This window comes from Hordeum vulgare, chromosome 2H, assembly GCF_904849725.1.
Source record: "Hordeum vulgare subsp. vulgare chromosome 2H, MorexV3_pseudomolecules_assembly, whole genome shotgun sequence".
NCBI lineage: Eukaryota > Viridiplantae > Streptophyta > Magnoliopsida > Poales > Poaceae > Hordeum > Hordeum vulgare.
In genome coordinates, this window is record NC_058519.1 from 610,624,715 (window position 1) to 610,696,803 (window position 72,089).

Here is a 72,089-nt window from a genome sequence, read left to right on the forward strand (position 1 = left end):
TCGTTCATCGGTCGTGTTGACCGACTGCTCTATAGAGGCTTTTTCCGATCTCTTCATCAGAGTTTTTTCTCTTTTCCGCCGGTCGCATTGATCGACGTTTTCTTTTTAGTTTTCCGATCTAAGATCGGTTTGCGTCGCCCCTGCTGCCGTCGACCACTGTGTCTCTACTCTGACATCGGCGCGACCCGGTCCCTACACTGACCCGTCGGCCTCGCGCAATGCGACGCCCCTCACGGTCGTCGACCGCACGTGTGTTTTCTTGTATTTTTTGACCGCGAGTGCTCCATCACCACCCGCCTTCATCACGCGTGTACGACCGCCCAACCATCTCCTCACTGGCCCCGTCGCTGGCTATCGGGCTCGCCGGCTCCGACCGCATCAGGCTCGCCGGCTTCGTCCGCCTCCCTCGAGGGCCGCGTCGGGGCGTCTATCGACTCTGGCTGCGATCGTCATCGTTGGCTTCATCTCGGACGGCGCCACCCCGCCTCCACAGAGCGACGTTCGTGACCTCGCGCCAGATCGGACTAATCACCTGCCCATTCACGATCCACCTCTTCCACGCCGTGCGATCGATCTGGCCCATCCGTTGCACGTACCACTGCATGTCCCGTGAGAACCGTCCCGAGTAAAGTGCTCCCCTCCACCATCAAGCACCAAGCTGCAGTTGTGTTGCCCCATCGGGCCGTAGCGTCGCCGCCCCATGGTTCTCCTTGTGGTTGTACCGAATCGCGCGTTGCCACCACGTCGCCCCTTCGGGTCGTAGTGTCGCGACACATGGTCCCGGCGACCCGTGAGCCGCCGCTACACTGCCCTTTCGGGTTGTAGCGTCGTGACACGCGGTCCCCGCCGCCTCCCGAGTACGTCCCCGTGGTTACATTGACCCGCGTACCGCTGCCGCGTCACCCCTTCGGGTCGTAGCGTCGCGACATGCGATCCATGCCGCCGCTTCGAGGTCTTGTCGCCGACGCACTGACCCGCGCGCTACCGCTTCGTCGCCCCTTCGGGTCGTAGCGCCGCGGCGCGCGGTGCACTGCGTCGTCCCCGCGCGTCGACTTCTACGTGGCATGCGCTGCGCCAACTCCCTCGGCGCAGGAGCGCCACCGTCCGCGCCGGTCTTCGTCATGCTATCGGATTCTTTTTCGCCTACTTTGAGCATCGCCGCTGCGATCCTAACCAATCGTCGCCGCCGCTCTTCTTTGGCGCCGCTGCAGCTCGCTCACCCAAGTTGTGCTGACCGTCCACCCCCTTCATCTTCGTCCGACACGAGCTCATCTCCAGCGTCGCCATCGTTTTCCTCGACCACTTTGTCTACTCCGACCACCGCGGGTATCATCGGCCCCGCCAATTTGCACCGCAACTATCGTCGAGTCCTTCTCTGCTAGCTTCCTCGACATGGTGTACCAGCTTGTACAGGTCCCCATCTATGCATGTCCAGTGCTGGCAACACCGACGCCTGCCTTCGTCTCCGGTGTGTTTCCATGCCTGGCAAGCCTGAAGCGACACATCGTCAACGTCGACTTCGTCCGTCTACACATGCACAGTGCTGACAGCATCGATGCGCGCCTTCGTCCATGATGTGTCGAAGAATGATAAAAGTATAATTCGGTAAGTGTTTGAGATATAGATAGGGTATGTTTAAACAATGCATTACTTGCTAGCACTTAAAATCTCTCTTCTCCATTGTACCCTATATGTACCTCAAGAGGGCATCTCCAAGGGAGACCCTCAAAACTCCAATATACGTCCCCAAAAGTGGAAACAAAGATGGAAAAAGCTATACCAAAGTCTGGACATTTACTTGACTAACCAAAAGCCTCTCCATGGTTCTCCTTTCTTTTCTTCCTCTTCACATGCATGGCCTCCTTTCCCTTTCTCTTTTTCCAACCAGACACAACATCATAAATATTCATCACATCCTTAGTTTTCATTTACTTTTTCTCCTCCCAACACAATGGCTTACTCTGGTACTACCTCCGTCCAATTGTATAGGGCATGCGCGTAGTTTTAGGTTGTTAATTTAACTAGCTAAATATATATTATATGCGATACAAATTACATATTTAGAAACTACATCACCACATGAATCTAATGATATATTATTTATTACATATAATACATATTTAAGGCTGCTTATAGTGGGGAGTAACATATAGTAGTATCATGCATATGTTACTATTGTATGATACTACCTTCATAGTGCATAGTATCATAGGTGTTTTCATTTATTGACATGTGTGACACATATAGTAGTAGCATAGCATTTAACATGATACGGTATCTACAGTACCTATGTTACTGTATATAACCCTCTCTCTTCTTTAATTACTTGCCACATCATCATGTTTGCTAGTCTCAATACTATATTACTAACTATGATACCCCCACTATGGCAAGCCTAAGTAATTAAATTAACGACATAAAACTACGTGCATGCCTTATACATGAGATACCGAAGAATTTTACGCGGATGCTGTGAAGGCCAGATTAATACAAGTATACAACACAAGAACAACGAAACATTCGGGGTTTCAATAATTTATATACAGTTTTATTTATGTATAAATAGGGGTGAAATCCGATTCTAAAAACACACCGTCCATTATAATCATTACATATAAATATACTAGACATACGCAACGTACATACCGTGCAATATAAGCACACTAGATGCATGCATGTAAAGCACGCAACGATCGCTCATTAGCAGCTTGTCTATAGGTATGCAGCACACGGTATATATATACGGTGGCGGTGCTTCACTTGGCATAGCCGACGCTGACGCCGCCGACGGTGACCAGCTCGCCGCCGCACCTGGGCACGAGCGACACGACCACCGTCTTGTCACCGTCGGCTCCGATGTTGTCCATCAGGTCGCAGACGCCGAACCTCGCCACCGTCTTCACGGAGCCCTTCTTCTCGTTGGTCCGGACCATGTGCGGCGTCAGCGCGACGCTGCCGGCGCAGTACCCCGACGCGCCGTCGCCTCCGCTCTCGGGCTCGTTCACCAGCACGTCGAACTTGATGAACTTGTTGAAATGGTCGGCGACCTCGATCCCCTCGATGATCAGCACCTCCTCCGCCTCCTCCTTCTCCTTGCTGCTCCTCGACACCTGGGGCCTCGTCACCGTCACCCGCACGGTCTCCCCCAGCGTGGCCGGGAGCGCGCCTGCGGCGGGCGCCGGCGTCGCACCGGATCTCTTGGCCGGCTTGGCCTCCAGCCACGGCAGGCCGACGTCCTGGTACGCGTACCCCATGGCGGCCAGGTCGAGGCAGTCGCGGACGCGGACACGCACGAGGCGGGCCTCCTCGTCGTAGAAGAGGAAGGCGGCGTCGAGCCAGTCGGCGTCGGCAAAGTCGGCGTTGCCGGGGCGGAGGCCGCGCCAGACGTGCCACAGGCGGTCGATGTTGGCGTGGTGCGCGAAGAAGATGGGGTCGCGCGCCGCCGAGTAGAAGTTGCCCATGTCCTCGCCGTTGGGCTGCGCCGGGTCGCCCGTCCAGGTGTGCACCGTGCCGTGCGGCACGTTCTCCATGGAGCCCGCTCCCGGGTCCGGCTGGTCGCCGGCGCGGTACGGCTGCCCCATGAACAGCTGGGTCTTCTTGGCACTCGACACCATCTGATGCACACACACACGCACACACATTTGATATGTCAACGTGATAACTTTGGTACTGTGTGTGCAATCGTGTATGTTAGTTGTACTGACCTGGCGGTACATGATCCTGAGGTTCTGGTCGATCTGCTCGTCTGTTGGGACGACGACGTCGACCTCGTTGTAGTCGAGGTCGACCGGGAACGGCGGCTGGTGGGCGGGGTCGCGCCTCTGGTTGTAGAGAGGCGACGACGTGTTGGCGTACATCGCCGGCACCGTCATTCCTCCCGGCGCGTCCCAGTTCCAAAAGGGCAGCGTGAAGGTGTCGTCGCCGATGAGCTTGCCGAGGATCCTCTCGTGGAAGTAGAGGTAGAACCTGCACGTACGTATACGCAGCACCAAAATAGTCAAACATGGTGACAAGTTGACGGCACGTTCAGCTCGCGCACTGTACGAAAGGTGCAGGCCGCTACTCATGCAGTCATGGCGACCAATTGCAAAGCTGACAAAAATGGACATGCATGCATGTGTATAAAAACACATGTACTATTCGTATTGTGTACTAGTACTTGTATACGTACCTGTGCCACGGGAAGAAGAGCCAGCAGTTGTGCACCTGGATCTCCAGGTCCGGGAAGCCGGCCTGGTCGTAGGCGCCGTCGCAGTAGGCGCAGTGCACGCGCCACTGCTGCTCGAAGCTGCGCGGGTCGTCGGCGGGCAGCTGCTTCATGAGCGCCACGGCGCGCTCATACTTGGCCAGGTGCCCCGCGTCCACCAGGTGCGCGGCCGGGCGCACCCGGAGCGGCGCCGAGGAGGCCGCCGGCGGTAGCACGAAGTCGGTGATCCCGGTGCCGGACGTCGGGCAGCAGTTGGTGTCCGGCGCCGTGTTCGGGAGCTCGGGCGGGTTGCAGTTGCCGAGGTCCGGGGCCTGGATGGGCGCGGCGATCGCCCCTCGGCCTCGCCGCGTGCCCAGCCCGGCCGCCGCGGCGCTGCCGAGGCCGAGGAGCACGTCACGGCGGTCGACGCGGCCGCCGGTTGCCTTGCACGCCAGACGCCGCGGCTGCCTCGCTTCCTTGCGATCGCGGAGGAGGGCATGAGCATGCCCCTTGGGCACGAGGGCCTGGAGGTTGCTCGGCATGCGAGTGCCGAGGGTGGTGGTGCACCTTGGCGCGCTCGTGATGCTCATCTCCATGGTGAACTGTGACATGTGTTGCACTTGCACCGCTCCGCATGGTGGTATATGTACTGTAGCGGTGCCGTGCGTGGCACTCCGTGCACGCGCGTGCAGCAGGGCTCGCAGCTAAGTAATTTGGTTTGACCGTTGGTTACGTGTGATGGTTGAACTGCATTTCAACTGTTGGTCACTGTTCCTCGAGGTTGGATGGCGAGGCGAGGACTAACGCGCGCAGCTCGCGAGAGGAAAGTTACTTGCTTAAGTTGATCCACGGGAAAGTGCTTATCTATCTATCAAACGTGGCAAACCATTTTGGATCTTAAAGGGGATCGTGACATGCACATCAAGCAGCTACGTGTAGTACAGTAGAGTGCTTTGACAATTTTGGTTCACTGCATAGACAGCTCAACAGTGTACTGTGACATGTGTACATGTATTTGAGCCTACCGTTTGATAATACGCAGCCACCTGTATTTTTAGACGCATCAGTTGAATTCCAGCGAAGCACGGCCCCGAGGCTGAGTCGGGTACGTCACGACGTCTTCGCTGATGTCTCGCCAGAAACGAGTCGGCGCCGGCAACAACACAGAGTTGAGTGGTTCGGGTGTAGGGTGTCGGCGGTATGGAAAACGGTGCGGTTTAGAGGAAAGCCCGAGAGCTGGGGCAGCTGCTCAAGCAGGGCAGGGTGATGCATGGCAGCGCCATCGGCCACGGGTGGTAGGGGGCGTGGTTCGGCCGGCGCTGGTGGGCAACACAGGGTGTGGCTGTTGGAGGAGAAAATGGCTCCGCGACCTATGGAATATCTTCATAATTAATCTTCAATCATATCTTCATAATTAATATTGTCTAGGATATCTTCATAATTAATCTTGTCTAGAATATCTTCATAATTAATCATATCTTCATAATTAATTTTCAATCATATCTACTAGGATATCATTTTCAAGTGCTATTGTCGCCAATCTATTGATCCTTTCTTGCATCATAGTGGACCGCAAATAAGATTTCAACAACTTGAGTTTGGAGAACTTCTTTCTGTCGATGAAACCATAACCGGAACGGTTAACAAAATTCTGTGTGCAATATTAGCAACACGTAAATAGGGGCACTTCTTCAAATAGTTCAAAATATCAATAGGACCCATGGATTTCTCAAGTAAATCTTGGATGTAGGTTAGCTCAATAAACAATTCCGCCCCGTCAATATCCTTATGTTCTGGAATCTTATTCCCATCAATATCCTCGTGTTCTTTCCTCTTAAGTGCATTCTCAAGATTAAGACAAGCAGCCTTCAAACTATCATCATCAATTGATCGCAGCCTATCAGAAGTAAACAAGAAACCAAAAGTTTCCTCAAACACCTAATATTGTTCAAATCTCCTCTTAAGTGAAGCTATAGCTTGATCAACAATAGGTATAAAATAATTGACTCTGAATGACTCCTCTTTAGATTGTAGATCAATAGATGTGTCATCTGTGGCCTCATCAAATTGTCCTTTTCTTTTGATTTTACGCTTGCTGCGGAACACTAGGGGGATATCCAGCTCCATTGCAATTTCTTTTGCAGACCCCAATGCTTTTGGAAAGCCAGTTTCTCTATACTTGGTGAAAAAGGAAACCAGCCCATGTACAGACTCAATTGCAATATCAATAATCATATCCTTTGACTGAAGTTGCTTGTTGATCATATTAATAGCATATAGTATTTCGTACCAGATGATTAATGATGCTACAAATTCAAATTCACCAAGTTCATGTTCTGCTAATGATTGAGCTCGACTCTTTGTCAATGGATCCTTATCAGTTTCAGCCACTTGTAACAAAGCCTCCCTTATTTCTGGGATTTGAAACCTTATAGCTTTAACACTGTCAACGCGACTCTCCCAACGTGTAGATGACAATGACTTGAGAGTCAGTCCGGTTATGTTATCTTTAAGAATTTTCCACCTCTTAGTTGAATTAGAAAATGTTGTATAGATGTGTTGTATAACTACAAAAAACGTTTTTGCTTTATCACAAGAGTTTGCCATATCACATAGTGTTAAATTAAGACTGTGACAACCGCAAGCTGAATAAAAAGCTCTTGGATTCATATCCAACAGTTTTTTCTGCACCCCTTGATGTTTTCCTTTCATATTTGACCCATTATCATATCCCTGCCCTCTCACATTGTCTATATCAAGGTCAAGATTCTTTAACTCCTGCTGTAAAACATCAAACAATCCTTGTCTGGTGGTATCATTCACATCCAAAAAACCTAAGAAGGATTCTTCAATGCAGACTGAATCTGAAGATGTATCAACATACCTTATTATCAAGGACATTTGTTCTTGATGACTTGCATCTGGAGTACAATGAAGTATGACACAGAAGTACTTTGCCTCTTTTACCTTTCCAATGATTATAGACCTGATTGCACTAGCCAACAAACTTATTAACTCATTTTGGATCAAAGGACCAAGATAATGATCACGCATTTTTTCATTGGTGATGCGTTCAATATGCTCTTTCATAACTGGATCAAATTCAGCCAATATTTGAACAAGTCCTAAGAAATTGCCATTACTCTTTTGGTACAACTTGCTATTGCTGCCACAGAATGCTATGTTGTGTTCTCCAAGAAATTGTACAATCAAGAGAATCCTGTACAAAACTTTTCTAGCTCCAATGCTCCTTTTCTTTGTCAAGTTCTCGCTGAGCAACTTTATCAATAGTTTGATTATTCTGCAACCTCATACGCATGACATACCACGATGTCATATTTGTGACATGCTCTTTACTAGTTTCATGCTCTTTACTAGTTTCATGCTCTCTAAGTCTATGGCTGAGATGCATCCAGTCACCAAAACCCTCATTTGCTAGCATTCCTCTCACAAGTCCTTTTCTCAATAATTTGCAGCAAAAACAAAATACCTTTTCAAGTGTTGGGGAACGTCGCATGGGAAACAAAAAATTTCCTATGCGCACGAAGACCTATCATGGTGATGTCCATCTACGAGAGGGGATATTCGATCTACGTACCCTTGTAGATCGCATAGCAGAAGCGTTAGTGAACGCGGTTGATGTAGTGGAACGTCCTCACGTCCCTCGATCCGCCCCGCGAACCGTCCCGCGATCAGTCCCACGATCTAGTGCCGAACAGACGGCACCTCCGCGTTCAGCACACGTACAGCTCGACGATGATCTCGGCCTTCTTGATCCAGCAAGAGAGACGGAGAGGTAGATGAGTTCTCCGGCAGCGTGACGGCGCTCCGGAGGTTGGTGGTGATCTAATCTCAGCAGGGCTCCGCCCGAGCTCCGCAGAAACGCGATCTAGAGGTAAAACCGTGGAGGTATGTGGTCGGGTAGCCGTGAGAAAGTCGTCTCAAATCCGCCCTAAAAGCCCCATATATATAGGAGGAGGGAGGGGGACCTTGCCTTGGGGTCCAAGGGACCCTCAAGGGGTCGGCCGAGCCAAGGGGGGGAGGACTCACCCCCCAAACCGAGTTGGACTTGGTTTGGTGGGAGGAGTCCCCCTCCCTTCCCACTTCCTCCCTCTTTTTTTTTCTTTTCCTTTGATTTCCTTCTCTTGGCGCATAGGCCCCCTTGGGGCTGTCCCACCAGCCCACTAAGGGCTGGTGTGTCTCCCCAAAGCCTATGGGCTTCCCCGGGGTGGGTTGCCCCCCCCCCCCCGGTGAACTCCCGGAACCCATTCGTCATTCCCGGTACATTCCCAGTAACTCCGAAAACCTTCCGGTAATCAAATGAGGTCATCCTATATATCAATCTTCGTTTCTGGACCATTCCGGAAACCCTCGTGACGTCCGTGATCTCATCCGGGACTCCGAACAACATTCGGTAACCAACCATATAACTCAAATACGCATAAAACATCGTCGAACCTTAAGTGTGCAGACCCTGCAGGTTCGAGAACTATGTAGACATGACCCGAGAGACTCCTCGGTCAATATCCAATAGCGGGACCTGGATGCCCATATTGGATCCTACATATTCTACGAAGATCTTATCGTTTGACCTCAGTGCCAAGGATTCGTATAATCCCGTATGTCATTCCCTTTGTCCTTCGGTATGTTACTTACCCGAGATTCGATCGTCAGTATCCGCATACCTATTTCAATCTCGTTTACCGGCAAGTCTCTTTACTCGTTCCGTAATACAAGATCCCGCAACTTACACTAAGTTACATTGCTTGCAAGGCTTGTGTGTGATGTTGTATTACCGAGTGGGCCCCGAGATACCTCTCCGTCACACGGAGTGACAAATCCCAGTCTTGATCCATACTAAATCAACTAACACCTTCGGAGATACCTGTAGAGCATCTTTATAGTCACCCAGTTACGTTGCGACGTTTGATACACACAAAGCATTCCTCCGGTGTCAGTGAGTTATATGATCTCATGGTCATAGGAATAAATACTTGACACGCAGAAAACAGTAGCAACAAAATGACACGATCAACATGCTACGTCTATTAGTTTGGGTCTAGTCCATCACGTGATTCTCCCAATGACGTGATCCAGTTATCAAGCAACAACACCTTGTTTATAATCAGAAGACACTGACTATCATCGATCAACTGGCTAGCCAACTAGAGGCATGCTAGGGACGGTGTTTTGTCTATGTATCCACACATGTAAATGAGTCTTCATTCAATACAATTATAGCATGGATAATAAACTATTATCTTGATAGAAGAATTATAATAATAACTATACATTTATTATTGCCTCTAGGGCATAATTCCAACACTATGCGCCATAGGAAGAAAATCAATCAGAAAAGAAAAAAAGAGGAGGTGGGAAAAAGGGGAAGGACTCCTCCTTCCAAACCTAGTTGGATTCGGTTTGGAAGGGGAGGACTCCCCCCCTTGGCTCGGCCGACCCCCTTGGGGCCTCTTGAGCCCCAAGGCAAGGCTCCCCCTCTTCCCCCTATATACGGAGGTTTTAGGGCTTATTTGGGACAACTTTTGCCACGGCAGCCCGACCACATACCTCCACGGTTTTACCTCTAGATCGCGTTTCTGCGGAGCTCGGGCGGAGCCCTGCTGAGATTAGATCACCACCAACCTCCGGAGCGCCGTCACGCTGCCGGAGAACTCATCTACCTCTCCGTCTCTCTTGCTGGATCAAGAAGGCCGAGATCATCGTCGAGCTGTACGTGTGCTGAACGCGGAGGTGCCGTCTGTTCGGCACTAGATCGTGGGACTGATCGCGGGACGGTTCGCGGGGCGGATCGAGGGACGTGAGGACGTTCCACTACATCAACCGCGTTCACTAACGCTTCTGCTGTGCGATCTACAAGGGTACGTAGATCGAATATCCCCTCTCGTAGATGGACATCACCATGATAGGTCTTCGTGCGCGTAGGAAATTTTTTGTTTCCCATGCGACGTTCTTCAACAGTGGTATCAGAGCTAGGTTCATGCGTAGATGTCTTCTCGAGTAGAACACAAAAGTTTTTGTGGGAGGTGATGTGCGTTTTGCTGCCCTCCTTAGTCTTTTCTTGATTCCGCGGTATTGTTGGATTGAAGCGGCTTGGACCGACATTACTCGTATGCTTACGAGAGACTGGTTTCATCGTTACGAGTAACCCCCTTTGCTCAAAGATGACTGGCAAGTGACGGTTTCTCCAACTTTAGTTGAATCGGATTTGACCGAGGAGGTCCTTGGATGAGGTTAAATAGCAACTCATATATCTCCGTTGTGGTGTTTGCGTAAGTAAGATGCGATCCTACTAGATACCCTTGGTCACCACGTAAAACATGCAACAACAAAATTAGAGGACGTCTGACTTGTTTTTGCAGGGTATGCTTGTGATGTGATATGGCCAACGATGTGATGTGATATATTGGATGTATGATATGATCATGTTGTAATAGAAATATCGACTTGCACGTCGATGGTACGGCAACCGGCAGGAGCCATAGGGTTGTCTTTATACTAACATATGTGCTTGCAGATGCGTTTACTATTTTGCTAGGATGTAGCTTTAGTAGTAATAGCATAAGTAGCACGACAACCACGATGGCAACACGTTGATGGATGATCATGGTGTGGCGCCGGTGACAAGAAGATCGTGCTGGTGCTTTGGTGATGGAGATCAAGAAGCACGTGATGATGGCCATATCATGTCACTTATGAATTGCATGTGATGTTAATCCTTTTATGCACCTTATTTTTCTTAGAACGACGGTAGCATTATGAGGTAATCTCTCACTAAAATTTCAAGACGAAATTGTGTTCTCCCCGACTGTGCACCGTTGCTACAGTTCGTCGTTTCGAGACACCACGTGATGATCGGGTGTGATAGACTCAACGTTCACATACAACGGGTGCAAAACAGTTGCGCACGCGGAACACTCGGGTTAAGCTTGACGAGCCTAGCATGTGCAGACATGGCCTCGGAACACATGAGACCGAAAGGTCGATCATGAATCATATAGTTGATATGATTAGCATAGGGATGCTTACCACTGAAACTATACTCAACTCACGTGATGATCGGACTTGGGATAGTGTAAGTGGATCATGAACCACTCAAATGACTAGAGAGATGTACTTTTTGAGTGGGAGTTTAGCATATAATTTGATTAAGTTGAACTCTAATTATCTTGAACATAGTCTAAGTCCACTTTGAATATATTTGTGTTGTAGATCATGGCTCACGCAAGTGTCATCCTGAATTTTAATACGTTCCTAGAGAAAGCTAAGTTGAAAGATGATGGAAGCAACTTTGTAGACTGGGCTCGTAATCTTAAGCTAATCTTACAAGCTGGAAAGAAGGATTATGTCCTTAATGCTGCGCTAGGAGATGAACCACCCGCTACGGCTGATCAGGATGTTAAGAACGCTTGGTTAGCACGTAAGGAGGACTACTCAATAGTTAAATGTGCAGTCTTGTATGGCTTGGAACCGGGACTTCAACGTCGCTTTGAGCGTCATGGAGCATTTGAGATGTTCCAGGAGTTGAAGTTTATCTTTCAGAAGAACGCCCGGATCGAGAGGTATGAGACCTCCGATAAATTCTATGCTTGCAAGATGGAGGAAAACTCGTCTGTCAGTGAACATGTGCTCAAAATGTCTGGGTACTCAAACCGTCTAGCTGAACTGGGGATTGAACTCCCGCAAGAAGCTATCACTGACAGAATCCTTCAATCACTGCCGCCAAGCTATAAAGGCTTTGTGTTGAACTACAACATGCAAGGGATGAACAAGTCTCCCGGCGAGTTGTTTGCGATGCTGAAAGTCGCAGAGTCTGAACTCCGTAAAGAGCATCAAGTGTTGATGGTGAGCAAGACCACTAGTTTCAAGAGAAACGGCAAAGGCAAGAAGGGCAATTCGAAGAAGAGCGGCAAGCCTGTTGCCAATCCGCCGAAGAAACCCAAAGCTGGACCTAAGCCTGAAACAGAGTGCTTCTATTGCAAGGGTATGGGTCACTGGAAGCGCAATTGCCCCAAGTATCTGGCAGATAAGAAGGCGGGCAAAGAAAAATCAGGTATATTTGATATACATGTTATTGATGTGTACTTAACCGGCTCTCGTAGTAGTGCGTGGGTATTTGATACCGGTTCTGTTGCTCACATTTGCAACTCGAAGCAGGAACTGCGGAATAGACGAAGGCTGGCGAAAGACGAAGTGACGATGCGCGTAGGAAACGGTTCCAAGGTTGATGCAATCGCCGTCGGCACAGTGTCACTTCAACTACCATCGGGATTAGTGATGAACTTAAATCATTGTTATTTAGTGCCTGCGTTGAGCATGAACATTATATCTGGATCTTGTTTATTGCGAGACGGTTACTCTTTTAAGTCTGAGAATAATGGTTGTTCTATTTCTATGAGTAACATCTTTTATGGTCATGCACCGAATGTGAGAGGATTGTTCATATTGAATCTTGATAGCGATACGCATATACATAACACTGAGACCAAAAGAGTTAGAGTAAACAACGATAGCGCCATATTTTTGTGGCACTGCCGCTTGGGTCATATTGGTGTAAAGCGCATGAAGAAACTCCATGCTGATGGACTTTTGGAGTCACTTGACTTTGATTCACTTGACACGTGCGAACCATGCCTCATGGGCAAGATGACTAAGACTCCGTTCTCCGGAACAATGGAGCGTGCAAGTGACTTGTTGGAAATCATACATACCGATGTGTGTGGTCCAATGAGCATGGAGGCACGCGGCGGATATCGTTATTTTCTCACCTTCACTGACGATTTAAGTAGATATGGTTATGTCTACTTGATGAAGCACAAGTCTGAAACATTTGAAAAGTTCAAGCAATTTCAGAGTGAAGTGGAAAATCATCGTAACAAGAAGATCAAGTTCCTACGGTCTGGTCGTGGGGGTGAATATCTGAGTTTCGAGTTTGGTACTCACTTAAGACAATGTGGAATTGTTTCGCAGTTAACACCGCCTGGAACACCATAGCGTAATGGTGTGTCCGAACGTCGTAATCGTACTTTGTTAGAGATGGTGCGATCTATAATGTCTCTTACTGATTTGCCGTTATCATTTTGGGGTTATGCATTAGAAATAGCTGCATTCACTTTAAATAGGGCACCATCGAAATCCGTTGAGACGACACCATACAAACTGTGGTATGGCAAAAGGCCAAAGTTGTCGTTTCTTAAAGTTTGGGGATGTGATGCTTATGTCAAAAAGCTTCAGCCTGAAAAGCTGGAACCCAAAGCGGAAAAGTGCGTCTTCATAGGTTACCCAAAAGAGACAGTTGGATACACCTTCTATCTCAAATCCGAGGGCAAAGTGTTTGTTGCTAAGAACGGAACTTTTCTCGAGAAGGAGTTTCTCTCGAGAGAATTGAGTGGGAGGAAGATAGAACTTGACGAGGTTGTCGAACCTCTCATCCCTCTGGATGGTGGCGCAGGGCAAGGGGAAACCTCTGTCGTTGCAACGCCGGTTGAGGAAGAAGTTAATGATGATGATCATGAAACTCCAGTTCAAGTTTCTGTTGAACCACGCAGGTTGACGAGATCACGCGCTGCTCCAGAGTGGTACGGTAATCCCGTCTTATCAATCATGTTGTTAGACAACAATGAACCTGCAAATTATGAAGAAGCAATGGTGGGCCCAGATTCCAACAAATGGCTAGAAGCCATGAAATCCGAGATAGGATCCATGTATGAGAACAAAGTGTGGACTTTGGAGATACTACCTGAGGGCCGCAAGGCTATTCAGAACAAATGGATCTTTAAGAAGAAGACGGACGCTGACGGTAATGTGACTGTTTATAAAGCTCTACTTGTGGCAAAGGGTTTTTCACAAGTTCCAGGAGTTGACTACGATGAGACCTTCTCACCCGTAGTGATGCTTAAGTCCGTCAGAATCATGTTAGCAATAGCTGCATTTTTCGATTATGAAATCTCGCAGATGGATGTCAAAACGGCGTTCCTTAACGGTTTCCTTAAGGAAGAGTTGTATATGATGCAACCCGAAGGTTTCGTCGATCCTAAAAATGCTGACAAGGTGTGCAAGCTCCAGCAATCCATTTATGGACTGGTGCAAGCATCTCGGAGTTGGAACAAACGCTTTGATGAGGTGATCAAAGCATTTGGGTTTATACAAGTGGTTGGAGAATCTTGTATTTACAAGAAATTGAGTGGGAGCTCTGTGGCGTTTCTAATATTATATGTGGATGACATATTACTGATTGGAAACAACGTAGAGCTTTTGGAGAGCATAAAAGGTTACTTGAATAAAAGTTTCTCTATGAAGGACCTAGGAGAAGCTGCTTACATTCTAGGCATTAAGATCTATAGGGATAGATCAAAACGCCTGATAGGACTTTCACAAAGCACATACCTTGATAAAATTTTGAAAAGGTTCAAAATGGAACAGTCCAAGAAAGGGTTCTTGCCAGTTTTACAAGGTACAAGATTGAGTAAGACTTAGTGCCCAGCAACTGATGAAGATAGAGAGCATATGCGCTCCGTCCCCTATGCTTCGGCCATAGGTTCTATCATGTATGCGATGTTGTGCACTAGACCGGATGTTAGCCTGGCCATAAGTATGGCAGGTAGGTTCCAGAGTAATCCAGGAGTGGATCACTGGACAGCGGTCAAGAATATCCTGAAGTACCTGAAAAGGACTAAGGAGATGTTTCTCGTGTATGGAGGTGACGAAGAGCTCGCCGTAAAAGGTTACGTCGATGCAAGCTTTGACACAGATCCGGACGACTCTAAGTCGCAAACCGGATACGTATTTATTCTTAATGGGGGTGCAGTAAGCTGGTGCAGTTCCAAGCAAAGCGTCGTAGCAGATTCTACATGTGAAGCGGAGTACATCGCTGCCTCGGAGGTGGCTAAGGAGGGTGTCTGGATGAAGCAGTTCATGACGGATCTTGGAGTGGTGCCAAGCGCACTGAATCCAATAACCTTGTTCTGTGACAACACTGGTGTCATTGCCTTAGCAAAGGAACCACGGTTTCACAAGAAGACCAGACACATCAAACGACGCTTCAACCTCATCCGCGACTACGTCGAGGAAGAGGACGCAAATATATGCAAAGTGCACACGGATCTGAATGTAGCAGACCCGCTGACTAAACCTCTTCCACGGCCAAAAGATGATCGACACCAGAACTGTATGGGTGTTAGATTTATTACAATGTAATTCACATGGTGATGTGAGGGCTAGATTATTGACTCTAGTGCAAGTGGGAGACTGTTCGAATTATGCCCTAGAGGCAATAATAAATATAGTTATTATTATAATTCCTGTATCAAGATAATACTTTATTATCCATGTTATAATTGTATTGAATGAAGACTCATTTACATGTGTGGATACATAGACAAAACACCGTCCCTAGCATGCATCTAGTTGGCTAGCCAGTTGATCGATGATAGTCAGTGTCTTCTGATTATGAACAAGGTGTTGTTGCTTGATAACTGGATCACGTCATTGGGAGAATCACATGATGGACTAGACCCAAACTAATAGACGTAGCATGTTGATCGTGTCATTTTGTTGCTACTGTTTTCTGCGTGTCAAGTATTTATTCCTATGACCATGAGATCATATAACTCACTGACACCGGAGGCATGCTTTGTTGGAATTATGCCCTAGAGGCAATAATAAATATATAGTTATTATTATAATTCCTGTATCAAGATAATAGTTTATTATCCATGCTATAATTGTATTGAATGAAGACTCATTTACATGTGTGGATACATAGACAAAACACCGTCCCTAGCATGCCTCTAGTTGGCTAGCCAGTTGATCGATGATAATCAGTGTCTTCTGATTATGAACATGGTGTTGTTGCTTGATAACTGGATCACGTCATTGGGAGAATCACGTGATGGACTAGACCCAAACTAATAGACGTAGCATGTTGATCGTGTCATTTTGTTGCTACTGTTTTCTGCGTGTCAAGTATTTATTCCTATGACCATGAGATCATATAACTTACTGACACCGGAGGAATGCTTTGTGTGTATCAAACGTCGCAACGTAACTGGGTGACTATAAAGATGCTCTACAGGTATCTCCGAAGGTGTTAGTTGATTTAGTATGGATCAAGACTGGGATTTGTCACTCCGTGTGACGGAGAGGTATCTCGGGGCCCACTCGGTAATACAACATCACACACAAGCCTTGCAAGCAATGTAACTTAGTGTAAGTTGCGGGATCTTGTATTAAGGAACGAGTAAAGAGACTTGCCGGTAAACGAGATTGAAATAGGTATGCGGATACTGACGATCGAATCTCGGGCAAGTAACATACCGAAGGACAAAGGGAATGACATACGGGATTATACGAATCCTTGGCACTGAGGTTCAAACGATAAGATCTTCGTAGAATATGTAGGATCCAATATGGGCATCCAGGTCCCGCTATTGGATACTGACCGAGGAGTCTCTCGGGTCATGTCTACATAGTTCTCGAACCCGCAGGGTCTGCACACTTAAGGTTCGACGATGTTTTATGCGTATTTGAGTTATATGGTTGGTTACCGAATGTTGTTCGGAGTCCCGGATGAGATCACGGACGTCACGAGGGTTTCCGTAATGGTCCGGAAATGAAGATTGATATATAGGATGACCTCATTTGATTACCGGAAGGTTTTCGGAGTTACCGGGAATGTACCGGGAATGACGAATGGGTTCCGGAGTTCACCGGGGGGGGCAACCCACCCCGGGGAAGCCCATAGGCTTTGGGGAGACACACCAGCCCTTAGTGGGCTGGTGGGACAGCCCCAAGGGGGCCTATGCGCCAAGAGAAGGAAATCAAAGGAAAAGAAAAAAAAGAGGGAGGAAGTGGGAAGGGAGGGGGACTCCTCCCACCAAACCAAGTCCAACTCGGTTTGGGGGGGGGAGTCCTCCCCCCCTTGGCTCGGCCGACCCCTTGAGGGTCCCTTGGACCCCAAGGCAAGGTCCCCCTCGCTCCTCCTATATATATGGGGCTTTTAGGGCGGATTTGAGACGACTTTCTCACGGCTGCCCGACCACATACCTCCATAGTTTTTCCTCTAGATCGCGTTTCTGCGGAGCTCGGGCGGAGCCCTGCTGAGACAAGATCATCACCAACCTCCGGAGCGCCGTCACGCTGCCGGAGAACTCTTCTACCTCTCCGTCTCTCTTGCTGGATCAAGAAGGCCGAGATCATCGTCGAGCTGTACGTGTGCTGAACGCGGAGGTGTCGTCCGTTCGGTACTAGATCGTGGGACTGATCGCGGGATTGTTCGCGGGGCGGATCAAGGGACGTGAGTACGTTCCACTACATCAACTGCGTTCTCTAACGCTTCTGCTGTACGATCTACGAGGGTACGTAGATAACTCATCCCCTCTCGTAGATGGACATCACCATGATAGGTCTTCGTGCGCGTAGGAAAATTTTTGTTTCCCATACGACGTTCTCCAACACATAGGGCCTTCTTGGGCTGTCAGCGCCACCCCCAAGGCCTATGGGCTTCCCCGGGGTGGGTTGCCCCCCCCCCGGTGAACACCCGGAACCCATTCGTCATTCCCGGTACATTCCCGGTAACTCCGAAAACCTTCCGGTAATCAAATGAGGTCATCCTATATATCAATCTTCGTTTCCGGACCATTCCGGAAACCCTCGTGACGTCCGTGATCTCATCCGGGACTCCGAACAACATTCGGTAACCAACCATATAACTCAAATACGCATAAAACAACGTCGAACCTTAAGTGTGCAGACCCTGCGGGTTCGAGAACTATGCAGACATGACCCGAGTGACTCCTCGGTCAATATCTAATAGCGGGACCTGAATGCCCATATTGGATCCCACATATTCTACGAAGATCTTATCGTTTGAACCTCAGTGCCAAGGATTCATATAATCCCGTATGTCATTCCCTTTGTCCTTCGGTATGTTACTTGCCTGAGATTCGATCGTCAGTATCCGCATACCTATTTCAATCTCGTTTACCGGCAAGTCTCTTTACTCGTTCCGTAATACAAGATCCCGCAACTTACACTAAGTCACTTTGCTTGCAAGGCTTGTGTGTGATGTTGTATTACCGAGTGGGCCCCGAGATACCTCTCCATCACACGGAGTGACAAATCCCAGTCTCGATCCATACTAACTCAACGAACACCTTCGGACATACCTGTAGAGCATCTTTATAGTCACTCAGTTACGTTGCGACGTTTGATACACACAAAGCATTCCTCCGGTGTCAGTGAGTTATATGATCTCATGGTCATAGGAACAAATACTTGACACGCAGAAAACAGTAGCAACAAAATGACACGATCAACATGCTACGTCTATTAGTTTGGGTCTAGTCCATCACATGATTCTCCTAATGATGTGATCCCGTTATCAAGCAACAACACTTGCCTATGGCCAGGAAACCTTGACCATCTTTGATCAACGAGCTAGTCAACTAGAGGCTTACTAGGGACAGTGTTTTGTCTATGTATCCACACAAGTATTGTGTTTCCAATCAATACAATTATAGCATGGATAATAAACGATTATCATGAACTAAGAAATATAATAATAACTAATTTATTATTGCCTCTAGGGCATATTTCCAACAGTCTCCCACTTGCACTAGAGTCAATAATCTAGTTCACATCACCATGTGATTCCAACGAATCCAACACCCATATAGTTATGGGGTCTGATCACGTTTTGCTCGTGAGAGAGGTTTTAGTCAACGGTTCTGAAACTTTCAGATCCGTGTGTTCTTTAAAAATCTTTATGTCATCTTATAGATGCTGCTACTATGTGCTATTCGGAAATACTCCAAATATCTACTCTACTATACGAATCCGTTTCACTACTCATAGTTATTCGGATTAGTATCAAAGCTTGCATCGACGTAACCCTTTACGACGAACTCTTTAACCACCTCCATAATCAAGAAAAATTCCTTAGCCCATCAGTTACTAAGGATAAATTTTGACCGCTGCTAGTGGTTCAATCATGGATCACTCTTTGTACCTCTCAACAGACTTTGAGTCTAGGCACACATCAGGTGCGGTACCCAGCATGGCATACTTTAGATTCTACGGCCAAGGCATATAAGACGACCTTCGTCTATTCTCTTTATTCTGCCGGGGTCGGGTTTTGAGTCTTACTCAAATTCTCACCTCACAACGCAACCAAGAACTCCTTCTTTGCTGATCTATTTTGAACTCCTTCAAAAACTTGTCAAGGCATGCATCTTGTTGAAACTTCTATTAAGCGCTTTCGATCTATCTCCATAGATCTTTGATGCTCAACGTTCAAGTAGCGCAATCCAGGTATTCCTTTGAAAAACTCCTTTCAAACAACCTTGTATGCTTTACAGAAATTCTACATTACTTCTGATCCACAATATGTCAACCACATATACTTATCAGAAATTCTATAGTGCTCCCACTCACTTCTTTGGAAATACAAGTTTCTCATAAACCTTGTACAAACCCAAAATCTTTGATCATCTCATCAAAGCGTATATTCCAACTCCGAGATGCTTGCACCAGTCCATTGAAGAATCGTTGGAGCTTGCATACTTGCTAGTATCTTTAGGATCGACAAAACCTCCTGGTTGTATCACATACAATGTTTCCTCAAGGAAACCGTCGAGGAAACAATGTTTTGACATCCTATGTGCAATATTTCATAAATAATGCAGCAACTACTAAGATAATTCTAACAGACTTTTAGCATCGCTACGAGTGAGAAAGTCTCATCATAGTCAACTGTTTGATCTTGTCGGAAACATCTTTGCGACAAGTCGAGATTTTCTTAATAGTGACATATCACCATCATCGTCTGTCTTCCTTTTAAAGATCCATCTTTACTCAATAGTCCTATGACCATCAAGTAGTTCTTCCAAAGTCTACACTTTGTTTTCATACATGGATCCTCTCTCGGATTTCATGGCTTCCAGCCATTTGTCGGAATCCGGGCCCACCATTGCTTTCTCCATAACTCGTAGGTTCATTGTTGCTCAACAACATGACCTCCAAGACAGGGTTACCGTACCACTCTGCAGTAGTACGCGACCTTGTCAACCTACGAGGCTTGTAGTAACTTGATCTGATGCTCGATGATCACCATCATCAGCTTTCACTTCAATTGGTGTAGGCGCCACAGGAACAACTTCCTGCGCCCTGCTACACACTGGTCGAAGTGATGGTTCAATAACCTCATCAGGTTCTACCACCCTCCCACTCAATTCTTTCGAGAGAAACCTTTCCTCGAGAAAGGATCCATTTCTAGAAACAAACACTTTGCTTTCGGATCTGAGATAGGAGATGTACCCAACTGTTTTGGATATCCTATGAAGATGCATTTATCCGCTTTGGGTTCGAGTTTATCAAACTGAAACTTTTTCACATAAGTGTCGAAGCCCCAAACTTTCAAGAAACGACAGTTTAGATTTCTCTAAACCTCAGTCTATACTGTGTCATCTCAACGGAAATACGCGGTGCCCTATTTAAAGTGAATGCGGTTGTCTCTAATGCATAACCCATAAATGATAGTGGTAATTCGATAAGAGACATCATAGCATGCACCATACCAAATAGTGCATGGCTATGACGTTCAGACACATCATCACACTATGATGTTCCAGGTGGCATGAACTGCGAAACAATTTCCACATTGTCTTAACTGCGTACCAAAACTCGTAGCTGAGATATTCATTTCTATGATCATATCGTAGACAGTTTATCCTCTTGTTACGACGAACTTCACTCCTGAAACAGAATTGAACCTTTCAATATTTCAGACTTGTGATTCATTAAGTAAATACTCTTGTATCTGCTCAAATCGTCATTGAAGTAAGAACATAATGATATCCACTGCGTGCCTCAGCACCTATTGGACTACATACATCAAAATGTATCACTTCCAACAAGTTACTATCTTGTTTCATCTCAATGAAAACAAGGCCTTGCTCATGTGGTATGATTTGCATGTCACTAGTGATTCAAAATCAAGTGAGTATAAAGATCCATCAGCATGGAGCCTCTTCATGCAATTTATACCAACATGACTCAAGTGGCAGTGCCACAAGTAAGTGGTACTATCATCATTACCTCGTGTCTTTTGGCACCAATATTATGAACATGTGTAACACTACGATCGAAATTCAATAAACCATTGAAGGTGATTATTCAAGCAAATAGAGTAACCATTATTCTCTTTAAATGAATAATCGTATTGCAATAAACACGATCAAATCATGTTCATGCTTAACGCAAGCATCAAATAACAATTATTTAGGTTTAACACCAATCCCGATGGTAGAGGGAGCGTGCGACGTTTTGATCATATCAATCTTGGAAACACTTCCAACACGTATCGTCACCTCGCCTTTAGCTAGTCTCCGTTTGTGCCATAGCTATCATTTCGTGTTACTAATCACTTAGCAACCGAACCGGTATCCAATACCCTCATGCTACTAGGAGTACTAGTAAAGTACACATCATGTATATCAAATATACTTCTTTCGACTTTTGCCAGCCTACTTATCTACCAAGTATCTAGAGTTGCTCCGCCTCGATCAGTGACTGTTCTCCTCATTACAGAAGCACTTAGTCTCAGGTTTGGGTTTAATCTTGGGTCTCTTCATTAGTGCAGCAACTGTTTTGCCGTTTCATGAAGTATCCCTTCTAGCCCTTGCCTTTCTCGAAACTTAGTGGTTTTACTAACCATCAACTATTGACGCTCCTCCTTGATTTCTACTTTCGCAGTGTCAAACATCGCGAATCACTCAAAGATCATTGTATCTATCCTTGATATGTTATAGTTCATCACGAAGCTCTCACAGCTTGGTGGCACTGACTTTGGAGAACTATCACTATCTCATCTAGAAGATTAACCCCCAGTTGATTCAAGCGATTGTCGTACTCAGACAATCTGAGCACACGCTCAACGATTGAGCTTTTCTCCTTTACTTTGTGGACAAAGAATCTTGTCGGAGGTCTCGTACCTCTTAACAAGGGCACGAGCATGAAATCAAAATTTCATCTCTTTAGAACATCACTTATGTTCCGTGACGTTTCAAAACGTCTTCGGCGCCTTGCTTCTAAGCCATTAAGTATTTTGCACTGAACTATCGTGTAGTCATCAGAAACGTGTATGTCGGATGTTAACAGCATCCACAGACGACGCTCGGGGTGCAGCACACTGAGTGGTGCATTAAGGACATAAGCCTTCTGTGCAGCAACGAGGACAATCCTCTTCAAAGTTTGCTACTATCAACTTTCAACTAAATTTTCTCTAAGAACATATAAAAACAGTAGAGCTATAGCGCAAGCTACATCGTAATTCGTAAAGACCATTAGACTATGTTCATGACAATTAGTTCAATTAATCATATTACTTAAGAACTCCCACTCAAAAAGTACATCTCTCTAGTCATTTGAGTGGTACATGATCCAAATCCACTATCTCAAGTTCGATCATCACGTGAGTCGAGAATAGTTTCAGTGGTAAGCATCTCTATGCTAATCATATCAACTATATGATTCATGCTCGACCTTTCGGTCTCATGTGTTCCGAGGCCATGTCTGCACATGCTAGGCTCGTCAAGCTTAACCCGAGTGTTCCGCGTGCGCAACTGTTTTGCACCCGTTGTATGTGAACGTTGAGTCTATCACACCCGATCATCACGTGGTGTCTCGAAACGAAGAACTGTAGCAACGGTGCACAGTCGGGGAGAACACAATTTCGTCTTGAAATTTTAGTGAGAGATCACCTCATAATGCTACCGTCGTTCTAAGCAAAATAAGGTGCATAAAAGCATTAACATCACATGCAATTCATAAGTGACATGATATGGCCATCATCACGTGCTCCTTGATCTCCATCACCAAAGCACCGGCATGATCTTCTTGTCACCGGCGCCACACCATGATCTCCATCAACGTGTCGCCATCGGGGTTGTCGTGCTACTCATGCTATTACTACTAAAGCTACATCCTAGCAAAATAGTAAACGCATCTGCAAGCACAAACGTTAGTATAAAGACAACCCTATGGCTCCTACCGGTTGTCGTACCATCGACGTGCAAGTCGACATTATCTATTACAACATGATCATCTCATACATCCAATATATCACATCACATCGTTGGCCATATCACATCACAAGCATACCCTGCAAAAACAAGTTAGACGTCCTCTAATTTTGTTGTTGCATGTTTTGCGTGGTGACCATGGGTATCTAGTAGGATCGCATCTTACTTACGCAAACACCACAACGGAGATATATGAATTGCTATTTAACCTCATCCAAGGACCACCTCGGTCAAATCCGATTCAACTAAAGTTGGAGAAACTGACACTTGCCAGTCATCTTTGAGCAACGGGGTTACTCTTAGCGATGAAACCAGTCTCTCGTAAGCGTACGAGTAATGTCGGTCCAAGCCGCTTCGATTCAACAATACCGCGGAATCAAGAAAAGACTAAGGGGGGCAGCAAAACGCACATCACCGCCCACAAAAACTTTTGTGTTCTACTCGAAAAGACATCTACACATGAACCTAGCTCATGATGCCACTGTTGGGGAACGTCGCATGGGAAACAAAAAAATTCCTACGCGCACGACGACCTATCATGGTGATGTCCATCTACGAGAGGGGATATTCGATCTACGTACCCTTGTAGATCGCACAGCAGAAGCGTTAGTGAACGCGGTTGATGTAGTGGAACGTCCTCACGTCCCTCGATCCGCCCCGCTAACCGTCCCGCGATCAGTCCCACGATCTAGTGCCGAACGGACGGCACCTCCGTGTTCAGCACACGTACAGCTCGACGATGATCTCGGCCTTCTTGATCCAGCAAGAGAGACGGAGAGGTAGATGAGTTCTCCGGCATCGTGATGGAGCTCCGGAGGTTGGTGGTGATCTAATCTCAGCAGGGCTCCGCCCGAGCTCCGCAGAAACGCGATCTAGAGGTAAAACCGTGGAGGTATGTGGTCGGGCTGCCGTGGCAAAAGTTGTCCCAAATCAGCCCTAAAACTTCCGTATATATAGGGGGAAGAGGGGGAGCCTTGCCTTGGGGATCAAGAGGCCCCAAGGGGTTCGGCCGAGCCAAGGGGGGAGTCCTCCCCTTCCAAACCGAATCCAACTAGGTTTGGAAGGAGGAGTCCTTCCCCTTTTTCCCACCTCCTCTTTTTTTTCTTTTCTCTTTGATTTTCTTCCTATGGCGCATAGGGGGCTGTCCCACCAGCCCACTAAGGGCTGGTGCGCCACCCCCAAGGCCTATGGGCTTCCCCGGGGTGGGTTGCCCCCCCCCCCCCCCCGGTGAACACCCGGAACCCATTCGTCATTCCCGGTACATTCCCGGTAACTCCGAAAACCTTCCGGTAATCAAATGAGGTCATCCTATATATCAATCTTCGTTTCCGGACCATTCCAGAAACCCTCGTGACATCCGTGATCTCATCCGGGACTCCGAACAACATTCGGTAACCAACCATATAACTCAAATACGCATAAAACAACGTCGAACCTTAAGTGTGCAGACCATGCGGGTTCGAGAACTATGCAGACATGACCCGAGTGACTCCTCGGTCAATATCTAATAGCGGGACCTGGATGCCCATATTGGATCCCACATATTCTACGAAGATCTTATCGTTTGAACCTCAGTGCCAAGGATTCATATAATCCCGTATGTCATTCCCTTTGTCCTTCGGTATGTTACTTGCCCGAGATTCGATCGTCAGTATTTGCATACCTATTTCAATCTCGTTTACCGGCAAGTCTCTTTACTCGTTCCGTAATACAAGATCCCGCAACTTACACTAAGTCACTTTGCTTGCAAGGCTTGTGTGTGATGTTGTATTACCGAGCGGGCCCCGAGATACCTCTCCGTCACAAGGAGTGACAAATCCCAGTCTCGATCCATACTAACTCAACGAACACCTTCGGACATACCTGTAGAGCATCTTTATAGTCACTCAGTTACGTTGCGACGTTTGATACACACAAAGCATTCCTCCGGTGTCAGTGAGTTATATGATCTCATGGTCATAGGAACAAATACTTGACACGCAGAAAACAGTAGCAATAAAATGACACGATCAACGTGCTATGTCTATTAGTTTGGGTCTAGTCCATCACATGATTTTCCTAATGATGTGATGCCGTTATCAAGCAACAACACTTGTCTATGGCCAGGAAACCTTGACCATCTTTGATCAACGAGCTAGTCAACTAGAGGCTTACTAGGGACAATGTTTTGTCTATGTATCCACACAAGTATTGTGTTTCCAATCAATACAATTATAGCATGGATAATAAACGATTATCATAAACTAAGAAATATAATAATAACTAATTTATTATTGCCTCTAGGGCATATTTCCAACATCAAGGTGTTTGCTGTATACTAGCCATTCTCTGTCACACTTTTGTCCATTTGGGAGATCTCTTTTATAAGAAAATGCAGAAAACCTTCTAGAAATTTTGTCTTTAGGAGCATGCTCGATAGACAAGTCTCTTTTAGGACCCTTTTGCACCAGAATATCAATCATTTTAGGATCAAGACCATCCCAATTTCTTGGATCAAATATATCAATAGCAATAGCATCATCGCCACTAGTAGAATTATTACCTTCATGACCAATACCAGCATCATCGACAACTTCGTCACCAATAGCAACATCATCGACACCTTGATCACCTCCATCAAATTCTGTAGTGTGAGCCTCAACCTCTACCACATCATCACCACGACCGTCATCGGAATTAATAGGAGTCTCTTTCACAACATATCTGTCCATAACACCTTTTTGAGACTAAGCTGCTGCTTCTTTTTTCTCTTTGTTCTTACGCTTTTCCCAACCAGACTGACACTTTGTTCTTCGAGAATTCATGATTATTCCTGCTCATTAAGAAACCTATAGTAAATGAGTTCAAATAATACGTCTGCCGAAGTGTCAATAAGTAAGTATAGATCAAATTATTGTTTTGTAATTATCACAAAAAGTGATGCCAACATGTAACGGTACCTTGATCAATAATTCCGCCTCGATCGAGTCGGAAACTCGCCGCTATAGTATGTCTCTTAAGACACGGTCTTGAAATTTTCGTTCCCTAATTGCTGTTTCAGTGCGACCACAACATAATTAGTAAATTTAGTAATCAGTTTTTCAATTTTTTAGTGTACAGTCGGCTAATTGCCGCTGCAGTGCGAGTGCATGTGCGGTCAAATAACGATTGGGGTGTATTACATCGCTGTACACGTGCAATCAGAATCACTGAATCAGATGAGCACTTAACTGATTGCGGGGAAGCAGGAGCAAGGAGCACGTGAAACCGCCGTCGACTCGTCGCTAGATTAGGTCTCTACGGGCGATCAATCTGAACCAGTGCGTACAGGGTCGCGTGACATGCATAGAGAATTTGGGCCGCAACTGCAGCCCAAGAGAGCTAGCCGCCCACTACAAAAAAAATCATGTAATGTATACTTACCCTAGAAATTTGGGGGCCTACGAAAAATGGGGGCCCTGATCCGTTGTGCACCCGGATCACCCTCAAAGACGGGCCTGCTATGGATCAAGATCCGATGTTAGAACCTCTATATCCGGACCCTCAAATGACCTCTCATATGTTTGTGAACGCGTCCTGTCAACGATCGAACAGAAAAGAGAAGAAAAAATGACCCAACCGAATTCTTCATATTGTTTTTATATGTCTGGGATGTCCGCGAACCCTTATATTTATTTTAAATATGGGGAGGATATGACGCCTCACGGACGCGTCCGGACGCATCCGGTCAGTCCGTCGCATAGGACATGATCCCACCCGGATCATCTTTTTCTTTTTTATTCATTCTTTTCATTCTCTCTCTTCCTTTCCATCAATTACGTACAAATGACCGAACATATGAGAAAGAAAATGTGGAGTGTGGTTGCACGGACGAACAAATAAGGGACACATCCGATCACTGACCGGACGTTTCCGTGGGCGTTTGAGAGGCTGAATTTGCAAGTCGTGGCTAAAGATGATCTTAAGGAAGCAAATTGACTGAAATGAAAAAAATATAGGTGTGTGTTTAATTATTTATTGCTTGAACCCATGAGCGCATCACTGAATTATGTGTAGATGTATTTGAACTGATATGGTTTTCGTGCAAACCTTTTTCGGCAGCTAGCCCCTTCGCTCTATATAAGGCCGGAAATTGTGGTGTATGCCAGATATGTGCACACTTGATCATTTCAGCTCTGGGAAAACCCTTGATCTTGGTTGATCGGACGATGGCGACGCCTTTTGTGTTGTATTTCCCCGTGGGGGCTTCGTCTTTGGAGCTGGATATGGACGAGCCGGACTAGTAGAAGTCGGTGGTGTTGGTGTTGAGGCTTTTGTGGCAACGATAACGGAGAAGCAATTTGATAGAGGCGAAGTTGTCTCTGTCTTTCGATGAGATCGTGGGTATCGTATTGGTAGAGTCGACTTTGACAATCCGACTACGAACGTGTGAGGACGTCGCGCCTTAGCAATCGCTAAACCAACTCCGAGAGGTTATTGACCACGCCGGAGCACGATCAACCTGACCACGAAGGTCTGTTTCCTGCACGCAAACGAAGAACAAGCAAGAAACTAAGATGCAATCAAGATATTGCGAATATAAGAGGAAAGCTTTATTGATGAAGGTGGGGTTTTGTGAAGCCTCTGTCTGGTCGTAGAACACAAACGAAGAACACGAAGTTGCAGCTATGGCGAACTTGTAATCTAAACAAAACCCAAGTCTAAACGGTGCCCTAAGGGCTGTATATATGAGGGAATAGATAGGCAATTTCGTGACCCTTGGAGGAGGGGTCCGAAAACATCCCTAAACTCGGTTTTCCCACACATACGGACTCTAAAAATAGCCTATATTATGGTATTTCGAAATTACATGGGCCTGGCCCAAAAATAAGGTGGCGCAACACCTATAATAGCCTATGAACGAAATTTATAAAGTGACGTCTTGAATATTTCGTCCAAAACCTTCATGCTCTCCTTATGGTGGCTTTAAAGTGCGAAAATCACCAGTGGAAGCTCCATTGTTCTCTCCCACGCGTGCACCTTCTTCTCCATGCTTGATCCCGCTCCAACGGATATCCTTCTTGTCCATGCTAGGTCCTTCATTCATGAGCACAACAAAAGTATCTAACTTAGGCATTATCATATGTTCATGAACATTAGAAGTATTCCCAAGAAACGAAAGTACATGGTAATTCAATTGGCGTGCACGAGCTCTAATAACTGATTCAGTATGTATAGCAGCTGGGGCTGTGGCTGTAACAATGGTGTTGATGTCCTCATCACAACTTCGGAGACGTGGCTATGGTTGCGGTAGCCGACTCTTCTTCGATGTATCAGCAGGACTGTGTCGACTGGTTCATTGGTGCGATGTCGAAGCTGCGGTGGCGGGCCTAGTGGCATACGATGACGGGCAACGGGTGGTTCGTTCGATGATCTTCTATGGCGCCTATCGTGCATATTTCTTCTTTGTGGCTCTTCGTCAGAGCCGAAACTGCGTTGTGTGGTCGCAGGTGGTTGAGTTCTGGCACGGATCTTCATGTATCACCACATCCCAGTGACAAGTTGAACGAGTCAACCAAATTCTCGAAGACATGCTTCGAGCTTGTGTCATTTATTTTGGTAAGAAATGGGAGGAATCTCTCTCATATGTCGAGTTCTCCTACAATAGTAGCTATCAAGCTAGTCTAAAGATGGACCCCTTTGAAGTATTGTATGGACAAAGGTGTCGAACTCCTCTGAATTGGTCAGAAACTGGGGAACGATCACTCTTCGATCCGGATGTTATCCAACATGTCGAAGATCAAGTCCGCATTATTCATGAGAATCTGAAGTCTGCTCAGTCTCGTTAGAAAAGTCAGTGTGACCGTCATCACCAAGATATGGTCTATCAACCTGTCAAAAAGGCTTATCTTCGAGTCACGCCAATGAGAGATGCACACCATTTTGGGATCAAGGGCAAGCTAACTCCTCGCTATATTGGTCCATTCATTGTTCTCGAAAGGCGTGGAAAAGTAGCTTATCAATTGGAACTACTGTCAAACCTTTCTCAGGTTCACGATGTCTTCCGTGTGTCTCGGCTCCGTCGCCGCTTCAAAGATCCTGTCCGAGTAGTGGACCATGATATGCTTGAGCAGCAACAAGACCTCTCTTATAAAGAGCATCTGGTCTGCATTCTCGATCAGACTGAACGTCACACTTGTCGCAAGGTCACCAAGTTCCTTAAAGTGCAGTGGTCAATTGATTCTGAAGATGAAGCCACTTAAGAACGCGAGGATCATCTTCGTGATGAATACCTCGAGCTCTTTCCTTCTACCTCTTAATTATCGAGACGAGAATTTCTTGTAGTAGGGGACGGTTGGAATCAAAATATAATTCAAATTCCTTGCAATTCAAATTCATTTCAAAAGTGGATATAGAAGTTCTGCAAACTTCAAAATAAAAAACATGCATGGGTTGCAACTAAATCCCTAAGTTATTATAAAACTTCAACCAACATTTTTTGAATAAATTTGGTGCCTTAAAACTAATTAAAAGTAAGGCCTAAACAATAAATGGGATGCCTTTTAAATTAAGTAAATTCCAAACCTTTGTCAATGGCCCCCAAACATTTTGTGGCAGTTTATAAAAATGTAATGGCCGTGGTGCCATATTTTTACAAAAGTGCTAAGTACTAAAAATTAATAAAACAGAAATAAAAATAAAAGAAAAAGGAAAAAAGAAAGAAAAACAAAAGGCCCCAGTGGGTCGGCCCAATCTAGCCCACCTAAACGGGGGAGGGGGTATATAACCGTCTACTAACCCTAAACCAGACCCATGCCTCCCCATTTTCACCTCGCATCCACCCCCTTACCCGGTTCCCTCCCTCAATGTCGGCTCCACCCGCGTCGACTAGATCCAGCGCCCCCGCCAGCCACCATCGTCCTCCGTGCCGGTCCTCCCGAGCTCTCCCTCATCAGACTCCGTCGAGCCTCGCCCCTGCACCGGCCGTGAGCTCACCCCCTCCTCTCTTCTCCCCTAGGCCGGCCACCACGACCCACTCCGACGACCTACCCATCCCCGGCCTGTTGGGTAACGTAGCATAAATTCAAAAAAATTCCTACGCATATTCAGATCTTCCTATGGAGAGACCAGCAACGAGAGAGGGGTGAGTGCATCTTCATATCTTTGAAGATCGCTAAGCGGAAGCGTTACTAGAGCGCGGTTGATGGAGTCGTACTCGCGGCGATTCAGATCGCGGTGTGATTCCGATCTAGTGTCGAACTACGGCACCTCCGCGTTCAACACACGTGCAGCCCGGTGACGTCTCCCGCACCTTGATCCAGCAAGGAGGAGGGAGAGGTTGGGGAAGATCTCCAGCAGCACGACGGCGTGGTGTCGATGGAGAGACGATGTCTCCCGGCAGGGCTTCGCCAAGCACTGGCAGAGAGGAGGAGAAAGAAGAGCAGGGCTGCGCCGAGGGAGAGGGAAAAGTGTGTCTCCGAAAGCCCAAAAGTGCCCACTATATATAGGAGGAGGGGAGGGGGTGCCACCCCTAGGGTTCCCACCCTAGGTGGTGTGGAAGCCCCCCCAGATGGGAGGTGCGGCGGCCAGGGCAAGGGGGAGGGGTGGCGCACCCCTAGGTGGGCCTTAGGCCCACCAGCGCCTAGGGTTTCCCCCCCTCTCCACCTCCTGCGCCTTGGGCTGAGTGTGGGGGGCGCACCAGCCCACCTAGGGGCTGGTTCCCTCCCGCACTTGGACCATCTAGCCTCCCGGAGTCGTTGCCCCTTCCGGTGGACCCCCGGGGCCATCTCCGGTGGTCCCGGTACGTTACTGGTGACGCCCGAAACACTTCCGGTGTCCGAAACCATCCGTCCTATATATCAATCTTTACCTCCGGACCATTCCGGAGCTCCTCATGACGTCCCGGATCTCATACGGGACTCCGAACAACTTTGGATAACTTCGTATAACAATTCCCTATAACCCTAGTTTCCTCGAACCTTAAGTGTGTAGACCCTACGGGTTCGGGAGACAGGCAGACATGACCGAGACACCTCTCCGGCAAATAACCATCAGCGGGGTCTGGATACCCATGGCGGCTCCCACTTGCTCCACGATGATCTCATCGGATGAATCACGATGTCAAGGATTCAATTAATCACGTATACAATTCCCTTTGTGTGTCGGTATAGAACTTGCCCGAGATTCGGTCATCGGTATACCTATACCTTGTTCAATCTCGTTACCGGTAAGTCTCTTTACTCGTTCCGTAGCACGTCATCGTGGACTAACTCCTTTAGTCACATTGAGCTCATGATGATGTTCTACCGAGTGGGCCCGGAGATACCTCTCCGTCACACGGAGTGACAAATCCCGGTCTCGATTTGTACCAACCCAACAGACACTTTCAGAGGTACCCGTAGTGCACCTTTATAGTCACCCAGTTACGTTGTGACGTTTGATACACCCAAAGCACTCCTACGGTATCCGGGAGTTGCGCAATCTCACGGTCAAAGGAAAAGACACTTGACATTAGAAAAGCTTTAGCATACGAACAATACAATCTAGTGCTACGCTTAGGATTGGGTCTTGTCCATCACATCATTCTCCCAATGATGTGATCCCGTTATCAATGACATCTAATGCCCATGACCAGGAAACCATGATCATCTATTGACTAACGAGCTAGCCAACTAGAGGCTTGCTAGGGACACATTGTGATCTATTTATTCACACATGTATTACTGTTTCCTGTTAATACAATTATAGCATGAACAATAGACAATTATCATGAACAAGGAAATATGATAATAACCATTTTATTATTGCCTCTAGGGCATATTTCCAACAGTCTCCCACTTGCACTAGAGTCAATAATCTAGTTACATTCTGATGTATCGAACACCCATAGCATTATGGTGTTGATCATGTTTTGCTCGTGGAAGAGGTTTAGTCAACGGGTCTGCAACATTCAGATCCGTGTGTACTTTACAAATCTCTATTACTCCACTCTGGACATGGTCCTGGATGGAGTTGTAGCGGCGTTTGATGTGCTTCGTCTTCCGGTGAAACTGGGCTCCTTGGCTATGGCAATGGCCCACTGTTATCACAGAAGAGTGTCATTGGACCCGACGCGCTTGGAACCACTCTAAGGTCGGTGATGATCTCCTTCATCCAAATTCCTTCATGAGCCGCTTCTGAAGCAGCTATGTACTCCGCTTCACATGTAGATGCTGCCACGACTTCTTGCTTGCTGCTGCACCAGCTTACTGCCCCACCATTCAAAACATATACGTATCCGGTCTGTGACTTAGAGTCATCTGGATCTGTGTCGAAGCTAGCGTCGACGTAACCCTTTACGACGAGCTCTTCGTCACCTCCATGAATGAGAAACATTTCCTTAGTCCTTTTCAGGTACTTAAGGATATTCTTCACCGCTGTCCAGTGTTCCATACCGGGATCACTTTGGTACCTCCCTACCAAACTTATGGCAAGGTTTATATCAGGTGTGGTACACAACATGGCATACATAAGAGAGCCTACGGCTGAAGCGTAGGGGACATAACTCATCTTCCCTCTATGTGCTGTCGTGGTCGGCGACTGAGTCTTACTCAATCTCATACCTTGCAAAACTGGCAAGAACCCTTTCTTTGAGTTTTCCATATTGAACTTCTTCAATATCTTGTCAAGGTATATACTTTGCGAAAGACCTATGAGGCGTCTCGATCTATCTCTATAGATCTTGATGCCTAATATGTATGCAGCTTCTCCAAGGTTCTGCATTGAAAAACTCTTGTTCAAATAGGCCTTTATGATCTCCAACATCTCTATATTATTCCCCATCAATAATATGTCATCCACATACAGTATGAGGAAAGCTACAGAGCTCCCACTCACTTTCTTGTACAGACAGGCTTCTCCATAAACTTGTATGAACCCAAACGCTTTAATCACCTCATTAAAGCGAATGTTCCAACTCCGAGATGCTTGCACCAGCTCATAGATGGAGCGCTGGAGCTTGCACACTTTGTTAGCACCCTTAGTGTCGACAAAACCTTCTGGTTGCATCATATACAACTCTTCCTTAAGGTTCCCGTTAAGGAACACTGTTTTGACGTCCATTTGCCAAATTTCATAATCATAAAAGGCGGCAATTGCTAACATGATTCGGACTGATTTCAGCTTCGCTACGGGAGAGAAAGTCTCTTCGTAGTCAATCCCTTGAATTTGTCGAAAACTCTTTGCGACAAGTCGAGCTTTGTAAACGGTTACATTACCGTTCGCATCAGTCTTCTTCTTGAAGATCCATTTATTTTATATGGCAAGTCCAGCAAAGTCCATACTTTGTTCTCATACATGGATCCTATCTCGGATTTCATAGCTTCAAGCCATTTGTTGGAATCCGGGCCCGCCATCGCTTCTTCATAGTTCGAAGGTTCACCGTTGTCTAACAACATGATTTCCATTACAGGGTTTCCGTACCACTCTCGTGCGGAGCGTACCCTTGTGGACCTTCGCGGCTCAGTAGTAACTTGATCCGAAGCTTCATGATCATTATCATTAACTTCCTCTTCTGTTGGTGTAGGCGCCACAGGAACAACTTCCCGCGTTGCGCTACTTTCCTGTTCGAGAGGGGTGTAATTACCTCATCAAGTTCTACCTTCCTCCCACTTACTTCTTTCGAGAGAAACTCTTTCTCTAGAAAGGATCCGTTCTTGGCAACAAAGGTTTTACCTTCGGATCTAAGATAGAACACTTAATTTTTCTGTCACGTTGATTCTCGACCTCACTCTGAAATTCCTTGAACTTTTCAAATGTCTCAGATTTGTGCTTCATCAAGCAGATATACCCATAGCTACTCAAATCATCGGTGAGAGTGAGAACATAACGATAGCCACCGCGAGCTTCAACATTCATTGGACCTCACACATCAGTATGTATTATTTCCAATAAGTCGGTTGCTCTCTCCATTATTCCTGAGAATGGAGTCTTAGTCATCTTGCCCATGAGGCATGGTTCGCATGTGTCAAATGATTCAAAGTCAAGAGACTCTAATAGTCCATCAGTATGGAGCTTCTTCATGCGCTTCACGCAGATATGACCAAGGCGGCAGTGCCACAAGTATGTGGGACTATCATTATCAACTTTACATCTTTTGGTACTCACACTATGAATATGCGTAACATCAGGGTCGAGATTCATCAAGAATAAACCATTCACCAGCGGAGCATGACCATAAAACATATCACTCATATAAATAGAACAACCATTATTCTCTGACTTAAATGAGTAGCCGTCTCGCATTAAGCAAGATCCTGATACAATATTCATGCTCAAAGCTGGTACTAGATAACAATTATTAAGGTTTAAAACTAATCCCGATGGTAGATGTAGAGGTAGCGTGCCGACGGCGATCACATCGACCTTGGAGCCATTCCCGACGTGCATCGTCACCTCGTCCTTGGCCAGTCTCCGCTTATTCTGCAGTTCCTGCTTTGATTTGCAAATGTGAGCAACAACACCGGTATCAAATACCGAGGAGCTACTACGAGCGCTGGTAAGGTACACATCAATAACATGTATATCACATATACCTTTAACGTTGCCGGCCTTCTTGTCCGCTAAGTATTTGGGGCAGTTCCGCTTCCAGTGACCCTTTCCCTTGCAATAGAAGCACTCAGTCTCAGGCTTGGGTCCATTCTTTTTCTTCTTCCCGGCATCTGGCTTACCGGGCGCGACAACGGCTTTTCCGTCTTTCTTGAAGTTCTTCTTACCCTTGCCCTTCTTGAAACTAGTGGTCTTGTTGACCATCAACACTTGATGCTCTTTCTTGATTTCTACTTCTGCAGACTTGAGCATCGAGTACAACTCGGGAATGGTCTTCTCCATCCCTTGCATGTTGTAGTTCAGCACAAAACCTTTGTAGCTTGGTGGGAGAGACTAGAGGATTCTGTCAATTATAGCATCATCCGGAAATTCGACTCCAAGTAAAGTCAAACGACCGTGTAACCCAGACATTTTGAGTATGTGCTCACTGACAGAACTGTTCTCCTCCATCTTACAGCTAAAGAACTTGTCGGAGACTTCATATCTCTCGACATGGGCATGAGCTTGAAAAACTAGCTTCAGCTCTTGGAACATCTCATATGCACCGTGTTGCTCAAAACGGATTTGGAGCCCCATTTCTAAACTGTATAGCATGTCACACCTAACCAGAGAGTAGTCATCACTCCGCGTTTGCCAGACGTTCAGAATGTCCTAGGCTGCTGCGGGAGCGGGAGGGTCACCTAGCGGCGCATCAAGGACATAAGCCTTTTTAGCTGCTTCAAGGATGAGCTTCAAGTTGCGAACCCAGTCCGCATAGTTGCTACCATCATCTTTCAGCTTGTTTTTCTCTAGGAATGCGTTGAAATTGAGGTTGACGTTGGCCATCTACAATATTTATAAAGACAACTTTTAGACTAAGTTCATTACAATTAAGTTCATTTAATCAAATTAAGTATGAACTCCCACTTAAATCGACATCCCTCTAGTCATCTAAGTGATACATGATTCATGTTGACTAACCCGTGTCCGATCATCACGTGAGACGGACTAGTCACCATGGTGAGCAACTTCATGCTGATCGTATTCAACCATACGACTCATGTTAGACCTTTCAGTCTCTTGTATTCGAGGTCATGTCTGTACATGCTAAGCTCGTCGAGTCAACCTAGGTGTTTCGCGTGTGTAAATCTGGCTTACACCCGTTGTATGCGAACGTTAGAATCTATCACACCCGATCATCACGTGGTGCTTCGGGACAACGATCTTTCGCAACGATGCACACTTAGGGGAATACGTTCTCGAAATTTTTAGGAGGGATCATCTTATTATGCTACCGTCGTTCTAAGCAATAAGATGAAAAACATGATAAACATCATAATGCAATCATATAGTGACATGATATGGCCATTATCATCTTTGCTCTTTCGATCTCCATCTTCAGGCATCGCATGATCATCATTGTCACCGGCGTGACACCATGATCTCCATCATCATGATCTCCATCATCGTGTCTCCGTGAAGTCGTCATGCCAACTACTACTATCACTACTACTATAGCTAACCGTTAGCAATGAAGTAAAAGTAGTAAGCACATGGCGTTGCATCTCATACAATAAATTAAGACAACTCCTATGGCTCATGCCGGTTGTCATACTCATCGACATGCAAGTCGTGAAACCTATTACAATAACATGATCATCTCATACATCATACATGCAACATCACAACTTTGGCCATATCACGTCACATGTCAAACCCTGCAAAAACAAGTTAGACGTCCTCTAATTGTTGTTGCAAGTTTTACGTGGCTGATTTGGGTTTATAGCAAGAACGCTTTCTTACCTACGTGACAGCCACAACGATGATATGCCAAAGATATTTACCCTTCGTAAGGACCCTTTTCATCAAATCCAATCCGACTAGAGTAGGAGAGACAGACACCCGCTAGCCACCTTTATGCACGGTGTGCATGTCTGTCGGTGGAACCAGTCTCACGTAAGCGTACGTGTAAGGACAGTTCGGGCCGCTTCATCCCACAATACCGCCGGAAAAGAATAAGACTAGTAGCGGCAAGAAATTGACAAATCATCGCCCACAACCTTTTGTGTTCTACTCGTGCATAGAATCTACGCATAGGATCGGAACCTGGCTCGGATGCCACTGTTGGGTAACGTAGCATAAATTCAAAAAAATTCCTACGCATATTCAGATCTTCCTATGGAGAGACCAGCAACGAGAGAGGGATGAGTGCATCTTCATACCTTTGAAGATCTCTAAGCGGAAGCGTTACTAGAACGCGGTTGATGGAGTCATACTCGCGGCGATTCAGATCGCGGTGTGATTCCGATCTAGTGCCGAACTACGGCACCTCCGCGTTCAACACACGTGCAGCCCGGTGACGTCTCCCGCACCTTGGTCCAGCAAGGAGGAGGGAGAGGTTGGGGAAGATCTCCAGCAGCACGACGGCGTGGTGTCGATGGAGAGACGAGGTCTCCCAGCAGGGCTTCGCCAAGCACCGGCACACAGGAGGAGAAAGAAGAGCAGGGATGCGCCGAGGGAGAGGGAAAACTGTGTCTCCAAAAGCCCCAAAGTGCCCACTATATATAGGAGGAGGGGAGGGGGGTGCCACCCCTAGGTTCCCATCCTAGGTGGTGCGGCAGCCCCCCCAGATGGGAGGTGCGGCGGCCAGGGCAAGGGGGAGGGGTGGCGCACCCCTAGGTGGGCCTTAGGCCCACCAACGCCTAGGGTTTCCCCCCCTCTCCACCTCCTGCGCCTCGGGCTGAGTGTGCGGGGCGCACCAGCCCACCTAGGGGCTGGTTCCCTCCCGCACTTGGCCCATATAGCCTCCCGGGGTCGTTGCCCCCTTCCGGTGGACCCCCGGGGCCACCTCCGGTGGTCCCGATGGTCCCGGTACGTTACCCGTGACGCCCGAAACACTTCCGGTGTCCGAAACCATCCGTCCTATATATCAATCTTTACCTCCGGACCATTCCGGAGCTCCTCGTGACGTCCGGGATCTCATCCGGGACTCCGAAAAACTTTCGATAACCTCGTATAACAATTCCCTATAACCCTAGCGTCATCGAACCTTAAGTGTGTAGACCCTACGGGTTCGGGAGACACGCAGACATGACGGAGACACCTCTCCGGCCAATAACCATCAGCGGGGTCTGGATACCCATGGTGGTTCCCACTTGCTCCATGATGATCTCATCGTATGAACAACGATGTCAAGGATTCAATTAATCACGTATACAATTCCGTTTGTCTGTCGGTATAGAACTTGCCCGAGATTCGATCGTCGGTATACCTATACCTTGTTCAATCTCATTACCGGTAAGTCTCTTTACTCGTTCCGTAGCACGTCATCATGTGACTAACTCCTTTAGTCACATTGAGCTCATGATGATGTTCTACCGAGTGGGCCCAGAGATACCTCTCCGTCACATGGAGTGACAAATCCCGATCTCGATTTGTACCAATCCAACAGACACTTTCAGAGGTACCCGTAGTGCACCTTTATAGTCACCCAGTTACGTTGTGACGTTTGATACACCCGAAGTACTCCTACGGTATCCGGGAGTTGCACAATCTCACGGTCAAGGGAAAAGACACTTGACATTAGAAAAGCTTTAGCATACGAACAATATGATCTAGTGCTACGCTTAGGATCGGGTCTTGTCCATCACATCATTCTCCCAATGATGTGATCCCGTTATCAATGACATCTAATGCCCATGACCAGGAAACCATTATCATCTATTGACTAACGAGCTAGCCAACTAGAGGCTTGCTAGGGACACATTGTGATCTATTTATTCACACATGTATTACTGTTTCCTGTTAATACAATTATAGCATGAACAATAGACGATTATCATGAACAAGGAAATATGATAATAACCATTTTATTATCGCCTCTAGGGCATATTTCCAACACAGCCACCGTCAGCCAACCTCCCACCACCGCGCGTCTATGCTCTGGCCACACCCTCGACCTTGTTCGTGCATGCGCTCGCACCCGCCCGTTGCCGCTGCTCTGCATCACCCGCTCGCCCGCGCCCGCATCTGCTCGCTGCTCCCGCACGCTCCCGCACCCGTGTGCCGCGCACATCGCCCCGCCACGTGCTCCCGTGTCCCGGTCGCCTGCCTAGTCGTGCCCACCGTGCCGCCCGCCTCCACGGGTGCCGGCGAGCACCGTGTGTGTGGTCGCGCCCCACCCGTGTTGATTGGTGGGATTAAGCCCCCACTAGCCCCGTGGCATAATGACACGTGGGGTCTCCCCCCCTAAAAACGTGTTAGCAGAATAGAATGTAAAAAAAATGAATATAAAATAATAATAATAATTTAATTATTTAATTAATTAGTTAGTTAATTAACTTAATTAGAGTAATTAGTTAATCTTAACACTCCATTAAGTTAATGTGAGAATGACATATGTGTCGAGCCCCATTAACAACTAATAAAACCTCTTGATTTAATTCTGTTAATTCATTAACCTAATCAAAGAATGACACGTGGGTTTCACGTGCTAATTAAATCTGTCAGTTAATTATTAAATCTGGATTTAAATTGTGAGTATGACATGTGGGACCCACTGGTCACAACTAAGATCGTTGACTGCTGATGTCAGCATGACATCATGTTGATGTCATTGATGAATGTAATTAAATCTATTTAATTCCTAAATAATTAATAAAACTTTGAAAATTAATATAAAATAATCCGTAATTCGGATGAAAAAAAATTGTACATGAAAGTTGATCGGAAAAATGAGATGAATTGGAATACGCTATCCATTCGTGTGTCACGTGTCCCTATCATAGTGAACATGGAACTTTTTCATCATTTCCGCTTGTCCGGTAGTAGCCACAGACCCGGGAAATATCGTCAGATATTTTCCCAATCCGTCCATGACGAATAATACTGCGTTAGCTCATGCCTAGCCGTGCATATTGCCATGCCATGCATCGTGTTGCACCTGTGCTTTATATTTATTGTTTCTTCCCCCTTTTCTCTCTGGTAGACCCTGATACTGACGCTGCTGTCGGATAGGAATACCCACCTGACGACCAGTCCTTTGCCGCAGAGCAACAATGCAAGCAAACCCCCCTTGATCATTCCTATATCGCCTATTCTTTCTCCCTCATGCTTGTATTAGAATTTTGCTACTGTTGTAGATAGCTCCTATATCTGATGCATAGCATGTTTTTGATGAACTGCTACTTTACTCTGCCACACTTTAAACTGTTTAGTATAGGTGGAGGAGTGACCCCCTTTGACCCCTTAGTCTAGTTGTCCTCGCTTTATCGTCAAGTCTCGATCAACTGATCGACGAGCCAAGACCCGACACTTAACTTCACACCCCCTTGTTGTACAACGCTGCAGGGCTACTATCGAGTACCGAGGATGACACCTCGATATATACTCCCGATGTTAGCTCTGTAGTGTAGTTAACCGACAATGGTTCTCGGAGGGTGATTCCTATCTCCGGTAAAGACTCTGTTGTACAACCCATCAGGCGTGGTCCAGCGAGGGTGATTTCTCCCTGGCCACCTTGACGGTTACATCGTTCGGAATCCATCGAGGGTGATACCCAGGATTCCTCTGATATTATAGCCACACAGTTGCTTGACCTTGTTACTAGGAACTTGATGAATGGTGTGTTGCGAGTGGATTCCCGCGTGAATGTGGCGAGGCGTGGCCGGGTATTCTGGTTCTTGCCACACATCCTCAAGATTAATTAAAATGCTAATGGTTTGGGTATTTGATCTGAGTTGGTCGGGAGACCCTTTTCGCACTAACCTTCACGTGGGAGAAGTTATGGGTACTCGACAGCGTGGTATCAGCCGAAGCTCTTCACACGTTAGCAATGGAGCGGCGCGCGTCCGAGTGGCCCGGATAAGCGTCGTTCTTGTATAAGAGGTGCCAGGACTGACCTCGGCCGCGCATGCAGCATGCAGGAGTGCAAAGGGTGATGGGCCCATGACCCCTGCACGCTTAGGATTTAGACCGGCGGGCTGGCCTCTCTGTTGAGCCTAGGTAGGACTGCGACGTGTTGATGTTCCGAGGCCGGGCATGACCCAGGAAAGTGTGTCCAACCAGAGTTTATCAAGCATGTTGGGTACTGTGGTGCACTCCTGCAGGGATAAAAATTAACTATTCGAATAGCCGTGTTCACGGTTACAGGACGACTTGGAGTTGTGCCCCGATCTTATACAACTTCAATTGTTACTTAACTGGAATGTTTGCTCCGGGATTGCTTTCTCGCAAGGAGTCGAGGAAGAATCTGTGGGCATGACCTTAATTAAATTTGCTGCAACAATATGACTGTTTAATTGTGTAACTTGCTCTACTCTCGTCTATTGCTGCAAGACGCTGAAGATGCTAGTCTTCGATAGGACTAGTCCCCTCTCTCTATTCTCGTGTTGCAGTTAGCCCACATATAACCCCTTTCCTTTGATACTGATGCATACTTAGTATAGTTCTGATGTCAGTCTTGCGAGTACTTTGAATGAGTACTTATTGTTGCTTTGCTCCCCCTTTTCCCCTTGATACGATTGCTACGACCAGATGATTTAGCCCAGGAGATGGTGTATCACGGCGACGACGTCTACTATCCCGACGGTGCCTACTACTACGTCGAGGCCGCTAACGACCAGGAGTGGTTTAGAAGGTTCCCAGGCAGGAGGCCTCGCCTAGTTCGATCGATGTATCTTTTGTGCTATCCTTCTTTAAGGCATTGTCGTGTTTTATGTCTGTACTCAGATATTTGTTGCTTCCGCTGACTCGTGTGTTTCTTGAGCTTCTGTATTCTAGCCCTCGAGGCCCCTGGCTTGTAATATGAAGATTGTATGTTTTTATTTGTGTTTAGAGTTGTGTTGTGATATCTTCCCGTGAGTCCTTGAGCTTGGTCGTACGCATTTGTGTGTATGATTAGCGTACGATCAAATTGAGGGCGTCACAGGCAGCTCCTCTGAGGCGTCGAGCTCGCGCTCCCCCCTCATCCCGATAAAGAGGGAGCTAGAGGAGCTCCCCTCGGTGAAGATGGAGCCGGAGGCCGAGGCGGGGCCGAAGCGACGTGCCCGGGGTGTCGTCGGGTAGGAGGACTTCCTCCCCTCGGCGGAGGCTGACACCCTTTTGCCCGTGCTGCTAGCGTGCAGTGCGCGGGAGGCGGAAGAGGACCGGTAGCGTCGCCGGAGGGATGAGGAGATCGACACCGTGATCTACGAGCAGGGTGTCGCGTCGGCCCTCGCCTTTGGCGACAAGGTGGAGGAGTGGCATCGCAAAGCCACTGAGTAGGAGCGCATCTACGTCGACCCCTCCTCCTCCAACGGCGACGACTGAGCGATGCCGCTGGACAACTACCGCACGAACTCCAGTGAACTCTATTTTGCGTAGTGTGGTAGGGTAGTTAGCTCCGATAGGGTTAGCTTAGCTCCGGCTAGCAATGATGTATCTATCTATGCAATGTAAAATGAATGATCAATGGTATGTAATGAACGATGGTGTCCGTCCATCTTTCCTGTTAAATTTCACGTGCGAATTTTATTTTTCTTCAAATTTTACAGTTTGTGATTCAGGTTGTGCGCTGCCGCAATGATTTTTTTTTCCTTCAAAATTTACAGTTTGTGATTCAGGTTGTGCTCTGCCGCAATGATTTTCAGTCCGTATAGACGCGTGCTCTGCTAGAGATGCTCTAAATGTCTAGCACCTTTTATATTCAGCATAAATTAGAGCCCACTTGTCAGACGATCGAGTTCGCTGATTGAGCAACTAGGCAAGCTCAGTAGATGCCAGCAATTGGCAGCTCCCTTATGCCGCACACACACAAAATATTCTAAGCAACAGGAAACAACAAATCGGTCTAGGAAACATTGATTAACTGGAGTAGATTAGAAAAAGAAAAAGAGAACTCAACTAAGGTCGCACCAGCATCCACCAGAATCAAATTAGCCGCCTAGGCGCATGGTTCTGGGTGCTGGTAGCCAACGTATGTGGCCATGGCGTTCTCGCACTTCGACGAGGAGCCTCCCTCTCCCATGTACTTCAGGTCGACGTCCTGCAGCACGACGCCCTGGCATGGCACGCCGCACCGGAGCAGCACGGCCACGGGCATCGACGACGTCCCCTTGATGTTCTTGAACGTGATGTCCTTGAGGGTGACCCCGGAGACGTGCTTGTGCTCGCAGTCGTAGTAAGGGCAGTACCTCTGGTCGATGATGATGGGATTCTGCACGTCCTTCATGATCATGTTCTCAAACACCATGTGCGCGGCGAGGCTCTTGGTAGGGGAGTTCTCCCACGTCTTGATCCGGACGCCGTTCATGGTGCCCTCGAAGGTCATGTCCCTGACGTGGACGCGGGTGACGTCGCCCTCGCCCACGTACCGTCCAAGGCTGCCGACGCTCATGCCGTGCCCCGGGCCGCAGTGGACGCGGGCGATGTCGATGTTGTCGCTCCCCTGGCCGATGGAGATGCAGTCGTCACCGGTGCTGATGCGGGTGTCGGAGATCACCACGCCCGTGCTTCGCTCGATGTGGATGCCATCCGTGTTTGGGCTGTTCTCGGGCGCGTTGATCTGGATGTTGATCATCTTCATATTCTTATTCTGCAGCACTGCGATGTGGAAGAACTTGCTGTTCACTGACGTGATGTCGCGCACCACCGTGTTCTGGTTGTGCACGAACAGCACACTCTGCAATCCCATCAATTTAGACATGTGGATTGTCACATACTTAGTGACTACGGGTGAAGTGAGTGCAAGATGATGTTCAGCGTATGTGTAACAAAATCAGATGGATACTCACAGTGGGGAGGACTTTGCAGTCCTTTTGGATGGGACACTTGTTGAAGGGCCAGGAGGCGGCGCCCTGGCCATTGATGATGGCATCGTTTTGACCGGCCACGGTGAGGTCTTTCACCCACCCGAACTCGATCCAGTCGTTGCCAAAACGCTTCAGATCCGTCGCCGCCTTGAGCGTCCCCTGCACAGGCATATAAAATTACTCCCCTTTTTCCCTGTCGTGTCGTGCTTGCACTGCATAACTGCACAAGTGCTTGCCTGGAGCAAGAAGGTGATGGCAGAGGCTTTGCAGGGGCCGTGGAACTGCGTTGGCCCGATGTAGTACGTCCCCGGCGGGATCAACAGTGTCACCGTGCCGGATGCCCCACACGCTGCCTTCCATGCTGCCATCAACGCCTGCACACCAACACCAAGGTATCCATCGATTACTTCCCCCGCCCTGAAGCAAGACTCTATCCAGATCCAACACAGACCGAGCGCGACAACAAAGAAAAAACTAAATAGAACACCAAGCAGGCAATCTATTGAGGAACTGGATACGTACCTTGCTATCGTCGTTGGTGCCGTTGCCTTCAGCACCGAAGTTCTTGGCATTGTAGGTGGCCAAACCCCTGTGGTACGACGACATCGGCAGTAGTTGTGCCACAGTCATGTTCTCGGCCACGGCCTCAAGGCCGCCGCAGAGAGAGACAACACCGAGCGTGAGGATGACAACCAGCAGCGGCGGCCACACCTCCATGATCGACTTAGCTAGCTAACTCCTCACCCGTGACCCCAGCAATGCAGTGACGGAGCCAGGATTTCTGACATGGGTATGCAGAGTCAAAAAAATTCTCCAATGCAACAATTTAAGACATAAAAGTTCACGACACTGATAATGAAACTATTATTCATAGTGATATCATCTCAACTGCAAAATTACTCCTTAAAACTCAATCAATTGATTACAAACTTACAATATAAAATGAAGGATCATACTCTATTCACAATTGGATGAGAGATCTCAAAAATTCTAAGATTGAGAAGACTAGTTGAATGTCCATGAGTTCCCTTAGAATACAAACCTGTTTTGAAAGATAACTAAAGTCATAATCCAAATCTGTAGAGATTATATTCAACTTCTACCCCTCTTACGATGAACATACACTCTGACAACCAACCAAACTTTAAGATAATAATCCAAATTTATAACCACACGTTGGAAACATAATATTCAGATGCAACCACACTTTCCTACGTTTTTCTGCTCCGATCCAAGCTGCATGCTTCCTAGTTCCTATCTCAGCCAAAGCAACAATGTCAAGTCAATCCTACTTTGATATTCCTAGCTGCATGTGAGTCTGAAGCCTAATATTCGATTGCCTTGTATGCTAGCTTTTCAAGAGAAGCTTTATCATCACTTGTGCAAAAATAGAAACATAATATGTTAGTCAACATCCCTTGTAGCAGTGTACCATAATTTCAGGTAGTGATATGCTACTACTTACTGCATAGTCAGCAAGAAGAACATAATAGGGAACTGACACCTTGAACCCTGGTTTGATCATCTATATAGCACCCAGCAGGGAATCAATTGGTAGATTACTTGATTAAGTTGTTGCATGATTTCTTGAGTGTGCCAACTGTGTTGGTCATTTTATTGTCACTAATTATGATATACCAGTGGTTGAGGATCATGCACATATATTTTGTTTTCTATGACTGGCAACAAAAACCACAAGAGATCTTGCACTCACCTTTTTGGGGGACTGGCTCATGCAGAATAGGATGAATATGACCATGCACACCTCAACCTTGCGCTGCCACCCCAAAGAGAATTAGGGAGATCAGAATATCATTTAGGCAATGTCCTCAAATAGACATTTACAAGCCCATGCTAATAATATTATTAACATATCGAACTGAATCGCTCAAGTTTAAAGCATACTCTGCTTTATCATTTAGGCATATTGCTCTGAGTACGATTTACATCTATTATTAGTGGATTATGTTTTAACCTCACTGCTCTGGCATTAATATTTGGCCACTATTTTATGAACATATAAACATACCTTAATTAACATATGTGACCCGACATAATGCATTTTATATAAAAGATACAGATTTACTTTGCCTTTTAGCACCCCTCACCAATTCATGCTTTTAAAGACAAGCTTTATTTGATACTCCCTCCGTCCAAAAATACTTGTCGGAGAAATGAATAAAAATGGATGTATCTAGAACTAAAATACATCTAAATACATCCATTCCTCCGAAAAGTATTTCCGGACGGAGGGAGTATATTTTTCTGGAACATATGACACCTTCCTTTACAAATAGGAACAAATGATACTCCTACATTAGATATGATAATCGATTCCTTGACTTATATAGCTAGTGCACCCAGTGGAGATCCTAATGCCACTGAGATATGTCAAAGATAGAAAGAGTAAGCGAATGTGAAATTAATGGCAACATGGATAAAGTAGGACCGAAGGTTTAATTTCTTAGAGCTGGAAGAGTGCCGGCCAGCTGCTGAGTTTCTAGCATCTTATCAATTTCAAGTTATTGTGGGATCAATGCTGCCAATGATTATAACACCGACCAAATTCATGTTATTGTGGCATCTCTGTATCAAAAGGACGCATAAGAGGTGAGTCTCATAGTACAGTACGCCCTTTAGCTCTTATGCAAACTTTTTTTTTTGGAAAAGGAGGTTAAACCTCCGGCCTATGCATCAATCGATGCATGTAGCCATCTTTATTAATTATTCCACAAAGGTCTAACAAGAGTATACATCAATCCACCCAAAGCCACCACTCACACCTACAAACTCGATAATGTGGAGTGCTCTCACTTCACATATCTAAGACCGGTGTTGTCGCCAATCCATCCACATAACGTATCGGAAGCAACAGCCGGTGCAGCACACCTAAAACGCACACCTCACGCACACGTTTTACAAGCCGCCATCATCATCGAACGACTAACCCATCTTCAGGAAAGAGATCCGCATCATCCATACCAGTCCAAACATCCGTCGACGCCACCACGGCGCCCAACGACTCCACCGCCCTGCGCTCATCCGTCCAGATGCGAAGACTCCGGGAGATCTGTCGTGCGTCGCACCTGCCAACCAGGCATGACTCGGCGTAGCACCTGTCGGCCAGGCATGACTTGACAGCTCCACCGAAATTCCATACAAGACGAAGCCGCTCCACCTCCTGCCTCAGTCTGCCAGCGCTGCTTCACAAACGATGTTCCCAAGAGAGAAACGGCACCGCAGTACCGCCATCGTCCGATCTGGAAGACCAGATCCTAGGGTTTCCCCCGAACAGTGCCCACCACCATCAACCGTTCAGGACCCACACAGTGCCCACCACCACTCAGCCCTCTAGGCGACGCCTTCAGGAAGGTCACGACGTCAAGGACGCCGCCGCCGCCCACCGGAGTTAGTGTTTTCACCCGAGAGGCAAGGAAGGGGAGCAGAGGAGCAGATGTATACCGACGTCTCCAAAAAGAATAACGGCGCCCTTGAGCGTCGTCGTCGGCGCGGCCGGCCTGGACCAACCAAGGGGTTTCCCCCAATCCGAATCTCCTCCACCGGCTTCACCCGCAGGTAGGGCCCCGACAACCATGCCGGCACCGCCAAGAATCCGCAGGAAAGAGGCCCACATCAGGGCCGGAGGACAGCGGCCAGATCTGGCGCCGCCGGCCACCATAGCAGCCACATGACGGCTGACCAGGCAGCGGCCGACGAAGGGGAGCAGCACACCACAACGACGCTTCCAAGAAAGATAGCGGCACCCGCGGGCGTCGCCGTCGCGGCTCCGATGAGGACCAGAGCAAGGATTTCTCCCGGAGCTGCGCTGAACATCCACCGCCACCGACCGCTGAGCATGGCCGCCACGCACCACCACGACCCCCAGGCAGGGTCACGGGTCACCGCACCGCGCGCCCTGGCCACCGCAGTCGCGCCTAGCCGCCGCTCCCTGCCACCGCAGCCGTGCCCGGCCGCCGCTCCCTACCACCATGGTCGCGCGCCCCGCACAGATCCGGCCATGGCAGCCCCGGATCTTATGCAAACTTTATTTGCAAATAATTATATTACTTCCTCCGTTCACAAATACTCCCTCCGTCCCAAAATTCTTGTCTTAGTTTTGTCTAAAAATGAGTGTATCTAGATACTAAAACATGATTAAATACATTCATATCTAAACAAATCTAAGACAAGAATTTTTAGGACGGAGGGGGTATAAGATATTCTAACTTCTTTATGAATCGGATGTATAGACACGTTTTAGTGTGTTTGTTCACTTATTTCAGTCCAGATACAGTCTATATTGAAATATCCAAAACATCTTATATTTGTGAATGGAGGGAGTAATAAGCTGTGGCAAATTCCTTATGTTGTCACTGTGGCCGACCTGAATATGATATCTGTAGGATTCGACCATTAGTCTCATACTTTTCTCATGTGTTTGTCTCTCTGCATTCAGACAATTGACAGGGTAAAGAATGCAACAGCAGCTCAGCCCGATGCTTCAGACAATGGAAGTCTTTAAAATCTTTTTCAGAGGCATTTTGACTGATATTTAGCTCTCTAGTGAACGAGTACTACTTCTCATCACGGTTCATACAGTGAGCATAAGAGGCCAGACTTGTGCCAAAAATAAAAGCCTCTTTCTTGTCAAGAGGATGTATTGGTTGATGCAGATCAAGAAATTAAATGATCGGAGCCACACTTACCGCGCGACACCGTGCGGAACCGGGAGCAGCAGGGCGCTGGATCAGCTCAGCTTGGAGTCCGCCGGCGGCAATGGAGTTGGCGCCGCGCGCCGCGAGTGTTGTGCGAATCCAACCCAGAGAGCTGCGCGTGCCTCGCCCACGCCAAAGGGTAAGGCAGGTCGGCGGGCTCCGGCCGGCGGACTGGAGGAAGGTACGGGAGGCGAGATGAGAGGAGAAAAAAAAAAGGAGGCGAGTGAGGAGGACGTGAGGCAGGAGGTTCGCAGTACCACTTTGTACTGATGGAGGAGATAACCACCATGACTTGCTGCACGTTCGGCGGTTGCCAGAATCGAGAGCTGACCGGCGGTTACCTGCGGTGTACGGCTCGACAACTGGGAGCTGAAGAGCGGATGAGGGAGGCAGCACTGGGGATGGAGGGAGCATCGCGGCGGTGGACGGTGGGAGCGGCGTGCTGTGAGCTGCGGGTGGCGGCGCGGCGGCCGGCGGGGAAGGGGATCGCGGGAGGAGACACGGGGAGGAGGCGGAGGGGAGACGAGCGTGCGTGGGATTTTACTTATTTTTTTGGTCAGAAAAGCCAAGTCTAACCATTCTTCAGCATGCATCTTTTTCTTTCTGAAAAAACGGACTTCAGCCAATAATGACTGCTAAACAAAATTATAATAAAATCTAACCATTTTTGCATGTCAACTTCATATGCATAGTCATTATCTTTTTATTAATATTATGAGCAATCACAGATTACAAGGTACTTCATATGAAACCATCAGAAAATATGTTGAGAGGCTGCCAAGGGCACTTGTCATGAGTCGCACAATCGACAAGGACACGCTGACAGAGATGTCCATCGTCTCCAAGGCCGGATTACCTTCCTCAACCTCGTCACAGCGTGCATCCTATCCTCCTCTGGTCTGATCCAAGCTGATTCAATTTGAAAAGTATATTGTGGTTGTTGTCAAATCAAAATCATGGTGCTTTTATTATCCATATATTTATGATCCTAATTTGTGCGTGCATCACACAGACTATTGTAGAATCTGGATTTTTTCCGATGATCTTGTTGAAATTGTTTTGGTGTGTTTTTGAAACTTACTATTTTTGTTGGTTCGATGTGGTATGGATTTATGGTTGGTGCATGGAAAAACTAGGTACTGCTAAAGAAATTAATCTTCATGCACTCTTTAAGAGTTAGGATTCCATGTTATTTATCTACATGTATATTTTTCAGACTAGAAACATGTCCACTTGATTTGTACTAGAAAATTTGCTATGCCACATATATTCGTGGGGTAACAATCTTAGTCACTTTAAGCCATGCAATCTCTAAGCCTAAAAGTGTTGAGCTCAAGCTAGAACATCACTACATAGCTAAGATGAGGAGTATGTAATCAAATATGCATGTTTTTTATCAGGGCTAAATAAAAAAATGATTCTTAACTAACTGTAGGACAATATATTAATATACCCATATGGCATTCAGGGCTATAAAGGTGTTCTATATTAAGACTGTCACATCATATTTTCTTAGATTGAGGACACGAGGGGCTAGTTAGCCATCATATGCATCAAATTAGGGAGTTTGAGCAACTTGGCAACCGTTCATTTGTTGTTGATAACTAGTTGATAGAGCATAATATATCTCCATATGTGGTTTTGGTAATTGATGACAATCCATATGGACTAATGGTTGCCTTAAGTTATATTTATAGGATTTGTCCATAGGCACTTTTTGAAGACCATCTGTTGGGTTCAAGGAGTTTATATGTTGACCAAGATGTTATTCAAGGTATTATCCAAAGAATGGTCATAGAAACACTAGGTTGATCAAGATCTCAGACTAAGAGCAAATCAAGATGATCAACACACAAAGCGTATAAGATGTACCGAGAGGGATCAAGTGATCCCATGGTATGGTAAGCATTGTCCCTTACGTGTTTGTGTACTAACCCATGGTCTTTGTGAGACTCCTATGTGGGGGTTAGGTGTGTTTCCATTGGGCTTGCGTCAAAAGGAAGATCTCATACAACCCATGAAGGATGACGTCAAGTGGTGATCGTCATCAAGATTGTGGTGTGCAAGTTCAAGTGGATCAGCACAAATATATCATTGAAACTATTGTCAATGATCATGTGTTGATAAGGATAATCTCATGTGCTAACAAGGACAAGATCAAGATAAGCATTCCTGAGCACTACATGCTTGATTCTTGTGGATGTTCACATGGTGGACAGGACAAGATCAAGATAAGCATTCTTGAGCACTACATGCTTGATTCCTGTGGATGTTCGCATGGTAGACAAATGAAGATAAATACATGAGCTAGGCTTTCCACATTGTGTATGGAAAAGCTACTTGAAGACTTCATCATGTCCTGCTTTCAACTTGAGCCAAGGACGAACAACAACATCAAGCTCAGGTGAAAGGGCTAACTCAAAGGTATCAGTTCCTTTGACGTTAGTGGTGCGGAGTGATGATCAGCGAATAAAAGTATACACTCAAGTATGGATCATCAGTACTCTTTTATGATTCTTGAGTCCTTAGGGATCCCTCACTATTAAGAGGGGATCACAGGTTTTGCGATGAACCTGCTCAAACTACAACTTCACTTTCTGCTCAGACCACATCTCCACTGCTTTGCTGTTATCTGTAAACAGAACCAGTGCCTCGGACATCCGGCTTCCTCCGGACGTCCGAGGGCCGGACGACCGACTACCTCGGAAATCCGGAATCCTATACCAGAGAAATCAGAGCCATATAACTCGGACTTCCGGCTACCTCCGGACGTCCGAGGCCCGGATGTCCGGCCAAGTCCCGGAAATCCGGAAGCCTGCACCAGTAGAAGTTGAGTTTTATATCTCGGAAATCCGGCTCCCTCCGGACGACCGAGCGCCGGACGTCCGACACCCATCGGAATTCCGGAACTATGCACCGGAGAAACTTGAGCCATATAACTCGGACTTCCGGCTCCCTCCGGACGTCCGGGGGCCGGTCAAGGCTCGGACGACCGACAGGCTTCGGAAATCCGGAGCCCTGCACCAGAAGAACATGTGCTCTATAAATCGGATTTCCGGCTCCCTTCGGACGTCCGAGCGCCGGACGGCCGACACTCATCGGAAATCCGGAACCTACCACCAGTAGAAGTTGAGCTGTATAACACGGACTTCCGGGCCACTCCGGACGTCCGTATGCTGATGAATTCAAATATGTTCAGGCACATCTACAGGCCTCGGACGACCGACCCCTGTCGGACGTCCGGCCGCTGATGAATTCAGAAGAGTTTCAGTCATGCCTAAAAGTCTCGGATGTCCGACCCCTGTCGGACGTCCGGCCCCTCACGGTCGCCCGGGCTTCCGACAACTGTCGGACGTCCGGACCCTGTGTGACTTAAAGTGTCCCCAACGGCTCTTTTTCTCTCCACACTATAAATACCCCCTCCCACTTCGTGAGAGCGTGGCGAAACACATCCTTGTCCTCATAAGAACACATTTCCCCCTCACACACATTTGCTCACTCCAAATCTTAGATCCCAAGAGCATTTGTGAGCCCCTTTGAGAGTTGTTCCAATCAAAAGATAGATCTTCTTCCTCTCCTTCTCTCAACCCAAGCTATTTGTGATTTGAGCAAGTTTTGAGCATTCCCCGTGATCTTGTTACTCTTGGAGGTTGGAGACTCCTAGGCGGTAGGAGTTCTTCGGAGAGGAATCAATCCGTGTGATTCCCCCCGGAAAAGTTTGTGAGGGTTTGGAAGCCACCTCAAAGGCTTACCACTAGTGGTTGAGAAACGCCTTCGTGGTGTTATCTCAAAGGGAGAATAGGGTGAGCCTTCGTGGCGTTGGTGTGCCTTCGTGGTAACATCCACCTCTCTAACGGTGACTAGCTTCCCTCCATGGAAGTGAACATCGGGATACATCTTCGTCTCAGTGACCTTGGTTATCCTTAACCCTAACTCCTTACTTGTGGTTTACTTGTGTTATTTGAGCATACATACATTGCATATTGCTTGTGCTCATTATATTGTGTTGGCCATTTCTTGTACAAGATTAATCATTCAAGCATACCCTCTATATCCACACGTTCATGCGTGCATCCCTTGATACATCGTGTTGATATAGTGTGATCTAGTATCTTGTGTTGTTCACCTACTTGTCGTGTGATATAGCTCAAGTAAGTTTGTGTAACTTACTTGTGCTTGTTAGTAACTGTATTGTGTCCATCTTGGTAGATCGTGTTGTTGATACACGTTGCAGTGCCTAGTGCATTTAGAATTTGTGCTTGACAAGTACCCTCTTAGTTTATTTCCGCATTAGGTTCAAGCCAAATCCGAAGAAGTTTTTAAATAGCCTATTCACCCCCCTCTAGGCGTCATCGAGGTCTTTTCACTAGTTAATATGTTTTTCATTTTCATTCTAAATTTAAGTCTAAGATGGTCAAGATGATGTAACTAAATTCATATTTCAATGCTACTTTATACACGGACTTGCACTTAAAATTGTAAACAAGCTATGTAAATGCAAACTATCGCATGCTTTAATGTTGTGCATATGACTGGTTTTGCTTGCCTTATGTTATTTAGTTATAATTGCTAATAATTATCTGCTCTTTTCTTGCACCGGTTTGAATTCGTGTTGTGTTACTTAGTGCACTTGACTTTGCTAGTCTTCAAATAGGTCATTGCAACGCAACTTCTTTGCACACTTGCATATAGTTGGTTCATGCTCAAATTAAACTTCATTAGTTCATGTTTGTGACAGCCGAATCAACTTCTCTTTTGTCGTTGGTCTATCTTTGCTGGCATTACGGTCCATACCTAAAGATGCAATGGAAACTTCCCTTTGGGTAGTTGTACGGATCCATTTTTGTTTGTCACATCTGTTAATTTATTAGACAGAGCTTTCAAAAATGGCAGTGAAAAACAGTGAGGACATCCAGGTGATGCAATGAACTACTCCCTCTATACAGAAATATAAGATTCCTTAGATCACAATAAGTATTGTGATCTCAACAATCTTATATTTCTTTATGAAGGGGTACTAACTAAGCAAAAAAGCTTTAAACGAACTACATGGCAGCCAGCAAAAAGAAGGGGCATAGACTACGTAAGTATCGAAAAGAAATTATCATGTGAAAAATAAAACATTGTTACGCAATCCCATCAGCTAAGGGTAGTTTCGAAGGAACGAATATCTGAATCTAATTAACAACTTTAGAATCATGACCTTCTCTTTTTTTAGCAACAAAAACATTCTTGTGCAAACAGGTCATAGCCTTGCAGAAAATATGCAATCCCGATGAAAATACTTTGTTGGTAAACACCATAAATCCTTGATTTTGTCTTCATAGCTCACAACTTAACGTATTCCATCACACACAATTATAAACATATTAAAATACTTCTTTAATATACATGTATTTTTTTCTATTTTTTCCTTAATTTTAAGGAACTGAATTCTGAATTTTTTAAAATATTGGGCTCCTTGGGGCCCGAGCCACAAAAACCGAACACCAAAAACCCGCACAAACAAGCCACCTTTATAATAACGAAGATAAATCAACACGATGTCCCCAAAAAAGGTGCCACAACACAAACAATTGTTTACACCTCCATCATTTACTATTTTTATTTACTTTTCCGTTGCAATCACTGTCACTATTCCCGCTTGTGTTTTGATCTTTTCAAACTACAAGGCCGGAGAGATTGACAACCTCTCTGAACTCGTTGGGAACAAAGTTATTTGTTGTGTGTGCAGATCCACGTCTTCTGCTAGCGCCAGAGCATCAGACACCTACTTGTTGATCCTCGGAGTCCTCCTGGTTCGATAAACCTTACAGTCCCCATGTAAGGGAAATCTGCTGCTGACTACATCTCTACCTTCCACTTGGGGTAACCAATGAGGGACGAGAAGTATATCCATCAACTCATCATCACTTGCACTTAGAATTGTAAACAAGCTATGTAAATGCAAGCTATTGCATGATTTAATGTTGTGCATATGTCTGGTTATGCTTGCTTTTATGTTATTTAGTTATAATTGCTAATACTTATCTGCTCTTTTCTCGCATTGATTTGGATTCGTGTTGTTTACTTAGTGCACTTAACCTTGCTAGTCTTCAAACATGTCGTTGCAACGCAACTTCTTTGCACACTTACATACAATTGGTTCATGGTCAAATTAAACTTCATTAGTTCATGTTTGTGACAGCCGAATCAACTTTTCTTTTGTCGATGGTCTATCTATGCTGGCATTGCGGTAACTATTTATTCTATTGCATCCCATGTTGTTTGTACCCAAAGATGCAATGGAAACTTCCCTTTGGGTGGTTGTAAGGATTCATTTCTGTATGTCACATCTGTTAATTTATTAGATAGAGCTTTTCAAAAATGACAGTGAAAAGCAGTGAGGACATCAACGCGATGCAATGAACTACTCCCTCTATAAAGAAATATAAGATTCCTTAGATCACAATAAGTATTGTGATCTCAATGATCTTATATTTCTTCATGAAGGGGTACTAAGTAAGCAAAAAAGCTTTAAACGAACTACATGGCAGCCAGCAAAAAGAAGGGGCATAGACTACGTAAGTATCGAAAAGAAATGATCATGTGAAAAATAAAACATTGTTACGCAATCCCATCAGCTAAGGGTAGTTTCGAAGGAACGAATATCTGAATCTAATAAGCAACTTAGGATCATGACCTTCTCTTTTTTTAACAACAAAAACATTCTTGTGCAAACAGGTCATAGCCTTGCACAAAATATGCAATCCCGATGAAAATACTTTGTTGGTAAACACCATAAATCCTTGATTTTGTCTTTATAGCTCACAACTTAACATATTCCATCGTACACAATCATAAACATACTATAAAATACTTCTCTAACACGTGTGTATTTTTTTAGTTTTTTCTAAATTTGTAGAAATAGAATTTTGGATTTTTTCAAAATATTGGGCTCCTTGGGGCTCCGAGCCACAAAAACCGAACACCAAAAACCCGCACAAACAAGCCACCTTTATAACAACAAGATAAATCAACACGATGTCCCAAAAAAGGTGCCACAACACAAACAAACTCTCCATGTTCCAAGTTATCAGAAGTTTACACACAAAGAGAAGGAGCTGGGTCAACCCCGGAGGTTGCTTTCCTTGGCAAATTCGAATTGAAACATTTTGATGGAGAGGGCCACCGGCGCACGGTAGTAGGTTTCCGTTTCCTTGGGGGAAACGTAGCCGTATCCTTCCATTTTTCTTATACTATAAAAAAAAAACACAGGTTATCTATTTCGTTACGTTTCGTGCGGGTCTCGCCTCCTCCTCCTCCCCTTTACTTAACCAACCCCAATCCCCCACTCTTTCCCCAACCCACCCCACCCCACGCCCTCCCGTCTCCCCGCCGCCTCCTCATCCGCGTCGCAAACCCTCGTCCAATCCGCCGAATCCCGCGACCAAGGTAGGCATCCGCCCTGGTTCTCGATCGATTCCGCGTCGGCCTTCGTCGGATCAGGGGTTTGTCCCGGTCGATTCGGTGTTCCGACCCGAATCATCGTGGGGATTTTTTCGGGTTCTCATCCGTCTCGATTCGGTTGGATCGGTCGATTGATCGGTGCGTTTCTCGTGGTTGGGCTCTGTCGTTGATTTGGTAGCTCTGTGCTTGCAGGAACCCAAGGTAGATCGATGGCCAAGAGCTCGTTCAAGCTGGAGCACCCGCTCGGTTCGTCTCGTCTTCTCGTGCTCCCCTCTTTTTTTTTGTATGGATGTTCGTCGTATTAGGGGTGTTCGTCTTATGGAAGCTGCGCTATCTGCTGTATTATTCGTTTTTTTTGGGTAGATTGTGAGATATTGTGTGGGTTGGGTGGTTGACCATGGAAATTATTGGAATAACTGCAAGGGTTCATATGAATTCGGTAGATGAGCGTTATCTGCTTAATAGTGTGCTAATTTGCTTCGAGGGGAGCTGAAACCGAGCTTTAGATTAGAACACATAAGATGTACTTAAGGTAGCTGCCTTTTTAGGGAGGGCGAGTGATGGATTAATGGGTAAATTGTGATGAGCTTGTGATCGTTTTTGAAGCCGTGTGACTAGTTTGAGTTGATGGTCACAATACAGGTCTCTGATTGTTGGATAAGTAATCTTAATCATGATTCTGATCATCATGGTGCATCCTCTAAATAAACCTGGGGGTTGATGGTGGTTAATAGTGAAAACTTGTCGCTAATGATGGTTCAGTTATAAACTGTAAATTGATTCTTTGGCGTAGTTTGTAGTTTTGTATACCAATGTCGTTGGCCCTTCCGTTGCATTGTGTAGCAATATGAACTTACAGTTCTATCATTGAGCACTGGTTGGGATAACCTGCTTCTCGCTGGACCTTTGTGAAAGAGTCCTGTAATGAAATTGAGAGGAAGTACTTCTACGAGTTCTCTCTAAATGTGGACTTTTACCATTTGTTACTGAATCATTAGCTATTGACATGTATGCTACTCTAATCGTATGCCTTAACTTTAGCCTTTTAGCGATTTCCATCACTTGTGATGATCCGTTACTTACAGTTCTATTTGAACGTTATTGATTCTATGCCATAGTGTTTCCTCTTGTTCTATCTGTTGCAACCTTTTATCTTCAACTTATTCTGAGGATGTATTCTCCTTTTTACTTCATTGCAGAGAGGAGGCAGGCGGAGGCTAACCGCATAAGAGAGAAGTACTCTGACAGAATTCCTGTAAGCTTATCCTTTGTTATTGTTCAGCATAGACTGTTTCCTTACCCATGATTTGTTTGATCTAATCGGTAAACAATCTATGTAATGTAGGTGATCGTTGAGAAGGCTGGGAAGAGTGATATTCCTGACATTGACAAGAAAAAGTTAGTTCTGCTTAAACATTTCATACTATTTAAACTTTCTGTAGATTAGAGTATCTCCACCTTTACTTAGTAGGGTTGTTGTTAAGGTTATACTAGGCTGTTAATATGTCTGAATCATTATTACTGTGCAGTGTTACTCCGTGTGTTCTTTAAATAGCAAGTGGTTTCTCACGGGTTCCTTGTGATATAACTTCTGGAAGTTGGTGCAATTAATTTCCGACTTATTAGTATTGCGTGTGTCCCGTGGGTTACTTTCATCACTGGAAATTGGGCTTGTACTTGTCAGTAGCACACCACTTGCAAAGGCTTTTTACTTAAACATGTACTATTGGAATCGACATCTCTATGGTCCAAAAAACAGTTGATCTTATTCATCAAAACTTTGTCGCATGTCACATCAAAGCGCGTGCCGACCATTGTTGACCTTCAGCTGTTCTATATTCTGATACCCATCACCTCCATACAGGTACCTTGTCCCAGCTGATCTTACAGTTGGACAGTTTGTGTACGTGGTTCGTAAGCGTATCAAGCTCAGCGCTGAGAAAGCGATCTTCATCTTTGTCAAGAACACTCTTCCACCAACAGGTAGGGAAAACAACTGATGCAGCAACAGACTTTCTTTGATCAACTTACGTCTACCTCTTTATTTTACTGCACGGTCTGATGTTCTAAATCAAAATTCATATCCGTCCTTTGTTTGCAGCTGCCCTGATGTCTGCGATTTACGAGGAGAACAAGGACGAGGACGGCTTCCTCTACATGACCTACAGCGGGGAGAACACCTTTGGATCGCTCGAATCGCTCTAGGTGGTGCCGCCACGATGACAATCACTCTGAATGTCTCCTGTAAATAAGGCGTGCCAATCAACTGTGTATATATTCTGGTTTGCCTCGTCGTAGGATCTTTAAATTGTGCAACCAAGAAAAACCTAGTATCCTGACTTGTCCTATTTGAATGTTCTGACTTATATATATCAAGTAATCGACTATGAAATTCGGTAATTTCTACTTGCTCCTTCATGCATGCCGCTGTGGTCACTGGTTGTTCGCTGCTATTGATGTGAGATTTCTGGTAAATCTGGGTGCTGTTGCTGCGTTATTGGTTTGGCTATGCCGACAGGGTATGGTCGCCAGGGCCATTTGTTGCCGGTGCCATTACTTCTGCTCTGTTTAGGTTCTGTTGCTGCCGATCTCAGAACATAGACTGGCGGTGTTGCATGGCAGCGCGAGTCAGGATGCCGCAGTGAATTTATGCTGATGTAGCACTATTGATCTGGAAATTTTGCGAAGGATTCCAACCGCCGCTCCGTGCTGTGCGTTGGATCAATCTGACTGAACTAACCGCGACAGCCGTGACCGGCGGTTCAGAAAGCTGCGTGACCGGAAAGCTGTAATCGGGGCCTACGGCCGCAGAAGCTGCAACCGGTGAGCCGGCGGTTCAGAACCGCAGAAGCTGCAACCGGTGAGCCGACGGCTGCGAAATTGGGGCGAGCTCAATCTAAGCAAAGCATGGTCAAGCTAATGTGGCTCCCATGGTCAAGCTGTAGAATGTGACTCGTGCTTAAGCTAATGTGGCTCCCATGGTCAAGCCGTAGAATGTGACTCGTGCTTTGTTTGTAATGATCTCAAGCTAAATAAAATAAGTAATCTAATATACTTTTTCAAACATGATAAGCCACAACATTACATGAGTAATCATATAAAATTTGACAAGAGATCGTGGATGAACGAGAAATACAAGAAATAAAGGTGTTTCTATTCTCAGACTTAGACAAAAATAACAAAATAAGTTTACACACGGCTAACCACCTACCATATTATGGCTAAAAAGTCTATGCGTTTAACTAAGATTCCATATTTATGTAATAAATACGTAAAATATAGAAAGATTGTATGTAATATATATGGCAATAAATCAAGACGTGATAATCACCACACATGTGGTGGAAGCAACACCCAACCAGATGTCTCATGACCACATACTGTGTCATGTCACTGCATGCATATGAATTGCCATCATGATTACACTAAAATTGCAACAATATATTTCAACTACTTTTTCTTCTATTTTTTAAGTCTTTACCTAATTTTTTTAATTTAATACTAAAGCGGCTATTGCTTTTGTCGGAAAACCCGTCGCCGCTGTTTTTGCAAAAAAAGCCCGTGTGTTTTGTTGAAATCAATCCGCAACCCCTTACTTTAGTGAATTCAGATAAAATGTTTCACTTTCATAAAAAAAACTGCATCGCCGCCCGCAGCTCATCCTGCCCGAGCTCCCCTCGCGCCCGCAAGCCGCCTCGCCGGTGACCCCACACCGCCGCCACGCCCCGTCGGACCTCCGGTCGCTCTGCCGCCTCGCCTCTCTCCCTTCTCCTCCTTCCTCTCAATCTTCTCGCATCTCTCCCTCTTTCTCGCTGAACAGAGACCTCCACGAGGGCCATGACACCGCCGGCCCTCAATCTCGTCGGATCTGACCGCGTCCACGCCAAATCCATCGGAAATGGATCCACCCTGGCCAGATCTGACCGGGCCCTGCCGTCGTCGCCACCATAGGGCCGCCCCGCTCGATCTGCAGCGCCGTCGCCGCCTGTCCTTGTCCGAGTCTGTACGAGAACGACGCTCGTCCCGCTCGCTCGCAGCACTCGCCGCCCCAGCCGACCCGACATCAAGCCAAGGCCCAGCCCAAGCCGTATCTTCTGTCGCTCCAGGGATGATTCCTCTCCATATTCATCTCCAAAGAACTCCGAGTTCAGGGGACCTCTCTGCCGCCATTTGCTTTGGTCACTTCCCTGCTTTGACAACTTTCAGTTGGTTGATTACCGATTGGTTCCTTCTAAAAACTATGCAGGAACAGAGTAGCACAGTTGAGCTAGCAGCGACAAGCAACAACAACAGGGAGGAGCTTAGCAGGAAAATTAGACCTCCTTTTGTTGAATATACACAGTAAGCTAGAGAACAGACGAAAATACAAAACAAAGCTTCACCTGAGTGCACAAATTCTTTAATAAGTACTGTTGCTGCACTGAATTAACGACCTAGGAGCTGTTTGGTTAAATGAGGTAATTCATTATTCATGTTTGTTTACAATTCTTTAATTTCACTATTTTTAACCCGTATTATGCACAATATAATTTGTAGATATTTTTTTATCTTTATAAATAATGGTGGAAACCAAATATTTATGTGATTTGATATGATTTAGTAATTATCTATCCTACCTGCATCTTTTAACGTGTCTAGATCATGTTTTCGTTAGGTCCGCAATCTTCAAGAGCTTTGTCATGTCCTATTATTTTCAATTTACTCAATGTCCATGTCAATTGAATTCGGCCTGTTGAATTCAATTTGTCAAAAATTTGTATTTTGTTGCACTATTAACCGTAGCAACGCACGTGCACTTTTGCTAGTAAATTCTAACATGTTATAAAAAAGGGAATTAAGAAAGTAAACGTGCCATGATGAATTACTAAAATTTGCTATGATCCATGAAATAATTTTGATGTGGTTCATAAGTAAAAAGAAATCTGCCGGTAATCACTTTAAAAATGTATGGTCAATGACTCAAATTTGTCATCAACCATAAACTAAATTTACCATGGTGAATTACTTAAATTTGTCATGATACATGCAGTAAAATTTTCCATGGTTCATATAAAAATATTTTCCATGTTCACAATACTAAAATTGCCATGGTCAAAATACTAAAATTGCCATGATATATAAACTCAATTTGTCATGATGAATTACTAAAAATTCCTATGATCCATGAATTAAATTTGCCGTGGTTAATTACTTAAATTTTTCATGGTCAATTAATTAAAATTGTTGTGAAAAGTAGTTGAAATACAATGATAGCTTTAAATCTATAAGAAAAAACTAGATGAAAATGTTGTGATAATTTTATTGTAAACACTAGGCAACTTCAGTGTAAACATCATGACAACTTTTTACACCCCAAAAAAGGTCGTCGAAACGTATCAATTTGAGATCTAGTTTTGAAGATCTCGTCGAGACGGATTTAATGATGAAAATAGATTTTGAATTTAAGATATAAAACATTTTTAAGTCCAAAAAATAAATAAAAAAATTCATCGATGTCATATGTTTAATGTGACAAGATGGATGGTTATAAAGACGTGTGGACCATATTGTCTCGTGTCACACGTATGGGCGTTATCATTCAAGATAAATTATCCTATTTACCTTTAATGAATAACAATAATATTTAATAAAATTATATGATATCGAGCTATCGAGTTAAAATTGAACGAGCTAAGTGTTGACTCAAGATTAGATCATTACTTGATTGAGCCACATAAAGTGCTCATACTCAACACGTTTATTTTCGAGCCAATCTGGAGTCATGCCAATATAAAAGTCGATCTCGAGTCAAGCCAAAGTATATCACATGACCACCTCATACGCGTGGCAGCTCTTTCTTGCCGCACCATCATCATCGTCAGTGCCATCGTCGTCGTCGTTCCAGCGGCAAAAGGGCGCCATTGGACTGCAATAACCTTGTCCGGTGGCTGCCTACCGTTCGCGAAGAAGCCGCTCCGCCTCTTGTTACGTGGTGTGGAGGGCCGCCTTAGCCACTGTCAACAACGTCGCCTGAGCCCTATAGGCGGCTTTGCCACCGCCGGCGTTGGCGGAGTAGTCGCTAAGCAATCACTCCTTACCGATCTTGGCGAGCTCATCATCAAGACGACAACCGTGCCTGACGGCCCTCTCACTACTAGGAAAAAACCTATAGATGAAGGTCTAACAGTAGTGTGGCTTAATGCCACGTGCTATCGCGTGTGTAAATACAACTCGCTACTACTACACAATTAAAAGTAGTGAGGGGAAGAAACAGAGCGCTGTTGGTAATCTTTCACAAACATTCCAACCCGACTAATCTTTGGATGATCATACTAATTTTTTATGCAGGGTTGAATTTTGTTTCTCATAATATTTTGGATTCCGCCGCAGGGGGTACTTTTATGGAAATTACTTTGGGTGAAGCTACTAAATTGCTTTGGGTGAAGCTACTAAATTGCTAAACGTGCCATGATGAATTACTAAAATTTGCTATGATCCATGAAATAATTTTGATGTGGTTCATAAGAAAAAGAAATCTGCCGGTAATCACTTTAAAAATGTATGGTCAATGACTCAAATTTGTCATCAACCATAAATTAAATTTACCATGGTGAATTACTTAAATTTGTCATGATACATGCAGTAAAATTTTCCATGGTTCATATAAAAATATTTTCCATGTTCACAATACTAAAATTGCCATGGTCAAAATACTAAAATTGCCATGATATATAAACTCAATTTGTCATGATGAATTACTAAAAATTCCTATGATCCATGAATTAAATTTGCCGTGGTTAATTACTTAAATTTTTCATGGTCAATTAATTAAAATTGTTGTGAAAAGTAGTTGAAATACAATGATAGCTTTAAATCTATAAGAAAAAACTAGATGAAAATGTTGTGATAATTTTATTGTAAACACTAGGCAACTTCAGTGTAAACATCATGACAACTTTTGACACCCCAAAAAAGGTCGTCGAAACGTATCAATTTGAGATCTAGTTTTGAAGATCTCGTCGAGACGGATTTAATGATGAAAATAGATTTTGAATTTAAGAGATAAAACGTTTTTAAGTCCAAAAAATAAATAAAAAATTCATCGATGTCATATGTTTAATGTGACAAGATGGATGGTTATAAAGACGTGTGGACCATATTGTCTCGTGTCACACGTATGGGCGTTATCATTCAAGATAAATTATCCTATTTACCTTTAATGAATAACAATAATATTTAATAAAATTATATGATATCGAGCTATCGAGTTAAAATTGAACGAGCTAAGTGTTGACTCAAGATTAGATCATTTCTTGATTGAGCCACATAAAGTGCTCATACTCAACACGTTTATTTTCGAGCCAATCTGGAGTCATGCCAATATAAAAGTCGATCTCGAGTCAAGCCAAAGTATATCACATGACCACCTCATACGCGTGGCAGCTCTTTCTTGCCGCACCATCATCATCGTCAGTGCCATCGTCGTCGTCGTTCCAGCGGCAAAAGGGCGCCATTGGACTGCAATAACCTTGTCCGGTGGCTGCCTACCATTCGCGAAGAAGCTGTTGGAATTATGCCCTAGAGGCAATAATAAATGTATAGTTATTATTATAATTCCTGTATCAAGATAATAGTTTATTATCCATGCTATAATTGTATTGAATGAAGACTCATTTACATGTGTGGATACATAGACAAAACACCGTCCCTAGCATGCCTCTAGTTGGCTAGCCAGTTGATCAATGATAGTCAGTGTCTTCTGATTATGAACAAGGTGTTGTTGTTTGATAACTGGATCACGTCATTGGGAGAATCACGTGATGGACTAGACCCAAACTAATAGACGTAGCATGTTGATCGTGTCATTTTGTTGCTACTGTTTTCTGCGTGTCAAGTATTTATTCCTATGACCATGAGATCATATAACTCACTGACACCGGAGGAATGCTTTGTGTGTATCAAACGTCGCAACGTAACTGGGTGACTATAAAGATGCTCTACAGGTATCTCCGAAGGTGTTAGTTGAGTTAGTATGGATCAAGACTGGGATTTGTCACTCCGTGTGACAGAGAGGTATCTCGGGGCCCACTCGGTAATACAACATCACACACAAGCCTTGCAAGCAATGTAACTTAGTGTAAGTTGCGGGATCTTGTATTACGGAACGAGTAAAGAGACTTGCCGGTAAACGAGATTGAAATAGGTATGCGGATACCGATGATCGAATCTCGGGCAAGTAACATACCGAAGGACAAAGGGAATGACATACGGGATTATACGAATCCTTGGCACTGAGGTTCAAACGATAAGATCTTCGTAGAATATGTAGGATCCAATATGGGCATCCAGGTCCCGCTATTGGATATTGACCGAGGAGTCTCTCGGGTCATGTCTACATAGTTCTCGAACCCGCAGGGTCTGCACACTTAAGGTTCGACGTTGTTTTATGTGTATTTGAGTTATATGGTTGGTTACCGAATGTTGTTCGGAGTCCCGGATGAGATCACGGACGTCATGAGGGTTTCCGGAATGGTCCAGAAACGAAGATTGATATATAGGATGACCTCATTTGATTACCGGAAAGTTTTCGGAGTTACCGGGAATGTACCGGGAATGACGAATGGGTTCCGGGAGTTCACCGGGGGGGGGGGGGGGGGCAACCCACCCCGGGGAAGCCCATAGGCTTTGGGGAGACACACCAGCCCTTAGTGGGCTGGTGGGACAGCCCCAAGGGGGCCTATGCGCCAAGAAAAGGAAATCAAAGGAAAAAAAAAGAGGGAGGAAGTGGGAAGGGAGGGGGACTCCTCCCACCAAACCAAGTCCAACTCGGTTTGGGGGGGGGGAGTCCTCCCCCCCTTGGCTCGGCCGACCCCTTGAGGGTCCCTTGGACCCCAAGGCAAGGTCCCCCTCCCTCCTCCTATATATATGGAGCTTTTAGGGCAGATTTGAGACGACTTTCTCACGGTTGCCCGACCACATATCTCCATAGTTTTTCCTCTAGATCGCGTTTCTGCGGAGCTCGGGCGGAGCCCTGCTGAGACAAGATCATCACCAACCTCCGGAGCGCCGTCACGCTGCCGGAGAACTCTTCTACCTCTCCGTCTCTCTTGCTGGATCAAGAAGGCTGAGATCATCGTCGAGCTGTACGTGTGCTGAACGCGGAGGTGCCGTCCGTTCAGTACTAGATCGTGGGACTGATCGCGGGATTGTTCGCAGGGCGGATCGAGGGACGTGAGGACGTTCCACTACATCAACCGCGTTCTCTAACGCTTCTGCTGTACGATCTACAAGGGTACGTAGATCACTCATCCCCTCTCGTAGATGGACATCACCATGATAGGTCTTCGTGCGCGTAGGAAAATTTTTGTTTCCCATGCGACGTTCCCCAACAGTGGCATCATGAGCTAGGTTCATGCATAGATGTCTTCTCGCGTAGAACACAAAAGGTTTTGTGGGCGGTGATGTGCGGTTTGCTGCCCTCCTTAGTCTTTTCTTGATTCCGCGGTATTGTTGGATTGAAGCGGCTTGGACCGACATTACTTGTACGCTTACGAGAGACTGGTTTCATCGTTACGAGTAACCCCCTTTGCTCAAAGATGACTGGCAAGTGACGGTTTCTCCAACTTTAGTTGAATCGTATTTGACCGAGGAGGTCCTTGGATGAGGTTAAATAGCAACTCATATATCTCCGTTGTGGTGTTTGCGTAAGTAAGATGCGATCCTACTAGATACCCTTGGTCACCACGTAAAACATGCAACAACAAAATTAGAGGACGTCTAACTTGTTTTTGCAGGGTATGATTGTGATGTGATATGGCCAACGATGTGATGTGATATATTGGATGTATGAGATGATCATGTTGTAATAGAAATATCGACTTGCACGTCGATGGTACGGCAACCGGCAGGAGCCATAGGGTTGTCTTTATACTAACGTTTGTGCTTGCAGATGCGTTTACTATTTTGCTAGGATGTAGCTTTAGTAGTAATAGCATAAGTAGCATGACAACGCCGATGGCAACACGTTGATGGATGATCGTGGTGTGGCGCCGGTGACAAGAAGATCGTGCCGGTGCTTTGGTGATGGAGATCAAGAAGCACGTGATGATGGCCATATCATGTCACTTATGAATTGCATGTGATGTTAATCCTTTTATGCACCTTATTTTGCTTAGAACGACGGTAGCATTATGAGGTGATCTCTCACTAAAATTTCAAGACGAAATTGTGTTCTCCCCGACTGTGCACCGTTGCTACAGTTCGTCGTTTCGAGACACCACGTGATGATCGGGTGTGATAGACTCAACGTTCACATACAACGGGTGCAAAACAGTTGCGCACGCGGAAAACTCGGGTTTAAGCTTGACGAGCCTAGCATGTGCAGACATGGCCTCGGAACACATGAGACCGAAAGGTCAATCATGAATCATATAGTTGATATGATTAGCATAGGGATGCTTACCACTGAAACTACTCTCGACTCACGTGATGATCGGACTTGGGATAGTGTAAGTGGATCATGAACCACTCAAATGACTAGAGAGATGTACTTTTTGAGTGGGAGTTTAGCATATAATTTGATTAAGTTGAACTCTAATTATCTTGAACATAGTCTAAGTCCACTTTGAATATATATTTGTGTTGTAGATCATGGCTCACGCGACAGTCATCCTGAATTTTAATACGTTCCTAGAGAAAGCTAAGTTGAAAGATGATGGATGCAACTTTGTAGACTGGGCTCGTAATCTTAAGCTAATCTTACAAGCTGGGAAGAAGGATTATGTCCTTAATGCTGCGCTAGGAGATGAACCACCCGCTACGGCTGATCAGGATGTTAAGAACGCTTGGTTAGCACGTAAGGAGGACCACTCAATAGTTCAATGTGCAGTCTTGTATGGCTTGGAACCGGGACTTCAACGTCGCTTTGAGCGTCATGGAGCATTTGAGATGTTCCAGGAGTTGGAGTTTATCTTTCAAAAGAACGCCCAGATCGAGAGGTATGAGACCTCCGATAAATTCTATGCTTGCAAGATGGAGGAAAACTCGTCTGTCAGTGAACATGTGCTCAAAATGTCTGGGTACTCAAACCGTCTAGCTGAACTGGGGATTGAACTCCCGCAAGAAGCTATCACTGACAGAATCCTTCAATCACTGCCGCCAAGCTATAAAGGCTTTGTGTTGAACTACAACATGCAAGGGATGAACAAGTCTCCCGACGAGTTGTTTGCGATGCTGAAAGTCGCAGAGTCTGAACTCCGTAAAGAGCATCAAGTGTTGATGGTAAGCAAGACCACTAGTTTCAAGAGAAACGGCAAAGGCAAGAAGGGCAATTCGAAGAAGAGCGGCAAGCCTGTTGCCAATCCGCCGAAGAAACCCAAAGCTGGACCTAAGCCTGAAACAGAGTGCTTCTATTGCAAGGGTATGGGTCACTGGAAGCGCAATTGCCCCAAGTATCTGGCAGATAAGAAGGCGGGCAAAGAAAAATCAGGTATATTTGATATACATGTTATTGATGTGTACTTAACCGGCTCTCGTAGTAGTGCCTGGGTATTTGATACCGGTTCTGTTGCTCACATTTGCAACTCGAAGCAGGAACTGCGGAATAGACGAAGGCTGGCGAAAGACGAAGTGACGATGCGCGTAGGAAACGGTTCCAAGGTTGATGCAATCGCCGTCGGCACAGTGTCACTTCAGCTACCATCGGGATTAGTGATGAACTTAAATCATTGTTATTTAGTGCCTGCGTTGAGCATGAACATTATATCTGGATCTTGTTTATTGCGAGACGGTTACTCTTTTAAGTCTGAGAATAATGGTTGTTCTATTTCTATGAGTAACATCTTTTATGGTCATGCACCGAATGTGAGAGGATTGTTCATATTGAATCTTGATAGCGATACGCATATACATAACATTGAGACCAAAAGAGTTAGAGTTAACAATGATAGCGCCATATTTTTATGGCACTGCCGTTTAGGTCATATTGGTGTAAAGCGCATGAAGAAACTCCATGCTGATGGACTTTTGGAGTCACTTGACTTTGATTCACTTGACACGTGCGAACCATGCCTCATGGGCAAGATGACTAAGACTCCGTTCTCCGGAACAATGGAGCGTGCAAGTGACTTGTTGGAAATCATACATACCGATGTGTGTGGCCCAATGAGCGTGGAGGCACGCGGCGGATATCGTTATTTCCTCACCTTCACTGACGATTTAAGTAGATATGGTTATGTCTACTTGATGAAGCACAAGTCTGAAACATTTGAAAAGTTCAAGCAATTTCAGAGTGAAGTGGAAAATCATCGTAACAAGAAGATCAAGTTCCTACGGTCTGATCGTGGGGGTGAATATCTGAGTTTCGAGTTTGGTGCTCACTTAAGACAATGTGGAATTGTTTCACAGTTAACACCGCCTGGAACACCACAGTGTAATGGTGTGTCCGAACGTCGTAATCGTACTTTGTTAGAGATGGTGCGATCTATGATGTCTCTTACTGATTTGCCGTTATCGTTTTGGGGTTATGCATTAGAAACAGCTGCATTCACTTTAAATAGGGCACCATCAAAATCCGTTGAGACGACACCATACGAACTGTGGTATGGCAAAAGGCCAAAGTTGTCGTTTCTTAAAGTTTGGGGATGTGATGCTTATGTCAAAAAGCATCAGCCTGAAAAGCTGGAACCCAATGCGGAAAAATGCGTCTTCATAGGTTACCCAAAAGAGACAGTTGGGTACACCTTCTATCTCAAATCCGAGGGCAAAATGTTTGTTGCTAAGAACGGAACTTTTCTCAAGAAGGAGTTTCTCTCGAGAGAATTGAGTGGGAGGAAGATAGAATTTGACGAGGTTGTCGAACCTATCATCCCTCTGGATGGTGGCGCAGGGCAAGGGGAAACCTCTGTCATTGCGACGCCGGTTGAGGAGGAAGTTAATGATGATGATCATGAAACTCCAGTTCAAGTTTCTGTTGAACCACGCAGGTCGACGAGATCACGCGCTGCTCCAGAGTGGTACGGTAATCCCGTCTTATCAATCATGTTGTTAGACAACAATGAACCTGCAAATTATGAAGAAGCAATGGTGGGCCCAGATTCCAACAAATGGCTAGAAGCCATGAAATCCGAGATAGGATCCATGTATGAGAACAAAGTGTGGACTTTGGAGATACTACCTGAGGGCCGCAAGGCTATTCAAAACAAATGGATCTTTAAGAAGAAGACGGACGCTGACGGTAATGTGACCGTTTATAAAGCTCGACTTGTGGCAAAGGGTTTTTCACAAGTTCCAGGAGTTGACTACGATGAGACCTTCTCACCCGTAGCGATGCTTAAGTCCGTCAGAATCATGTTAGCAATAGCTGCATTTTTCGATTATGAAATCTGGCAGATGGATGTCAAAACGGCGTTCCTTAACGGTTTCCTTAAGGAAGAGTTGTATATGATGCAACCCGAAGGTTTTGTCGATCCTAAAAATGCTGACAAGGTGTGCAAGCTCCAGCGATCCATTTATGGACTGGTGCAAGCATCTCGGAGTTGGAACAAACGCTTTGATGAGGTGATCAAAGCATTTGGGTTTATACAAGTGGTTGGAGAATCTTGTATTTACAAGAAAGTGAGTGGGAGCTCTGTGGCGTTTCTAATATTATATGTGGATGACATATTACTGATTGGGAACAACGTAGAGCTTTTGGAGAGCGTAAAAGTTTACTTGAATAAAAGTTTCTCTATGAAGGACCTAGGAGAAGCTGCTTACATTCTAGGCATTAAGATCTATAGGGATAGATCAAAACGCCTGATAGGACTTTCACAAAGCACTTACCTTGATAAAGTTCAAAATGGAACAGTCCAAGAAAGGGTTCTTGCCAGTTTTACAAGGTACGAGATTGAGTAAGACTCAGTGCCCAGCAACTGATGAAGATAGAGAGCATATGCGCTCCGTCCCCTATGCTTCAGCCATAGGTTCTATCATGTATGCGATGCTGTGCACTAGACCGGATGTTAGCCTGGCCATAAGTATGGCAGGTAGGTTCCAGAGCAATCCAGGAGTGGATCACTGGACAGCGGTCAAGAATATCCTGAAGTACCTGAAAAGGACTAAGGAGATGTTTCTCGTGTATGGAGGTGACGAAGAGCTCGCCGTAAAAGGTTACGTCGATGCAAGCTTTGACACAGATTCGGACGACTCCAAGTCGCAAACCGGATACGTATTTATTCTTAATGGGGGTGCAGTAAGCTGGTGCAGTTCCAAGCAAAGCGTCGTAGCAGATTCTACATGTGAAGCGGAGTACATGGCTGCTTCGGAGGCGGCTAAGGAGGGTGTCTGGATGAAGCAGTTCATGACGGATCTTGGAGTGGTGCCAAGTGCACTGGATCCAATAACCTTGTTCTGTGACAACACTGGTGCCATTGCCTTAGCAAAGGAACCAAGGTTTCACAAGAAGACCAGACACATCAAACAACGCTTCAACCTCATCCGCGACTACGTCGAGGAGGAGGACGTAAATATATGCAAGGTGCACACGGATCTGAATGTAGCAGACCCGCTGACTAAACCTCTTCCACGGCCAAAACATGATCGACACCAGAACTGTATGGGTGTTAGATTTATTACAATGTAATTCACATGGCGATGTGAGGGCTAGATTATTGACTCTAGTGCAAGTGGGAGACTATTGGAATTATGCCCTAGAGGCAATAATAAATGTATAGTTATTATTATAATTCCTGTATCAAGATAATAGTTTATTATCCATGCTATAATTGTATTGAATGAAGACTCATTTACATGTGTGGATACATAGACAAAACACCGTCCCTAGCATGCCTCTAGTTGGCTAGCCAGTTGATCAATGATAGTCAGTGTCTTCTGATTATGAACAAGGTTTTGTTGTTTGATAACTGGATCACGTCATTGGGAGAATCACGTGATGGACTAGACCCAAACTAATAGACGTAGTATGTTGATCGTGTCATTTTTTTGCTACTGTTTTCTGCGTGTCAAGTATTTATTCCTATGACCATGAGATCATATAACTCACTGACACCGGAGGAATGCTTTGAGTGTATCAAACGTCGCAACGTAACTGGGTGACTATAAAGATGCTCTACAGGTATCTCCGAAGGTGTTAGTTGAGTTAGTATGGATCAAGACTGGGATTTGTCACTCCGTGTGACAGAGAGGTATCTCGGGGCCCACTCGGTAATACAACATCACACACAAGCCTTGCAAGCAATGTAACTTAGTGTAAGTTGCGGGATCTTGTATTACGGAACGAGTAAAGAGACTTGCCGGTAAACGAGATTGAAATAGGTATGCGGATACCGACGATCGAATCTCGGGCAAGTAACATACCGAAGGACAAAGGGAATGACATACGGGATTATACGAATCCTTGGCACTGAGGTTCAAACGATAAGATCTTCGTAGAATATGTAGGATCCAATATGGGCATCCAGGTCCCGCTATTGGATATTGACCGAGGAGTCTCTCGGGTCATGTCTACATAGTTCTCGAACCCGCAGGGTCTGCACACTTAAGGTTCGACGTTGTTTTATGTGTATTTGAGTTATATGGTTGGTTACCGAATGTTGTTCGGAGTCCCGGATGAGATCACGGACGTCACGAGGGTTTCCGGAATGGTCTGGAAACGAAGATTGATATATAGGATGACCTCATTTGATTACCGGAAGGTTTTCGGAGTTACCGGGAATGTACCGGGAATGACGAATGGGTTCCGGGAGTTCACCGGGGGGGGCATGTTGGAAATATGCCCTAGAGGCAATAATAAATTAGTTATTATTATATTTCTTAGTTCATGATAATCGTTTATTATCCATGCTATAATTGTATTGATTGGAAACACAATACTTGTGTGGATACATAGACAAAACACTGTCCCTAGTAAGCCTCTAGTTGACTAGCTCGTTGATCAAAGATGGTCAAGGTTTCCTGGCCATAGGCAAGTGTTGTCACTTGATAACGGGATCACATCATTAGGAGAATCATGTGATGGACTAGACCCAAACTAATAGACGTAGCATGTTGATCGTGTCATTTTGTTGCTACTATTTTCTGCGTGTCAAGTATTTGTTCCTATGACCATGAGATCATATAACTCACGGACACCGGAGGAATTCTTTGTGTGTATCAAACGTCGCAACGTAACTGGGTGACTATAAAGATGCTCTACAGGTATCTCCGAAGGTGTTCGTTGAGTTAGTATGGATCAATACTGGGATTTGTCACTCCGTATGACGGAGAGGTATCTCGGGGCCCACTCGGTAATACAACATCACACACAAGCCTTGCAAGCAATGTAACTTAGTGTAAGTTGCGGGATCTTGTATTA

At 45.7% G+C, this 72,089-nt stretch overlaps 3 protein-coding genes and 1 pseudogene across 4 annotated transcripts; 1 reads left to right on the forward strand and 3 right to left on the reverse strand.

Moving 5' to 3' along the window:
- Positions 1-2,507: 2,507 nt before the first annotated feature.
- Positions 2,508-4,802, reverse strand: LOC123430780 (polyphenol oxidase I, chloroplastic-like). Its single transcript, XM_045114620.1, has 3 exons — positions 4,172-4,802; positions 3,705-3,966; positions 2,508-3,614 (listed from the first exon to the last, which is right to left on the reverse strand). Exons 1-3 carry the CDS (start codon positions 4,795-4,797, stop codon positions 2,757-2,759), a joined length of 1,746 nt encoding a protein of 581 aa, XP_044970555.1. The 5' UTR covers positions 4,798-4,802; the 3' UTR covers positions 2,508-2,756.
- A 968-nt stretch (positions 4,803-5,770) lies between these two features.
- Positions 5,771-25,994, reverse strand: LOC123428749 (annotated as a pseudogene).
- Positions 25,995-42,462: 16,468 nt separating this feature from the next.
- Positions 42,463-48,829, reverse strand: LOC123427781 (exopolygalacturonase-like). Of its 2 annotated transcripts, XM_045111898.1 has the most exons (7): positions 48,568-48,829; positions 48,302-48,481; positions 45,310-45,372; positions 44,118-44,376; positions 43,832-43,969; positions 43,578-43,754; positions 42,463-43,465 (listed from the first exon to the last, which is right to left on the reverse strand). In XM_045111898.1, exons 4-7 carry the CDS (start codon positions 44,310-44,312, stop codon positions 42,728-42,730), a joined length of 1,248 nt encoding a protein of 415 aa, XP_044967833.1. In that variant the 5' UTR covers positions 44,313-44,376; positions 45,310-45,372; positions 48,302-48,481; positions 48,568-48,829; the 3' UTR covers positions 42,463-42,727. The 2 variants fall into 2 exon arrangements, with proteins under 2 accessions (XP_044967833.1, XP_044967834.1); XM_045111899.1 differs by lacking the exons at positions 45,310-45,372; positions 48,302-48,481; positions 48,568-48,829 and adding an exon at positions 44,530-45,277.
- A 6,805-nt stretch (positions 48,830-55,634) lies between these two features.
- On the forward strand, positions 55,635-58,159 carry LOC123427782 (autophagy-related protein 8B). Its single transcript, XM_045111900.1, has 6 exons — positions 55,635-55,744; positions 55,952-56,005; positions 56,959-57,014; positions 57,105-57,157; positions 57,624-57,742; positions 57,861-58,159. The coding sequence occupies exons 2-6, from the start codon at positions 55,969-55,971 to the stop codon at positions 57,962-57,964; spliced, it is 369 nt and encodes a 122-aa protein (XP_044967835.1). The 5' UTR covers positions 55,635-55,744; positions 55,952-55,968; the 3' UTR covers positions 57,965-58,159.
- The last annotated feature ends 13,930 nt before the right edge of the window (positions 58,160-72,089 follow it).

Excerpts from the sequence above, each read along its gene's own strand:
- LOC123427781 (XM_045111898.1), bottom strand. The coding sequence starts at position 44,312 with ATGGAGGTGTGGCCGCCGCTGCTGGTTGTCATCCTCACGCTCGGTGTT. Across the intron at positions 43,970-44,117 it reads GCACCAACGACGATAGCAAG|GCGTTGATGGCAGCATGGAA; the intron begins GTACGTATCCAG and ends GTTGGTGTGCAG. Across the intron at positions 43,466-43,577 it reads ACTGCAAAGTCCTCCCCACT|AGTGTGCTGTTCGTGCACAA; the intron begins GTGAGTATCCAT and ends ATGGGATTGCAG.
- LOC123427782 (XM_045111900.1), top strand. The coding sequence starts at position 55,969 with ATGGCCAAGAGCTCGTTCAAGCTGGAGCACCCGCTCG. Across the intron at positions 57,158-57,623 it reads CCTGACATTGACAAGAAAAA|GTACCTTGTCCCAGCTGATC; the intron begins GTTAGTTCTGCT and ends ACCTCCATACAG. Across the intron at positions 57,743-57,860 it reads GAACACTCTTCCACCAACAG|CTGCCCTGATGTCTGCGATT; the intron begins GTAGGGAAAACA and ends CTTTGTTTGCAG.
- LOC123430780 (XM_045114620.1), bottom strand. The coding sequence starts at position 4,797 with ATGTCACAGTTCACCATGGAGATGAGCATCACGAGCGCGCCAAGGTGC. Across the intron at positions 3,967-4,171 it reads CTCTTCTTCCCGTGGCACAG|GTTCTACCTCTACTTCCACG; the intron begins GTACGTATACAA and ends ACGTACGTGCAG. Across the intron at positions 3,615-3,704 it reads TCAGGATCATGTACCGCCAG|ATGGTGTCGAGTGCCAAGAA; the intron begins GTCAGTACAACT and ends TGTGTGCATCAG.